Below are 72,089 nucleotides of genomic sequence, written 5' to 3'. Positions count from 1 at the left end.
GTTCTTCATGACCCTCCATGATTTTTCTCATGATCGAATTAAATCGACTTGTACTTTTCTCCCACTTATTCTTGTAATAATTAGTGTTTTCTCCCAGACTACTAGGTGTGCTAATTATTAGAAGAATACTATCATGAGCAACAAACACTTTGTTCTCTTGATTGGTTATGGAAGAAGCCCAAATTTCTTTTTAAAAAAGAAATTGCGTCAGATATTAGCTAGTTTTGTAATGCTTTTACAAATTTAGCTTTAGACGGAATTTTGGTAAGTGTGAAAACAATCGTTTATAGAATATGTCCCAAAATATTCGGAAGACTGGCTTAAACCCATCTTTGATCGAATTATGCATAGCAATGTTCGATTGCTCCCACTGAATCCACCATCCGTCGGATGTGTTCCATGGAGCAGAGTTGGGAAACTGTTTCTCAACTCCTTTGATGGTTATCAAGTGTTTGACTCAAGTTTTCACTATCTTGTCAAAGTGATTCTTTACTTCGGTTTGTACTTTGTTTGAACCTTTCAAACATTCTGACTTATACTTTATGATTTGTACGTTTCCATACTTCATGAAGTTGTCAGAGTACGTATTTGAAGTTTCTCTCGTTAGCTTCTGCAAGTAAACTTATAGGTCTGCATAACACCGTATGAGTCCTAATAGATTACTAGTCTTTATGCCTTTTGAAAAGGGTGACTTTGTCAATTAGTCCTTAAGACCCAATTGACAATGCTGAAGTTTAATGAGTTTGAATCTCTTGATTTTAGCCATTATCAATGTTAACCTTCAGTTAATTTTATCACTGGTTTAAAACATCAGACGTTTCTAGAAGAACAAAATAATCACTATTAAGTTCTAAGCTAGATCAGTGTCTAAAAGAAGACTTCGATCCCTTTCAGCATCCCTAGCATTACTGCTTCTGCTCCCTCTTGGATCTTTACTTCTTTTAGTCAAGTATGTGATTTCCTTGAGCTCCCACTGAGCCGCTCATCTGGTCTTAAATACCTGATGAAGGAATTTTACGATACTTGTTTTTAACTTTGTTAACAAGGATACGGAATCGGAATTCATAATTCCATTCCTTTTGTCCTCCAGGTGCTAAAGGTAGTTTCCTTTTAAATGGTCTAGCCATTGTTCAGAAACATTCACAGTAATGAGAAATACTCTTGATCATGTACTCGGTAGCTGCTTTTCTTTGATCAAATGTTTGTCTCACTTGACTGATCCTTTTGCCCTTTTGAATCTATTTCTTAGATTCTTTGTACCAAATCTCAAGAACCTTTCTTAGACTGGATATTCCCGTATGTTCTGCTCAGTTTGTTTGTAACAACCTGAGTGACTCATCTAAGGTCTTATCTATCTTTGTTCAATCAATATTGAATTGGGTGATAGATGTATTCTGTTGTCTTCCGTTAGGATGACTTTCAGATTGCCTTGGAGGTCTCGTACCTCTCCATTTATGACTTCTGTGGGAAATTCTTCCTCGGTTTGTCTTAATGGTTATGCTAGCATTCATTATTCTTCCAAAGAGAATGTTATACAATTGCTTGCAAATGGCTTTTGACCTTCTCTTGTATGAGTCAACATTGGGATTGGGTATTCTAGTGACCTTCCTTTTGAATCTGAGAATTATTCTCGGATTCATTCTTCCATTCTAGGAAGTGGATCAGCACCTCCCTTAGGTGTGATTCAATGTTGAAATCGTTTGTGTCATCTTAAAACTACATAAAGAAATGGCAAAGTTTTAAAACTCGTTATCGTTTTTGAAAAACATTAGTTTTCCCACATTATTCAATAAAAATCGTCCCCGATTGAATAAGTGATTCCAAGACCCCAGTTCTTCGAAGTAAAGCGGACGAAGGCCCTACCCTTTGACTCCGTCGTTCCGGGTGAGTGAACTACTTCACTGATCATACCTTATGACTCTTGGTTGATAGATTTCATTAATGAATGACTAATCTATCCTTTTGCCTCGAGTATCCAAGACTCTCTTGCTGATCTCGTTGAGTAGAACCATTTAGACGTGTAGGCCTCTTCTATAGACCTACCCGCATTGTCCCAAGGTAGAGGAGGTACTCTGCGAAGGCCGACCCACCTTCCTCGAACAAGGGCGCAACGAGTGTCTTAATCTGGATAGGCGATTACTCAAGATTACTTTTGGGGACTTTTACGCTAGTCTGGCGTTTGTTATAGTGAACTATTTAGCCTAACTAACATCCACGACATAAAGCGTAAATAAGTAAGTAAATGCGCGCGAGAAAGTAAATCAAGCAGACATGGATCCTAGTATGGCCCCTAACCTAGAAGATCTAATCTCCTTTGGTTTTCTTCTTGTTTCGCCTTTTGGTTCGTCTAGATCTCCATCCTTGAACCTCCATTGATTTCTCCCACTCGCCTTTGGATTCCATCCTTGAGTTTTCTTCAATGGACTCATTGACCCTAAACTCTAATTACAAGACTCTAACGATTCGCAGATCGTATAAACTTGAAATTAAAATTAATTACAAAGCATGCACCCATCCGTGCTTAAAACAAGAATAAAGATATAAATCTATGGCCATACTAGTTTCCCGCATTCACATCACATGCAATCATATAATATATCAAGGCTAAGAATTATATATGCATGATTATCTTGGGAGATACTTTTGTTGACATCACATGTCACATTACGGACCTTAAGTCTAAATTCGAAGAATTCAACTAGTGGTGCGTTCCGGTTTTATCTTTTATGATTTCTAAAATCATCTTTAAGAAAAACTCCGTTTCGGGTTTTGAAAGCCCGGGTCAATTTCGGAAAAACATTGGTTCGATTCTTAATGATTTCATAAATCAATTTAAAGAGAAATCCGTTTTGGCCTTCTGGATGGCCCGGATTGATTTTGGAATTATTTGGTTGGAATCGGAAGAAATTTTGGCAAAAACTCCCACTCGAATGATGGTTCCTTTTTATGGTCCGAAAAGCCTCGAAAAAGCCCGGGACAAGTCCTAGACAAGTCCCGGCCCAAGCCCAGAAAAGGGCTCGGACAAGGTCCGGACATAGCACGGCCCATAGGCCGGCATGTCCTGGCCGAAACCTATCAAGGCCTGGTCTCGTCCTGGCCGGAGCCAGGACGCTAGTCCATGTACCAGACGCGTCCTAGACGTGTCTGGTGCTGGACCGGACCAGCACTAGGTGTCTCGGACTAGTCCGAGACACCCAGAACCTCCCAGACGCGTCTCCAAGACGCGTCTGGTCGAGTGCTCTGGACGCGTCCTAGACGCGTCCAGGAAGCTCCCTCCGCAGCTGCTGGTCGCGTCTCCAAGACGCGTCCCAACAGCTGCTCTGGACGCGTCTTCAAGACGCGTCCAGAAGCTTCTGTCGCAGCTGCTGGTCGCGTCCTAGACGCGTCTCAGCAGCTGCTCTGGATGCGTCCAGAGGACGCATCCAGGAGCTCCCGGTCCGGCCAGGAAGCTTCCTGGCCGGACACTAGGGTTTTTCAAAACCCTAGTTTCCAAAAATTTTTTTTTTTTTTTCTTTTGCAACTCTAAGTTGCTATTTTCCAAATTTAAAACTTTTCTTAAAATTTTGAAATCTTTTAGAACACTTCTAAAATTTTTACAAAACTTGTAGAAACTTTTAAAATTTCCAAATTTTGTTTTGAGAGTTTCCCAAAACTCAAAACACTTCTTTTTAGAACACTTCTAAAATTCCAAAAATCTTTGTTTTTCAAAAGTTTCCAAAACTTGAAAACAACTCTTAATCAAACCAATTTTGGATCAAAGTCTAGGTTTTTGAAAACTTTTTCAAAGAACAATTTTGAAATCTATTTGAAAAATTCTTGAATCCCATTCAAAATCAATCAATTTCTTATGTTTAAAACTCTTTTAAACATAACTATCAACTTAATCAAGCATGGATTAGTCCGAAATTCAATCTAATTGAGTTTTAAAACACTTTTAATCATCAATTTGATTCTTAATTTGAAATTCATTGAATCCCATTCAATATTATCAAATTGTGAGTTTAAATAGTTTTAAAACACTTTTAAAATATTTTTATAAACTCAATTTATCAAACTATCAATTATATCTAATATGAACTAGTTCGATTCTTAGCAAAAACTAGTTAATAGCAAGAGGCTCTGACGCCACTGTAGGGTTTTATACCCTTCTACTAGTGTTTATAGCGGAAATATGACATCTAATGTCTACACTAGTATTCCCAGGATCACATGCAAAACTAGTAATTAATCTAATGGAGATAGTGGATTACCTTAATCGCTTTTCCCTCAAACTAGTTGAATTGATTGAAGAAGACCAAGAGCTTCAAGTGTAGCTCCTCTACTTGGGACACGAGCAATCAATTTGATCTCCCACCTTGTTGTATAGCTAGCACATCAATGGTGGTTGAATAATAAGAAGACCTTCTTCTTGCTTGACTAGATAGATAGTTAATGGGAATTAGCTCACTTTCTCCTCTCTACTTGATGTGGTAGAGTAAGAAAGCTTAGAGAGAAATTCCACACCTTATTCTCTGCCCTAAGAGTGTTTATATAGAACCCTAATAAGAATCCACCTCCTTTTAGGTTTCCCAAAACACCCTTTAGAATAAGATTTAGGGAAATAGTCGAAAATAGCAACTATTGGTATTTTCTCAATTCCCTAAGGAGATGACGTCCAAACCCAGCCAAAATTGGCAGATTTAATGTTCATAACATAAGGAAACGTCCCTCCAAAAATCAGCCCAATCCGAGCCCTAAAAGTGCCCGAATCGGCCTAGGCCCAAAAACCCTGCTTTTGGCCTTTTTGTACTATCTTTGCCTAATTCCTTTTTAGGCCTATGAGATATGTTTATGGGACACTCCCATGATTATATCTCACTCCCACTAGTCATATCCTAGATCAATTTGTCACTCTTATGTGTAACCCGTTGTAGGATCCGATCGAAGTTAGCCGCGAATTACTTCGTAATTCGACGATCGTAGTTGGTCTCTAGCTACAACTCTACGATCCCTAAATCAATCGGACTTGATGATCTTCCACATCAATTGTCCTATCCGACAAATTGTTCGCATTGTCACCTTGGTCGAAGGACATCTCCTTCAACTCCTTCAAGCACCTGGTCGTCTCGGACTCTAAGTCCGAGACGCCATGGTCGCGTCCTAGACGAGTCCAGTGATGTTGACTGTAGGCCGTCTCGGACTCCAAGTCTGAGACGTGCTTGGATGTACAAGACGCGTGCTAGACATGCTTGGACGTTCCAGTCGCACTCTAGGTGCGTCTGGAAGCTTCCAGACGCATCCTAGATGCATCTGGTCGCTTCATACACATCCTAGATTCTTCTGGACGTGCCTCTCTGGTCTCGAAGACCAACTGGGAATCCCAGACGCGTCTCAGACCGTCCTAGTCCGTCTCGGACTAGGACTTCCAAGACGCGTCCTAGACGCATCTGGGATGTCCGAGATTCGATAATCTCGGACTCCCAGTCCTGTTGGGACTACGAATCCTGGTCTTACTCAGACCCGGACTTCCAGTCCCGTGTTTCTCGGTCTCGGGACGCTGTCCTGACACCAGTTGGTCGGTCCGGACGCGTCTAGGACGTGTCCTGGCCGGTCCGACCATTAAGTTTTTTTATTTTTCAAAAACTTTCCAACCGACTGACTTCTTCCTTCATCTTCCTACTGTTTTTCATGGAAAAACTGTTGTTTTTCTATTGTTTTGCACCAAAACTTAATGATTTTGAAACCCGTTTTTCAAAACTTATAATCCGTTAGATCCGTTTTCGAAAATTCTTTTTAACAACATCAAAATCTAATGATTATATGCATTGAAACTCTTTCAAATACATTTTTTATTACGTTTAATTCTAATTCAAAATAATCAAAGTTTTGTCCGAATCTCTATTCAAGCAACTCTATCTATCAATCTCAAGTTTGAATCTAGTTCGTTCTAGCCAAAGATAGTTTTATGCAAACGACTCGTGATGCCACTATTGGGAATTACATGTATCAAACACATATCCTAATCATGTTACTAGTGTTGTAAGCGGAATCTCAATCATCATATGATTAACACTATGTTGTCCAAGATCATATACATGAACTAATCAATGAACTAGAAGAAAGAAGAATACCTGGATTCGCTTTCCCATGAACTAAATCTCGACCAGTATTCAGAAGATATAGAGCTTCAAGTGTAGCTCCTCTACTTGAGACACCGAATGTATAACTTGAACTCCCTCCTTTCAGTCAGCTAGGACTTTCTTGAAGGTTGAGATGAAGAATTCCTTCTTCTAGACTTGTTAGATAGAGTGGGAACTTTTTCTCTAAAATCTTCTCTCTCCAATAGTTGTGTGAATAGAGGGATATTGTTCTGAGAAATTTCCACACCTTTTATGAACTCTAAAGTGGCCCTTATATAGGCCTTACCTTAGTAGAGTCCTACTCAAATAAGGAATCCTAAAAGTCCCTTAGAAAAGATAAGCACAAAAGAGTTTTATTTATCTGGGATTCCCTAATTAGGATTTTTCTTTAGTGTGGCACACCACAACAGCCCCTTATGGGCTTGTTTTGCCCGGCTCACTTTTCCTATATGGCCGGGCAGGGGAATCCCTATAAGGGATTCCCTTCCCGGCCCAAAAAGTGTGCCTTTGCCTTTTCGGTCTTCTCTTTCGAGCCCGGTTCTTTTCTATCTTTTAAGTATTATCAGACTAGATCATATCCATCTATATACTAGTTCCAATCAGTCTATTCTCACTAATCAAGTTACCATTCTTATGTGTAACCCGTTGTAGGATCCGGTCTATGTTAGCCTCGGATAACCGAAGTGATCCGACAATCGTAAGCGGCTTCTAGCTAAGCATTACGACTCCTAATTGAACTGGATCGATTGATCTTCCAAATAAGGTCACCATTATCTTATAAGCCAAATCGTATGCATTGCCATCTTGGTCAAAGGACACTCCTTCGGAAGGTTATACCTTCAGACCTTTAGGATATATTTCTATCAGGAAGGTCATACCTTCAGACTTAGTATATTTCTCCTTCAAGCAGACATTATCCGAAGGAAGTCGGGGCCAGTTACAGACGTAGTGTTAACGTCCATGGAAAGGGGATACCGAGAAAGGTTCATAGACCTGGATGCACACACTATCATTCGACAACTAAGGGATTTGTTTTGAGTTGAATGTCGAGTGGAGACATATAAAATCTCTAGCGCTGTAATAGAAAGACGACTTGAAATAGGACAACCTGTCCGTTCTCATGTTTTAAAAATGATTGATCTCATTAAAGACATGGAATAGGACGGGAGCTCCTATGAAAGCCTTCATGGCAACCGACATGATTTTATTTTCTCTTCATGATGGTTTTGAAGAAGTAAGATCAAACTTTGATGAAAAGTTTGAAAATGTTTCCTAGGAATGTCTGCTCACAATACTGCAAGTAGCTGAAAGTAAAATCATGCCACCTAAGACTAAGGAAGAAATTCCTAGTAGTCAAAAGGGCGGCGATCCGGAAAGCGCTCGGAAAAGGAGAGGATAAGAAGACGCAAACGAGTTGCCAAGTCTAGATATACCCTTACTGATAGCAATTGTTTCTATTGTGGTGAGACATCTCATTTGATGAGAACTTGTCCACACTACCTGGAAAGCTAAATAACGGATCTGAGAGTTCCGATTCAGGTATAAATCTTAAAAGTTGAGTCGAACAAATACGTTCCCTTTAGGATGTGATTCTTAATGCTCATAGCATTTTGAATGACAGGAGCAAGTGGGAGCCAAGTATTTAATTGACGAAGAGATGAACTTGTCAAAAGCAAACGAAGCAAGAGTTGTTGAGATGGCTCGAGAAGGATCGTAGTCTTCTATAGGCGCTACTTTAATTTGATTTTTGCTTTCTTTTGGAACTTCTTCTCTGTAATTCGTAGAATATGGAGATAATAAAGTATTTCGGTTCAGTATTTTATGATGTTCTTGAAAGTTTCTAATGAACTTACAACATTATTGTCAAACGATTCGATTTAGTTATTCTAATCTAGTCATATAGTTAGGATGAACATGGAGTCCAGAAGGATATCAGTAGAAGTTGTTTGATTTCGAATCATTCAACACTTGTAATCATGTTTCAACTAAAATTTTGACAAGATCCTCTTATGATAAAACAGAGGTCAATTAATCATTCAGGCTTATGTTTGACCTAAGATAATGATTATTCTAACTAGAATGAACTAATAATTCGATAAAGAGGGAAGTTTTAGAAACTAGACCAAAATCAAGTAAAGAATCTACTTGACTAAAGATCAATTGATTAGATCATAATCTAAGTCATTGGCTTCTGAAACACACGTGTCTAATAAGTTTACATACCCACTAAATCCTAACCCGCTATAGCAAAAGAGCACCATATAAGTACGGATCTTAGAATAGTTCTAAGATACTTTTTAAGTCTAATAAACATTTTAGACATAGTTTCTTTCTGATCAGTTAAAAGAAGCAAATGGGGTCTGACCACAGACCATCGGAATATAATGCGATTGTTGCTCTAGATGGTGGCTTCCTTGAAAATAGGAGTTTTAAGAAGACTAATGAAGAAATATTCGAATTGCGATTCAAACTGAGCAACAAAATTGACAATGGTATCCAGATGTCAGTTAATGGTTAAGAAAATCTCAACAGAAAACTTCTTAAAAGAGGTTAGGGAGGTTTTTACAAATTGCTCAATGATTCTTATTCGACCGATAAGAAGCTAGCAAGAGAAAAGCGGATGTGGGGACTCGGGTCGGGGCAGAACATTTCCTCACCACCTCCCTGTGAGTCTTAGAGGACCCATACAAAAGCTATAACGAAACCAGACTCTAAATATTGGCTGAGAGCCATAAGATCAGAAATGGGATCCTTGGTTGAAAATCAAGTTTAGAACTTGGTTCTATTGCTAAGAAGGATGATGCCTGTAAATTACAATTAGATTTTTCAAAGAAAAACAAACAATGCTGAAAACGTCGAGATTTTCCGAAACTTATGAAAGACCAAGATTACGAATTCATAATAAAAGACTATGAATAAAATTCTTACTCTTATCATAGACGTCCATAAAGATCAAAGTAGTAAATGACGATCAGCATCTAAGAGATTACTGACGCATGGGACTAGTAAAGCAAGCAAAACTTCATTGAAGGTCGATGAAATAATGCCTACAAAGAGGAAATGATATCTGATATTCAAAAGAAATTCAAAAGGTTTGAATTCCTAAAAGAATGAAGAGGAATCTTGTTTTGCAAGAAGGCAAGTGTGAGTAATCATGAGCAACCAGGGTTTATTTTCCCTCCTGCATGTATGGGATATACTAAGAAATTTATAACAACATTTAGAATGTTGAAACAGTTAAGGAACTGACTCAATAAAGGACAACAGAAAAGGGTAAAATACATTTGGGCGTCAAAAGACTATAACAATAGATAAAGTAGATGATATGACTCGTTTAAAAAAGTCTGGAAGAGATCTAATGAGAATTGCTTTGAGAGGGATTCTGCCCAACTCTCATACTACACATGAGAAAAATACTTGTGTCTTGCACATAAAATCGATAATGAAAGTCGTGATCAATGTATACCCTAACATCTTGCATACTTGGAGCATAAGATGTCTTCACCCAAAATTTCAGAGTAGGGACTTTGAAATGCTAACAGAGAACTTACTACGATGCTGGGAGCATCTAGGAGAAAAACTGAAAAAGCAATAAAAATTGAAGCAAGTCATAAAATGCAATCTTCCAAAAGGAAGGACAACCACGTGAAAAGAGTTTCAGGCTGGGAGTTGTTGCAAACTCTGCTAAGTGAAAAAAATAGTTAGCACTTAGGAAGTACTAATATTGTCAAAGAAACGACTGGAAATGTCTCGGTTAAATGATAATAAACAAAGTAATTGATGGACCAGATTCATAACTAAACTGTCACCTCAAAACAAATATGTAGAGACATATAACATCTGAGACATTAGGATCATAGAATGACCTAGACTTGTAAGACTAAGTGCATAAAAGAGTTTATGTGGCAGCTCACTTTTACAAACTCTTGTTCCTGATATAAAATAGTTTATTTTGTCACATAAATTTCGGTTTAGTGTTTAAAATGACAGTCCAAAGTAATGGAATGTTCCAAGTAGGATTATTACATACGTGATCTAATAAATGAAACTCTGCTAAGTGAACGTTGAACGATTTCATTATTCTATCCCTAGTCCAGGTCATTAGAGTGGACAATAATGACTCATGAAGACTGGCATGATTGACTGATAGTGTTGTTTCTTGGGCTATAGGAATATTGTGTATTCAAGTCAACTACATGGGTGTATGGTACACTGGAAACCCGCCAGTGAGAGTTCGTCCAAAAGAATTAAACGTCGAAACTCTCATTGGAAAATTGGAAAGATTCCTCAAAATATGAGTCCTCCACTCATCTAATGTAGGGAATGCCAAACTCTGGTCTCGTTAAACGTCACGCCGTAAAAGGAGGTTATAAAGGCGGAGGCCGGGTAAAGCATGATAGACATGAAGCTAAGTGGAAGTACAAGAATGGAATATATCCTCCTAAGTAACATTAGGATTAGTATCTCAAGGCCACTTGAGGAGTAACGACTGAAAATGCATGACCGTGCTCAAATGAAATAATTGTTAATCATTTGTTTTGACAGTTGTTCTTATATCAAAAAAATCTGAAAGGTATGGCGTATCAGATGAGATACGAAGTGACATGGGAATCGAGCATTGCACTTGCTCTAAGTACAAGTGGGAAACTGAAGGATATATTCTTTCGGTCTGAAGGAGATGTCTTTCCGAAGGAGTCTCCTTCGACCAAGATGACAAGGCGCTCAATGGACCGGATCCTACAATGGGTTACACTAAAGAGTGGTGGCTTGAACGGGAGAATTAAGTAGAGGGAAATTGCAAATAAGTGGATTAGATCTAACTTAAACATTCCCAAAAGGTTCGGAAGAGTTCAGACAAAGAAAGAAAGAACAGGGTCGGAAAGAAAAGGATTGGGACAAGTTAAAGGGGCCGGTCATGTGATGGCCGGCTAGAGCTATGGGTCGGCCATGCCAAGCCCACTAATGGGCTGATCTGGTTGGCCACATGTAAAGTGGAAACCTTAGATGGAAATTGGTTTCATCTAAGAATCCCAGTTAGAAAAGGTTTCTGACTTTATCTTTTTTGTGGTCCACATTGAATCCTTGTTTAAATATGATTCTAATTAGGGTTTCTCTATATAAGGACTAATTAGAGAACAGAAAAGGAGTGGAATTTTCTCTAGAGAAAATCAATCTCTACAACATCAAGTGGAGAGAGGATTCTAGAGAAAAAGCTTCCAATTTATCTATCTAATGAAGAAGAAGGAGTTCTTCATCTCAACCTTCAATAAGGTCCTAGCTGACTAAATGAAGCGAGTTCAAGTCAACCTACTCGGTATCCCAAGTAGAGCACCTACACTTTGGAGCTCTTTATCTTCAGAAAAGGTGACGAAATCTGAGATCGAGGGAAAGTGAATAAGGTATTTTTCTTCCCATTCTAGTTCATCTTTAGTTCCTGAGAACTATTGTTAGACGTCTAAGATTCCGCTAACAACACTAGGTGACACCAAAATCCAACAGATATCACCAACGTTACCAAGACCGGATAAGGCGGCTGCTAATAAAATATCAAATGCATACACTGAATATCTTCCACAAATTAATCTCAAAAAAGAAAAATCAAAATCAAATGTGGATAGAGCCAAGTCATTTATTTGCTCAAGAATAATACTTGAATCACCAAGATACAAATTTACAAACAATACAAATCATATATATATATGAGAAAAAAAGTGGAAAGGAAGCAAGTTTCCTTTGTGAAGCTCGTGTTTAGAAAGCTCGATTTTTGACAGATCTTGGCTCCAAAAGATTAGTTCTTCACTGTCGTAACATGCCTTACGAGGATATTAATTACATCATCAGAAACCCTTGAAGTCTCTGCTTTGACGTGTTGGATCTTAGCTTCAGTCTCATGTTCAAGACGTTTCACGTTAGCACCCGAGTCCCTGCAACTCTATTTCATAATATCACAAGAGATCAAGATATGTGTTCAGTCTAGCAGACCGAGTGAAGTTCGAAATTGTAAAAGAAAGATAGTATTATGGTACATGAGTGTTATCTATGAAAGGGTTGCAAGCAAGAGCCCGGAGTTGTTTACCATTTTGAGCAGCATTGACAATGTGTTGAGCTTCTTGTTCTACAAATGGCAAGAGCTGAATTCCACCTTGACCACGGTTGATTTCATACTTTCTCTTAGATGCTTCAGACGCGACGTAGATCGAGATTCAACTAAAATTCGGGGAACATTACTACCATCACGATAAGGGTTTTCCTACCATAGCTACAAGGTTGATGAAGGATCAATGCTTACACTTTCATGAACGGAATTTGGTGCGGAACATTACTACCATCTGAATAAGGAATTTCCTAAAACTTCATGTAAGATTCTAATGCCATTAGCTCTTGATTCAACTTCTCTACTTTATAGTTTCTTTAATACTCTTATTGATTTCATCACCAAAACAAAAATCCAACTAAAGCATATTGAATTTCTCCTAAGCCCATTATAGGAATCGAGCGTCCTTTTTGAGATTGTGGGAAAACTGTTTTCCCATCCTTTTTATGGGAAAATCAGAAGGCCCTTTTTCCTTCTTTTTTTCAACGAAAAATTCACTTTCTCACTTATTTGGCCTTACCAAATAGCGGAAAATCGATTTTCCCCATTCACTTTCTCACGTAACAAACAAACCCTTATTGAAAATCAATTTCCCACTCCACGGTCATATATTTCTATAGTTGAATTTGAATTCTAATTCCAATCCAAATAGGAAACAAACAAGGGTACAAAAATATAAAATTTGTAATCGTAATTTTTTTAGAAGAAACCGTTACAATCTCATCTTTTTTCTTGCTCATGCCATCAAGACGAGGATAGGTGTATGATTTTTCTTTTTTCATCATTTCTAAATTAAATTGAAGCTCGTGACATCTTCAATTTGTTTCATTGAAAACTAAGATATCTATCGTTTTCTCTCTTTCTTCCTCTCTCTAAGTTGCAAAATTTTATAATGGTTAGTTTCTTATAGATTAGCTTGAAAATAATTTTAGTTTATTATTAACGTTAAAATAATTACTATATGTTTTTGTATGTAAGTAGGTAAATCTTATGAATGAATAAAAAGTCATTTTCTTGTAGCATATGAATTTGTTATTCTTTGGACTTAAATGTTCCCCCACATCAAAAAAAACTTGGCCTCGCCACTCAGGGTCAACCCTAAGATTTCGAAGGCCTGAAGCGAGTTTTAGGAATGTGGCCCACACACATTTCACAAGAAAAAAAAATTATATATGTCGAAACTTTCTACATTTTCCTTAAACGTAATGTGAGGTTTAAACATGAAACGTGCTTTCATAATTATGTAGTATGGATCGAACGATCTGATCGAGTTACTCTGAAATCAGCTCGGGTTAAGAGATACCCCTTGTTCATCCTTGGTCGAACTGCTAATTTAGGGGTTCAACAATTTTGCAACTCAGCAAGTCAGTAGCTTGTTTAGTTTTCTTTTTATTAACAAAAAAAAGAGGATGAGGAGATAATTTTGTTAGAAAGCACACAATAGAAATTTCAACCTTCTTTTTTTGTGGTTATAGTGATAATGTTGGTTGTGGTTTGATGATGGTTGTGGTCTGATGATAGTTTTGGTGGTGGATGTATAGTATTGGTTGTGGTTGTGGTGTTGAGGTTTAGTAGTGGTGGTGGTGGCAAAGGTAAAGTAGTGGAGGTTTAGTAATTGTGAATTGTGATGATGGTAGTGGTGGTTTGGTATCGTGGTGGGTGTAGAAGTGTCAACTAAAGTAATTAAAAGGGTTATTTCTCAAATAGCCCCCAACTTTGTGACCGGTTTCCTGCCTAGCCCCCTACTTTGTCAAAAATACCCAGATGACCCCTCTTTTGAGCAACCGTTAACTAGTCATCACCTTTTCTCCTCCATCTCATCACCTCTCTCTGCCACCTCATCTTCTCGCCACCTCATCGTCTTCTCCGACAAAGGTCGCCGGTCGGCCATTTTTCCAGCCGGCGACCTTCAACCATTAAAAACAAAATTAATTTCTCTCACCTCCATCTCTCTAAAAAAATTAATTAATTTCCTCTCTCTTCTTCTTCTTCCTCTTCCTCTTTCTTCTTCTTCATCTTCCTCTCTTCTTCTTCTTCTTCTTCTTCTTCCTCTTCTTCTTTCTCTTTCCCTCTCTTCTTCTTTCTCTCTAGACCTCTGGCGACTTCGCCAGAGCTAGGACAGACCTTCAAGGCCTGTTTTGATCGTTGAACAGAACAGACCTTCAAGGTCTGTTCTGTTCGTGGAACAGAAACAGATCTGTTGGAACAGATTTATATTCTGTTCGTGGAACAGAAACAGGTCTGTTCGAACAGATTTCTGTTCCACGAACAGATTTTTGTTCCACGAACATATTTCTGTTCCACGAACAGAACAGAACAGATTTCTGTTGGTAGAACAGAAACAGATCTGTTCGAACAGATCTCTGTTCTTTAATAGAACAGACCTTTGTTTTATGTTTAGAGAGAGAGAGAGGGATATGAGAGAGAAAGAAGAAGAGAGAGAAAGAAAGAAGAAGAGAGTGAAAGAGAATGAAGAAGAAGAAGAGAGAGGAAGATGAAGAAGAAGAAGAGAGAGGAAGATGAAGAAGAAGAGAGAGGAAATTAATTTTTTTTAGAGAGAGAGAGAAGTGAGAGAAATTAAATTTTTTTAATGGTTGAAGGTCGTCGGCCGGAGAAATGACCGGCCAGCGACCTTCGCCGGGAGAAGACGATGAGGTGACGAGAAGATGAGGTGGCAGAGAGAGGTGATGAGATGGAGGAGAGAAGGTGATGACTAGTTAACGGTGTTATAACGGTAGCTCAAAAAAGGGGTCATCTGGGTATTTTTTGACAAAGTAGGGGGCTAGGCAGGAAACCGTTCACAAAGTTGGGGGCTACTTGGGAAATAACCCTACTTAAAAACTAAGCTAATTTAAGAAAAATAATAATTATGCTGGGAGTTGAACTTGGGTCATTTGGACTCTCTGACATACTTTCTTCTAGTTGAATGTAGGTTGCTTGTTTCTTTTTGGTAAATTATTTTATATAGATAACATAAATCGAGACCCCTTTAATTATTTCGTCTTCTTTGAAGACCCTTTGGCTATGGGGCCCAAAGCGAGGCTTTGCTCGCTTGTCCCCAGAACTAGCCTTGTCGCCACTATGTGTCCTGATTAGTTGAAATCCTAGTTTTGCCCCTGATTGGAAGTGAAATCCAGTGTAGTTACATGATCAAGACATAAAATAATTAGTTACACAAAACCGAATTCTGGTCATTGTACATCTTGTGACTTAATTGATGGGCATTTCCAATACAAGACTCAATCTTAAAATCGTAATTGACATTTAGATTTTAGAGTTTTTTTAAAGAAAAAACATCTCCAACGCAAAACTCAATTGAGATTTTAAGATGATGTTGAAGCAATTAATTTTAAGATGTCTCAATTAAAAATTTTATTTTTGAGATCTCTTTTGAGAGTCTTAAGTGTCCAAGTCATCAAATTTAATTTTAGGACCAATAGCAAGAGATTCTCTCTCAACTACTTTTTCTTATTAAATGTATGTGTGACATGTCTAACTATTAAAGTGTTTTAGAGTGTTGCATTAGAGAAGGACTTAAATTAGAGACACTCAAGTTAGCCATATAACAAAGATAATCTCAATTGAGAGTTGACACATAAGCTAATTAAGGTTTTTGTTGAGTTGTGCATCGGAGATGCTATAAATATGTTTGGTTTTTCTTTTCTTTTCTTTTTTCCCTTTTATTTTTTATTTTTTTTGTTGTTTTGTTTTCTTATGCTTATTTTTGCACATCAAGCCAATGCATACAAAAATCCAAATTAAAGTACACATGTAGAATTTTCATTGGGATAAAATTTCATTGTCTTCAACTTTGTCTATGATTGGCACACAAACTTTCTAGGTTGAATTGGTGGTTCAGAGAGTTCAACCCACAACTTATTGAGATGCTAACACTACCAGAACCATGAAATCGATTAACCCAATGAAAAGGGAGATAAAGATATCTAAAGACAAGGACCCCTTACCTCTTTACTTCTATTTAAACAACCCCACACCAACAACACTCTCAAAACACAAACTCATTCACCTTTAATTTGTAATTTGATTCACTTCCAAAACTTGACAAAATCCCTTAAATGGCTGCTTCAACCATGGCTCTTTCCTCTCCATCTCTTGCAGGTAAGGGAGTGAAGCTTTCACCTTCTACTTCCAATGTTTTTGGCGAAGGAAGGATAACCATGAGAAAGACGGCGGCCAAGCCTAAACAAGTTTCATCTGGTAGTCCGTGGTACGGTTCGGACCGAGTAAAGTACTTGGGACCCTTTTCTGGTGAATCTCCATCTTACCTTACAGGAGAATTCCCCGGCGATTACGGTTGGGATACAGCTGGGCTCTCAGCTGACCCAGAAACCTTTGCTAAAAACAGAGAGCTTGAAGTGATTCACTCTAGATGGGCCATGCTTGGCGCCCTAGGTTGTGTTTTCCCTGAATTACTTTCACGTAACGGTGTAAAGTTCGGTGAAGCCGTATGGTTCAAGGCTGGTTCACAAATTTTTAGTGAGGGCGGATTAGACTACTTGGGTAACCCTAGTTTGGTTCATGCTCAAAGCATTTTGGCTATTTGGGCTACACAAGTGATCTTAATGGGTGCAGTTGAAGGTTACCGTGTTGCAGGTGGACCACTAGGAGAGGTTGTTGACCCACTTTACCCAGGAGGCAGCTTCGATCCACTTGAACTTGCTGATGATCCAGAGGCTTTCGCCGAGTTGAAAGTGAAGGAAATCAAGAACGGGAGATTAGCAATGTTCTCCATGTTTGGGTTCTTTGTTCAAGCAATTGTGACTGGCAAGGGACCTTTGGAGAATTTGGCCGACCACCTCGCTGACCCTGTTAACAACAACGCTTGGTCTTACGCCACCAACTTTGCTCCCGGCAAGTGAGATAGCAATCCTGAAAGCAGATCAAAAGACTGTGCATGAGGTTGTTGCAAATTTGTGTATTTAGAATTCCAAAAAACTGATGGAGAGATGTGAAGAAGATAAAAACATTTTGTGGGTTATGTAAATTTTGCTAAAGCTGATGAATGATGTGTTTTGTGCAGTAATTGTGAACATCTTTTATTCTGCTTTCTGTTCTCAAAATTCTATTACTTCCATTATTATCTTCTATGTAAAATGAACTACTAAAAGTTGAGATATAACAGTAGGTAAATGAACATATAGGAACCGAAGTACCGAACATAGTGGTGATTCTTGTTTCAAAGTTATTTTTCTTTAAAAACGTAGAATTACTTGCAAGAATCTCATAGCAATGCCAGATGAAAGCCTCTATCAATATCTAAGTCAAAATATCAATTTTATTTATGTTTAGCTTGCCAGTTTCCGGCGTATATATTCCTCTTCCAGGTGAAATCAGATCTGAGGAAAAAAAAACTTGTAATCAAATTCAGATATGTTTTTTGAGCTGAAAACACATTGTATAGGAGATGAAGTCTTGTTTTATATGTAACCTAGACCGACATGAGACATTACCATACTTAACAGCAGCTACTAACTAAAATTCTATAGACAGTAGACTTAGTCTACCCATACTATACTGAGACATAAAATTAATGTTGATGAAGGACAGATTAGATTCATGTGTTCAAATTTTAATAGAGAATAAGATATTACTGTTTGGGTCCCTTCTTATAATGAAAGGACTCCTAGTTCAAATAGGATTTCTCTTATTGTAACGCCCAAGTCCAGATTTTCACGCCGGTCGCCATGAAAACCTAAACTTAAAGCATTTCTCCACAAAACTAGTAAACATAGTCGATATATTCATTAATAGAGACAAAACCGACACGAAAACTCCTCCAATAGCTAACTAAGACTCAAGCAGGTGGCACTTCTTGATTTTCTTGATCTGAAAAATAATAGGCTGAGTCGAAACCTAGCAAGTAGAATTCGAAATCCGTAAGGTCTTAATAGATAGTTTCAAGATCTATCAACACAAAAGGACGACTCCATAACTCAAATAAAGGTGTTCAAGTAAGCTATTCAGTCGGGACAATTTTAATAAAGGGAAAATACACTTGGACCAGACAACCGCAAGCAATATGATAGTTTGGTGTACACCAGGGAAATCAGATCCTTCATTTGAACCTTCCTTATAACCCTCGTTGAATGAGAGTGTGGTCCACAAGACTACCCTTGTGTTAGCGCCGACCCCATACGCTCCATACCTAGGTCGTATCTCGGTATGCCTTTACCATGCGAACCCGTCAATCATCGCAACAAACAGACGGTAGAGAGGTCGAACCAACCACAAAACTCATTCAACCCTCCACCAAGTCTATCACATCACACACACATCACAGGACTCTATTTCGCCCACACCACACTTGTACTATAGCTAACCGCTGAGTCCCCAACCCGTACGGTTGAGAGCTGTTTGTACACCTTGTGAGTGAGTAAGCCATGGAACGGAATTCATACCTTAATATATTTAAGATAGCTCGTCGATGACTGAATCTCCTCGATGGGAAGCATTCTATTAGCACCAGTTCTGTCTAAGCTATGTCCTCTGACTCTATATGCTGTGCCTTGAGGGTAGCCAAGGCTATGTGAGAAGAGAGCAAGAAAACTACTGCGCGAAAGCCCTTGCTTGTGAGAACTTCTTTTCATCCTTGACTTGAACCAGCTGCGCGAAAGCCCAAGCTTGTTAGAACTGATATCCTTCGCAAATATTGATCTATGTATAACCATAGCTTATAATTCTCATATCATGCTGAGTTCTAACAGATGCTCATGTATTTACGTAAAGGCTTTTGTTTATTGACAAACGACACCTAATTACAAGAATTATATACTAATATCATGTCAAATAAAGGAGTTCTAAGTCATAATTATCGTTGTAATACTAGTTGAATTTCTATAACTATCATACTAGTTAGAGTTTTATTCATAAATATAACATGGGAATCAACGACACGGCACAATTATACGGTTCATCACCTACGTCATTAAGGCAAGTTCCCTTCAAAATCTAACATGTAAAAGGGATTCAAAGTGACATAAAATTCTGGTTTTATAGAATTGATATATCTACTACCTCAAACTTGTATTTGTTTCACAAACCCTAAGTTATATTCGAATAGTACTAAATCTAGGGTTTGTGGTATTCTCTAATTGTCTAGATTTATCTATAAAAATGGCTATTGAAGCCATAGGGAGATAGAAACCTACTTTAAACGCCAAGAAAAGTCGAGTAGTCTGGTTGCCTTCGAATCCCTTCTTTTCCTTCTTCTTCCTATAGCTTTATCTCTCTAGGAATTTCAATACCTCTCTATCTCTCTCTAACTCACGGGTGATGGAAAATAAGAAAGAAAAGATGAGGTCACTAGGGTTTAGAAAGGGGGTTTTACATGCCTATTGCTATTTACACCCCACTATTTAGGTAGAGGCACTACACTTATTCCTTTTTTGAGTGAAATAGGTTTCTCATTTCAAGCCTAAAACTGAATCCTATTCTTATTGAATACCTACTATTTATCATTATAAATATGAAATGAAAGGGAAGAAAATATTCATACTTTCAGAACAAAGAGAGGTCAGTTAAAGAGAGTTTTTGAAGTGGTTATATAAAGAGAGATTGAAAGAGAAGAACACTATTTTGAAGAAAAGAAGATTATTAATCTTCTGAAGCAATTTAGTTTGTGTTAAACTTCTTTAAGCGTTGTGGTAATCTAGGATTTGTTCAAATCGAGTAAGAGATTTCCATTTTCCCTCTTTCTTGTTCAATTTAATCCACCATAGTTTTCGTGAAATTTTTTTATCCAAGAGTGTTTCTACACACCTTGAAGAGTTGAGTAATCCCCTATTGCTTTAGGAAAGATTTGTGTAATCCATTATTTTCATCATTGTGAAAGATTTCCGGACTAGGACCTGTGATTATTTTACCTTCTGACTTAGAGGGGTTCTTTGTCACGTTGAATTATCTTGGTGTCTCTGCTTTTACTTTCACATTTTTTATCTTTAGAATCCTGAACAAGTTGATTAAGTTTTTTCTCCTAACAAGTACTACTCGGCAAAACAGATGAGCATTTTTTTGGCTAAATTCAAACAGGCTAACTACAAATTGTTTTGTTAAACCTAAACATCCTAAGTATACATTAGGACACGTTATCAGAATTAACTAATACTCATGACATACACATTAAGGAAACACCCATGACCTGAGTAAGAACAGATCAATTTAGAATTAAGCATATGACTTCAGTGTATTATCAGAATAAACAAGTTCACTTGTACCTTAAAAAAGAGACAAGCTTCACCTCTTTGAGCAACAAGTTAGATGAGTACCATAAGTGTATCATGAAAATTGAAATTTCATGTTAGTAATTTTTAATACTAATAACTAATGTGGACCAATATATGTACATTATTATATAATATGACTGTAACACTTTGTGCCCCATAAATTGGCACAAACGCGTCTCAACAATTCACAGACGAGACTCAAATCTGGCAAAATCTCCTCTATAAATTGAACCGGTCAAACCTGCGAAACATGTTACGCAAACCATACACTCGCATACACACATTCATTTTAAACACAATGGAGGTTAAAAAGAAACATAAGTCAATTAACAACCTTTTTTCGAACTCGAACCACCAAAACCTGCTAACTTATCTGGAACTAGTTCACTCCTCTATGTAAGAATTATGCGGTAATTATATATACATGTTAGTTCATATTTATGTGAAACATATAACTTCAAATATAATGAGAAAAAAAAAAAGCGAAACCAAATACGACAACTGTGAAACCACCCCACGTCATCTGCGGACCAAGAGTCTCAGATGTCTCACAACGACAACCAAGCTATTAAATAAGTACCTGCACACTAAGAACTTGTAGGGGCTCAGTAACTCACTGACATGAGTTAAACTGGTAGAAGGGTCCTAAAACAAAACTACGATAAACATCTTTTCGCAAATAAAACATGCACACATCAAAATATATATCAATCTTAATACTAGCATAAAATAACACATAACTTATCTAAAAAAAAATATATTGCACTTAACTACCCACCCATGGTATGCTCTCAATCAACGAAGAGTTACCTAGAGAACTCTATAGTACTTTGGCTAGTACCGTCACATACCAGCACTAACCAAGGTACTAGCATTTTATCGAGAAAGTGTCTTACCCCTAGGTACGTAAGCCACTCTCCCATTAGGCGACTCAGCAGTCATTGGAAAGCTAACCTCTTGAAAAGTATATACACCTAGCTTAACTAGATGCGTTTTAGCTTCACCAAATTCAAATAGCCAGGTCGTTCCTCCAATATCCGTGTTAGGACAAAAAACCTATTCTCATTGATGCCCTAGCATGCAACTATTTCGTTTAATTTTGCAAAGTATATATCAACAACAGAAATAATACTCTTTTCTTGTAAGTACCCTCCTTCACCAACAATTTCAGAACATTCAGAGGTCGCCTGTTACGCCCTCGACTGAGATCGGGGTTTTTAACACGTAGCTTATCTTATCAAACATAGAAGTGGAACAACCAAGAGTCATATCATATCGTGCAGAGAGATCACAATCACCAAACCAGTCGGGCGGTCTGAGGTGTACAACCCAGAGCCCCGAGGGTAAGAACAAAACATGCTTATAGGCTAGTGAGCGATTAGAGGTGGCAAATACTTGAGTCCCGAGGGTCCAACCTAAACGAGAATCCTTGCCAGTGAGTGGAGAACTGAAACTGCCAATAACGTCATGACTCGTGTCTCGCTTCACTAATTACTTACAACATACAAAAATCATCAAGTTTCTTCCCAAACATTGATTATCACAAACCATTTCAAAACTATCCGTTCAAGACTCATTTGTGTGTAAAAAAACCATCAAACAAACCCATCACTAATATAAACTTCATCGTAAAAAACATTACCAAAAAAAGCAAAATCAACGATATAAACTTCATCGTAAAAACATAACCAAAAAAAGCAAAATCAACGTTATAAACTTCATTGATATCAACATTGTAAATCATGCAATGTGATCATATATCCGTATACAAAAAATGATGCATCATATTCGTACTCCTAGCATGAATCAAGATGATAATATAAAATAAAAACAAGAGATATCTCCTATGTAGCGATTCAGGACTCCAAACGACATGTACGATACCAATTCGGAAAGCTAACATCATAAGTTACGACTTTCATGTTTAGGGAAAGTCCGTCTAAGTAATATATCTAGCCCAGGAATGTTCAAACATAGACTGAATTTCACTTCCCGAGTCGTCGTTCGATCGCTAAATTATATCAAATAACTTCTCTAATGTTGCTTAAATTCCACAATTATTTAATTCCAACAATATAAACCCTAGAATTCCATAAACTATAAAAATCCCCCAATTTCGTAAACATCAAACCCTCGGTTTAAGAACAACTAAATTAAATCATCAAAACTACCATTTTCCCTTAGTTTAGTTGTCTTTGCTTTGCATCTTCATAAACTTCATGAATTCCTCTCAAATTCCTATAACTTTGAAGTACAACTCCATTATAATTTAGACCACTCTGAGTTCTAGATAGAGAAAGTTAATTTTACCTAGAACCTCTATTGATTTGCAATCCTAGAGCCTTCAACAACTATACACAATAAAAATATTGCAAACCCCCTTCAATTCCTCATTATTTTCCATCGAATTCTGTTTTCCAAAAAGAAATTTCCCCAAAAAAATTGAAGCTCTCTTCAGCATGAACTACGGTTAGAGCATCTCCAATGCGAGACTGAAGAAAACTCTACAAATCATGTGTGTTAAGTGTGGAAAGTGGATCTCTAAATGGTCTATTTTCCTATTTGGCCATTTAGATATAAATTGGAAGCCTTCTCCATGCACCACTCAAGAGAAACCTAAAATTCTATATTTTGGTATAAAATTAATTGAAATTCTTATGTGGCACTTAGAGATCCTCAAGGGGGTGTTCCTTTAAGAGCATCTCCAATGCAACACTCAATCTTAGAAACTCCGAGTGCCACTTAGGATTTTTAGAGTTTTTTCTTAAAAATCCTCTCCAATGCAACACTCTATTTGGATCTCTAAGATGACGTGTTGAGAGTGGAATAAAGATATCTCAAGAAGACACTCTATTTCTACAGTGTCCTCTTGAGATATCTCTAATTGTCCAACTCATCATTATTTGATTTTCAACCAATAGAATTCGAGTCTTCTATATTTTCTAAAATAACTTATTAATTATTTACAAAAATAACTATGCCACATGAGTAAATAAGATAAGTTTAGAGTTTTGCATTGGAGACAAAAATAAATTGAGGATCTCTATTAAGGCCACCTAGGAGTGAGAATCTCAACTAGAGCTTGACACATAGGATGAATAGAGATTTTTTTAAGTTTTGCATTGGAGATGCTCTAAGACTCTCTAAAATAAATATTGACACATCATTTTAGAGATTCATGTTGAATTTTGCATTGGACATGGATTTTAAAGAGACACTCTAAAAAATCCTATGTGGGACTTTAAGATTTAGAGTTAGAGTGTTGCATTGGAGAGGCTCTTAACTCAGTTCTGATTTTGGTTTCTAAAAATCTCTTTTTTGACCTTAATATCAATTGGATTGCAAAACAACGCTTGATTTCTACCAGATTGCAGAAAACCACCTAAAATTTGCATCATTTGTCGATTTAGCTCTTGTTTTGACTTAGTCTAAATTCAAAATGGTCCTTCATCTAACCTTCATCTTCTATAATGTAATAGAAAACATGGGATGTTACAACGACTATTTCACTGAAGTGTCTTATGAGTGATAAGAACAGTGGGCATAAAAATATCAATCAATTTTGTGCGTGGGAGCGAAGTCATAATATTCAATGTGTGGAGTGCAACTAATACATTTAGCACCGTTTTCTCTCTCTCCTGATTAGAACCGTTTTCTCTCTCCAAGAACCACATCTGGTTTTCTCTCCGTCTTCTTGATCTGTGGCTCTCCGGCGAAGGGTTCTCCCTTCGCCGGATCCTGATTTTACTAGCCTATTAGTAGTTTTATTAGTTCCTAGGGTTTTCTAGATTCATCGCTATAGGGTTAGGAATGCTGCGAAATCGGATCCAACAAATTTTCAAGATCGATTAATGGGTATCTCTTCACTCGATTCCCTCTTCTTAATGGCGGCGTCAGGTTCGGATTTATTGGTGGAGCGACTGGTTTATTGGGGGTGTGGTGGTGACGTGATGGTGGTGGTGGTTTAGATGCTGGTGGTGGGTGGTGAAGGAGAAGAGGGTTGTGGGTTTTTCTGTGGTGGTGCTTTATGATGGTGGCGGGTGTGGTGGAGAAGAGGGTTGTGGGTAGTTTCCGTGGTGGTGCTTTCATGATGATGGTGGTTGTGGTGACGTGATATGAGTGGTGATGTGATGGTGGTGGTATTCCGGTAACGGTGGCGGTTTTCCGACGACAATGGCGGTGTTCCGGTGACGGCGACGGTTTTCCGGTGACGGAAACGGTTTTCCGGCGACAACGACGGTTGTTCCTACGACAACGGCGGTGTTTCTTTTAATTTATTTCCAGTTACTAGCAAGTGATATTTCTATATTTTAATATATTAGTACAATACAAGAGAGAGTATTTAGTATCTCCATATACTAAGTATAATAATTGGCGGATCCTCAGTGGTGGCGGCGACTTCCTGGTTATGGCGGAGGCGGCTCGCTCGGCTAGGTTATTTCAGCCTCAGTTATGCGCTTGTCGACCTTTAGGGTCTTTTCATTCTCGGCCTTTAGGGTCTTTTGTTTGTGTTTGTATCGTTCATTTTATCGAGTCGGTGTCTTGTCCATTTTCTTTCTCTTCGTGAGGCACTTTGCATTTAAAGGTATGTAACTCTCATGAAGTTTTCAGAGGAGAGAAATTAGAATGATCTTCCATGTAACATTGTGATTTTATCACTTATGAATGTAATGGTTCACATGGCTTCAAAAAAAAAAAAAAATATTCAATGTGTGGAAGCTCGTAAAAATAATTACAAAAGTATGATAGGTATTTTAGTAATTTACCTTTTGTAACCACCAATTAGTTCTAGAATTATTTATATTATTGGGCCGATCCCAAACCGAATCAAGATAGGTGATTTTCTTTCACTTCACGAAGGGGATCTTAATTTTAGTTTCTGGAAAATTATTTGCAAGATCTTAATTTTCAAAAATTCTGTTTTGTAACTACTTCATTTAGAGAGATAAAGTTTAAGAATTGGAGATAATGTTCTTGTTAGAATTTTATATGGACAAATTAAGAAATTAGAAATTTTATGTGAACAACAAACTTGTGGGTGGGTGGGGGGTGGGGGGCATTAATCTAATACATTTCTTGATGCCCTTTAAGAATTAGAGTTTTCAATTTAAGTCATCCCCTTTTTCTACTTCTATAAACCCTAGGTAGCACCTTTTTATTTATTCGTTTTCTTCTTCTTCATCACTAACTACTTAATTTTTAAAGAGAGAAATTGTAGGAGGAGTCGTTTAACATGCCAAGATCTATGGTTTTCTAAGTGGTTGAAAGTGTTGCCATAAACTCCACAAACCTAGAGGTCCAAGATTCGATTTTCATAGGAGGTGGAATTGATGGTTATAGACTTGGGTTAAGGTATAAATATAAGTTTGTTGGGCTTTAGGCCTCTTTATTATGTTGTTGGGTTGTAGGTCTCTTTCATTTGTAGTTTAACTTCTACGGTTTTGTGCTTATCGGATCTTGATGATATATCAACGTCATGTAATGACTAACATATAACACAGTCCATTTAAAAAAAACATGACAAGATCTAGATCTCAAAGGATACTGTTGAAATATCTTCCAGAGAGTAAGTAATTTTTATTGAAACATATTTTTGTTGAAGAATCAAAAGATAGTTTCTTTAGCAAAAACATCAATGTGGGAGACGTGGTCGGTTTCTAAGGCTTTGAAGCCCTAGAAATCGAGCCAATTCTTGGGAGATCTATTAGTTTTTAGAAATTTAAAAATCCTAGATGAGCTCAGTTTCTAGGAGGGATCTGCTCATATCTCGTGGGAAACTACAAGAAATATGCGTATAATTTTGAGACAAACTGCATTTCGTGGGAAACCCTAGAAAATATAGTAAATTTTCGTGTGTTTGCCACGAAATTGAGCTTACCTTCCCTTTCACCAAAAATTTATTTCGTGAAATCTTATTTGATTCTCTCCGACTACAAAATGTAAATACAAAAAAAGATAATTTAGAAGTTTAACTTTAAAATATCATACCGAGGAACAGCTTCTTTAAGTGGAGATTGGAGGACTTTATCTTCCTCCGTCAAGGGTTTCAAAAATAAAATAATAATAGTGACAATATTAATAATAACAATAATAATAGTAATAATAATACTATTAACAATAATAATAATAAGAGTGGCCGTTAGTTAGGTTTTCTATTTTTAATCTATTGTATTTGTTAATGATCTTTAGATTACTTACTGTTTTAATATTTGAGTCCTTATAATTGTTTCCTCATATTAAAAAGAATTCAATTAAGTCAAACATAGTGTATTTTCACCGGGTCTGAAAATTTTTATCTATATAAGGTATTTGTTGGTCCATGTATTGTCTCTTTCTCTTACATTTTTTTTTTGTTGAAAGATAAAATATATTAGGTAGAAATTAGAGTTCTATTACAATACAAATTACAAAGAAAATAAGGTACATGTTTCCAAACCTTCGATCTGTTTTTCTTTCGTGCCCATTTTGCCAGCTTATCTGCTACTTCATTGAATTTCCTGCTTGTATAAGAGAATTTAACTATTTTCAAACTCTTTTTTATTTCTTGGATCTTATTGATATGTACTTGGGATTGCCATTGAATATTTTTCTTTCCTTTCTGAAGATATTTTATGATATTAATGTTGTCACTTTCGATAATGATTCTTTTATATTCATGAGATTCTGCCCATTGCATTCCTTTAAGGATCGCAATTGCCTCACCTTCCTCCGAGTTTCTGCATCTAGAGGTGAATGTTGCTGCTTCGACCAATTTAGATTCATTGTCATGGATAATAAGACTGATGCCAGTAGTACTATGTGTGTCTATGAATGATGCATCTACATTAATCTTTAAAAAGGACGCTTCAGGGGGGATCCATTTACCTTGTTCTGTTTTGGTTTTTGATTCGTCCACTTTATGTATTTGAGGGAAGGTCGTGATGATAGTAATCATTGTGTCTAACTTGTTGATTTCGTGTTGAAAGCAATGGTCACATCTGATTTTCCATATGTTCCACATGATGGTAGTGTAATGAATGTTGTTAGTTGTGTAAGTCGATTGGTCCTTGGTTTCCCAGGAGAAGATCCAGTCTCTTATTGATATGATATTTTCTGAAATAATATTGAAATAGAACCATATATTTTTTGCAAGAGGACAATGTAGAATAACATGTTCTATGGATTCTATCTCATTACAGTTCGGGCAGGTTCTGTTGTTATCGATGTACTTTCCTATTCTTTCCTTAACAGGGAGTGCATTTGCACAAATTTTCCATACAAAAATTTTTACTCTAGGACCTACTGGTAGTGTGACGCCCCGTGTCCCGAATAGACACGACCACGCCCCGGCAATTCACAGACGAGACTAAAATCCGGCAGAGTCTCCTCTGTAAATCGAACCGGTCGCACATGCAAAACCTGTCATGCAAACCATACATTCGCATAAACAAGAATAAACTATTAAGCAGAAGCTAAACAAACTTAACTCAGTTTTGGGTCGAAACCCGAACCACAAAAATACAAACGCCTCATAAAACACCGATACAACTTATAAACAACTATAAGGTTTACGTATATACATATTAGAGTTTGGTTTCTGCAATAAATACATAACTTGGAAATAAAGAAAAAACCATATAAAACGACAAAACTCCACTAGACTCGTCAGACAAGATCACCGGCCGGAATACACACTCCGCCTCGAGGCTACAACCAAGAACCTGCACACTAACAACTGGTAGGGGGTCAGAATACTCACCGACACGAGTTATTCTGGTAGAAGACCAATCCAAAAGCCATCACGTTTTCAAAAGTTCATTTAATAAGTTGTAAACATCATGACAAAACGAGTTATCAAACCAGTTACTGTATATACTATATACAAAACCATTTTCCTTAATCTAGCAAGCAATAGCAGTGATTAGCTGCCCACCCATGATGCGCTCCCAATAAGAGGAGAGTTCCTCAGGAGAACCTAGAGTGCGTTAGATAGTACCAGCCTATTTATGGCACTAGCTAATGCACTACGTCTCCTCGAGAAAGAGACTTACCCCTAGCCGGTAAGTCCCTCTCCCACTAAGGGACTCCGCAATCATTGAAGAGTTTACCTCATGATACATATATACCTTAAGTATCTAAATAAGTTTTTGATCACCGAGTTCGAATAAGAGAGCCGTCCCCCAATACCCATGGAAGGACTTGAACCTCATTCTCTTCGGTACCCTGTCATGCATCTAATGCGATCTTTCAAAATCAGTTTCATTCGTATATCAAAACCAATATTCATATTCAATTCATTATCTTATCAAACACGGAAGTGGAACAACCAAGAGTCATATCGCCACAAAGCAGAGGGATTCCCAATCAATGTCACCTCCCAGACGAGCGGTCAGGAGTACGTCCCTGAGCCTCGAACTGGAGGCACGAGCACCAATGGCCAGCAAGTGAAGCACTCTACTCCCACAGGTCTCATGACTAGTGTCGCCCACCTCACCGGTCTCACACGGATCACAACCGTGTCCACATGTCATCCTACCCTCAATGGCTACGTGCCCGTAGGTTGACATAATTCGCAGTCGGGTACATACAAGAAAATCCCAGTAGTTCACAATCATCGTAAAATCAGTTCGAAAACATTTCTCATATCGCATCAAAACATTTCAAGCATATTTCAGTTCATCACATAAATCGAGTTTCATGCTACCTAAACTCTAGTTATAATGGCGCATATATAACTGTATAATCTAGCATATTCATTATCTATAAAACCATGCTGGATAAAGGATTCAGAACCCCTACCTCAGTCTTTGCATCACCAAAGACTCCCGCCTACCAGACGACCCAATTCCTCCTCATTCGCAAACTCTGGGATAAGGAAGAATAACCAAAAAATCGAATAGAAACATCAGGTTCTAAACGAAGAACCTTGCACAACAAAAACAATAAAGAAAAGAAAACATCGAAAACTTAAAACATAAAAGCAATTTCGTCAACTCTGGAAGACTTCAAATATAATCCGATTTCGATCGATCTCTTACTTTGTATCTATGTCTCCTGAATATTGGAAATGCCTACGAACCCGTCAACCAACTTCCCATAATTTCTATTTCTCATTTTAGAGTCTCCATAAGCTGACAAATCATATAATGAATTCCATACTATAAATCAATAGCTGAAACTGTCCATTTATATGAAATATGATAAAATTCGGGTAACTATCTCTATTCTAATTTATTCCAAAAACTAGTCCAAATATGAAATTCGAGCCGTAAAATAATTCGGCAGCACCTCGTCTATATATGGTCACCCCAAAATAGTCCATAACATTCTAAACATGATCCTGAACATAAATCATTAGAAGAAGTCGAATAATAATCGTCTAAATAGCTCCAAATTTCGATCCCAAATGAAATTAGTACCACTATACAGTATACGAAATAGCTATCATAAAACCACCAAATTCGGACGAAATTGAAAATTCTGAACCGCTAAATATGTAGAACAAGTTGAATGGGATTACCTGGAACAAGTTTCATTGAATTCCGACAACCCATCACGAAGAAATCGACGAAAGAATTTCATAGCCGTTGAACCCTAAATTTCTTTCACTTCCCACGGCTAAGTCTCAATGCTGCTTATTGATTCTCAAATCAATTTGGGACAAAGATGGAAAGGGGAATAAAAGGTGGGGTGAGATAGATGGAAATTGGGACGGCACGTGTATAAGCATGCAGTGACTAGGTATGGGTTGGTTTTTTTTTTAAAAAATAATTAAATATTATTATAAGCCAACATTTGGGTCAATCCATTTACAAATTTTATTAACCAATCAAATTAAAAATCCACATGCTTAAAAACCCACCGGGCAAAACCCATTTTCAGAATCTGCCATATTTACAGTTTGGTCCCTGGTTTTTTCCATGTTCGCAAAATACCCCCTAATTTGTCCTCTTTGTTGTTTAACCCTTCTTTTGATTTGACCTAAATGTCAAATAGTCCTTCAATTAACCTTGAAAACGTGGGATGTTACAGGTAGGGACCAAAGGAAGTTCCAATTAGGAGACCGGGGTTGGGGGGAATTCATACTAAGACTCAGATGTTGGTATATGGATTTGACACTAAATTTACCATTTTTGGTAAGAGTCCATTTCCGTTGATCTTCACTATCTATCGAAATCGGGATGGTAAGAATAAGATTCTTAGTCTCGGAATCGAATTCATTGTTAAGTAAGTTTTCGCCCCAGGTACCTTGATCGATGAGCTGAGATACCTTAGTAAGGTTAGAGTTTTGGTTATACGAGATAGACGGGGTATTGGGAATCCAATTATCGGTCCAAATATTTATACTTTTACCGTTGTGAACTTCCCACGTCGTATATTTTCTATTGTCTTAAGATATTTATTGATATTTTTCCAAATCCATGAATGATATGGTTTCGTCGGCCCTGGATTCTCTGTTCTATCAAAGTACTTGGCTTTCAAGAGCTGAACCCACATGGGTTCCGGCTCAGATTTAATTCTCCATGCTAATTTACTCAACATAGCCTGGTTATCCAGCTCGGTGGAGTGGACACCGAGGCCACCCAAATATTTAGGAAGGCATATCGAAGACCAAGATTTGGTACATATACCTTTGGACTTACCCCACCAGAACGACTTTTGTAAAGTCGTAATGCTCTTGCATATGCCCTTGGGTAAGGCAAAGCATTGCATTTGGTATCGGGGTACGGCCGCTGCTATAGTCGAGATGACTACCGTGCGACCCGCTAGAGAGAGAAAGCTGTGATTCCATTTGTCTAATTTCGTTTTTATTTTATGAAGAATGTCATTAAAGATTTGCTTTTTGTTAGCACCAATGAATAGTTGTGATCCTAGATATTTTTCCGACGTGGAGGCATATTTAACTTTAAGAGATCGCATAATCATCCGTTTAAATTTAGGGTGAGAGTTTTTAGAGTAAAAGATGTTTGATTTTGCGTAGTTGATCATTTGACCAGATGCGTTACAAAAAGCCTTAAGAATAGACTTCAGGGAATGGATATTATCTAGAGAGTTGCGACCGAAAATAATACAATCATCTGCGAAGAGAAGATGAGAAATGGAGAGATTAGGGTTTTTAGTAGGGAAACCCTTGAAATTATCTCTATCCTGTTCCTCTTTAAGAAGTCTACTAAGCCCCTCCATTGCTAGAGTAAACAAAAATGGGGAGAGTGGGTCTCCTTGTCTGATGCCTCTAGATGGGTGGAAAATGGGGCCAGGACGCCCATTGACTAAAACCGCCATAGAGGATGTAGTAATACATTGGGCTATCATTTTGATCCAATGATCCGAATAACCCAATTTAGCCAAGATATCTGTTAGGAAACTCCATTCTATCCTATCAAAAGCTTTGGACATGTCCAGCTTAAGACCAAAATATCCTGTCTCACCTTTCATGGTTTTGAGGGAGTGAATGATTTCCTGCCCCATGATTATATTATCAGAGATTTGTCTTCCTGGGACATAAGCAGCCTGGAAGGGGGAGATGATATTATGAAGCGAGTAGTTTAATCTATTAGCCAAAATTTTCGTAATAATCTTATAGGTGGTATTTAAAAGGCTAATGGGTCTATAGTCAGCTGGCGTTTGGGGAGTTGTGGTTTTCGGGATGAGGCAAATATGAGTATGATTAGTGTCTTGTGGAAGCACGGCTGATTCAAAGAAATCTTGGACTAGAATGTAAATATTGGGGCTTACAGTATCCCAGTTTGATTGATAGAAGTATGGGGGGTATCCGTCGGGCCCCGGGGCCGCCTCTTTTCTAAGACTACTGATAGCACTGTTAATTTCTTCCTGGTCAGGGATTTTAGAAAGCTCTATGTTTTCTTCTAGGGTAATGGCATTTTGGAAGAGATTGAGAATTGAATGGTTATCGCTAAGACCCTGTGAAGTACTAATGTTGAGAAGATGTGTGGTAAATATAGCTTGGATTTCTTCTAATCCTTCATGCCACTCCCCATTTGAATCTTTTATGGCTGTAACTTTATTAGTCCTATTCCGTTGTATGGCTTGAGAGTGGAAAAATTTGGTGTTTCTATCTCCTACTGAGAGAAAGTTGTTCCTAGATTTTTCTTTCCATAAGGATTCTTGGGTCTTGTACAATTCTTCCAGTTGATTGTGTATTGCGTTGAATTCTATTTTTGTATTAGTGTTATTAAGCTTTGTAATTAATTCTTTGATGTTTTTGTCTATGTTTCCAAAAACTGTTTTATTCCATTTTGTTAGTTGTCTACTGAGGTTTTTCAGGTTAACTTGAATATTTTTATGATTAGTCCATTTGTCCGATATAAACTTGTGGCAAGCAGGATGTGACATCCAGGTTCGGATAAATTTAAAAGGTTTAGGTTTGTTGCAACTTAAGTCTGTGTCTTCTAGGAGAATTGGTAGGTGGTCTGAACCAACAGTTTCCAAGTGAGTTATGCTCGACAATTGAAATTTTTGAAGCCAGGGTAGGTTGGCTAGGGCTCTATCTAATCTTTCCTGGATAAAATTTTCTCCAAATTGTCTATTATTCCACGTGTACGGATAGCCCTTAAATCCCATATCTGTTAAATTTAGGTTGTTAATATAAGTTTGAATTCTGTGAGTGTTAGAATTCGTAATCGTCTTGCCTCCTTCTTTATCCTTGCTGTCCAGGATTACATTTAGGTCCCCTATTACCATCCAAGGGGTTTCATCTTGAACCTTGAGATTATTTAAAATTTTCCAAGGTTTAAGTTTGTTTTTATTGTATGGGCTACCGTAAAATCCGGTAATAGCATATTCCGGGTTATTATTGTTTTTATAGACTTCCATGTGAATCATGTTATTATCCGAGTATAGGATTTTTAGAGTAAGGTTGTGTTTCCAATATAATGCTAGGCCCCCAGCTTTATTGATCGGCTCAACAAAGGAGTGGTCATAATGTTTGTTAATCTTTATATGTTTTTTGATGTTATAAGATTTTGTCTTGGTTTCAGCTATGAAGATGATATCCGGGTTGTGCCTGTTTATCAGGCTCATAAGATGTTTACGAGTGCTAAAAGAAGAGATTCCTCTAATGTTCCAACTAAGGACTTTAGGCCCTAAATTTTTGTTCATCTTAGTCTGCCTTATAGATTTACAGAAAGAGAAGCACACCCGGCTCTAAAACTAATAGTAGCTAAAGGCCCCTCGTGGGGTCAACCAGGAATAAGTGGGAACCGAGAGGAATTATAAAGGCACTCTTATAGCTAGACGCTCTCTAAAAAGCCCAATAGTCTAAATCGTCGAACAATGTACCAAAGGGAGAGGGCAAAGTAATTTAAATAAAAGGGATCTCCCGGATAGAAGGAGGAAGGTTTGATACTAGTGGTCTCTTCTATCCTTAGAAACTAATTAGACTCGGATATTAGCTCCTCCCTATTAGGTCTAATGGTGGGGTTCTACTAGTGTTTAGGGCTAATTAATACTATGGATTCTAAAGGCGCCACCAGTAGGGAAGATGAGAGATGAACTCTGAAGAACCTAGAATAACAGGTCTCTCTACCAGATAATATGATGATATATTTCAACAACAAAGATAATATGATGATATAAAAACACTAAAGAAAGCAAACATTACAATCTACTATGGGGTCACTAACAACTTCAGTGCTATGTATAAACTAAGAAGTAATTAAAGCTATATCATTATATTACTTTAAACATCAAGATAACTACTATCAAAACCTCAAAATGAAGTAAATGATCTAAACACAGATCAGTTAAAACTAAGTCTCTATCCTAGCAAGTCGACAGAGAGATGAACTTTCAAACAAGATAATAAGATAACAAAAGACATAGTACTGTCCATCATTTAAAACATAAAACTAAAAACCTACTTAATCACCCAAGAACTTAATAACCGAACCAAGACTTCAGGCTACTCATTATCCCCATCACTCCTATGTTTGGACGCCTGTAACAATAAGTCTGGGCGCCTACGGCAATAAGTTTGCGCACCTATAGCAGCAAGTTTGGTACATCCTCTATTTCTACTCGTTCTAATGACTAATTCTTGGTGTGCAGCTATAAAGGCGATCTATTTATACTTTAGCTAGTTAAGGGCACTCATATTAGTAATGTCGGATGCCTACAAATCACTACTCATTTTTTGGTATGCAAATTGACATCACTATATACTAATTGGCCAGCGCTTTGGGGAAAGCAAAATAGTTTCCGGGGTGTGAAGACTTTGTCAAAAACTGGTCAATTTTGTTTGACAATTTTATTTAGGGGAAAAGCAAAATAGCTTCTCCACCTCAGCTCTCCCTCTCTCCACCTCAGCTCTCTCTCTCTCTCTCCACCTCATCTTCTCTCTCCCCACCACTCTCTCTCTTCTCCGACAGGTCGCCCGGCCGACCATTAAAAGAAAAAAAAATTCGCTCTCTCTCTCTCTCCCTAAAAAACGATTTTTTTTCTTCTCTCTCTCTCTCTCTAGAACAAATCTAGAGAGAGGATCGTTGAAGGTCCTGTTCGGGACCTTCAATAGATCCTCTCTCTCTCTCTCTAAATTTTTCGGTCGGCGACCTTGTCGTAGAAGAGAGAGAGGAGAGGTGAGGTGGAGAGAGAGTGAGGTGAGGTGGAGTGTTTTTTTTATTTCCTCTTAAAATTTATTTCCCTGGAAAATTTCTACAATTCTACATATTCCCTTTAAAATTTCACACCCAGAAAACTATTTAGCTTTCCCCAAAGCACTGGCCATACTAATTTCCACATTATTTTAGTCCGCGGCTTTGGGGAATACAAAATATTCTCCAAGGAATAAAGACTTTGGTCAATTAATTTTGACAAAAGGAGCAACTTTATTATAAGTCCAAAAATTGAGTTGTTTACTTTCTAACCCGTAATCTTCTTCAACCTTTTCGAGCTCACGTTCATTCCCAGTCTGATTTTCTCTCTACTTTTTGTTTAATACGGTCAATTTCTACACTCTTAGTATATACTAATCCATTCTCTCTCTCTCTCTTCTCTCTCTCTCTCTAAAGCTCTCTCTCTACTTTCTCTCTCTAAAACTCTCTCTCTACTTTCTCTCTCTTACGAAGAAAGCAGGAACCACCATGAGTATACACACTGAAGATCTCAATTGTTCCTCAAACAATCACCAAACATAGTGTCACCTTCCACAATGATCAAATCAACACTATTGTTACCCAAACTTCCTCAATTGTAGACGATGAGATTTTAAACATCCATCGCTATTTTCACTCTCAACCGGAATGGCAACCGGCTTTCAACCGGAACCAAGAAAAAAATGTATCAGTTCTTCAATTATGTGTTGATCGTAGATGTCTCATATTTCAATTCTTATATTCAAAATAAAATCCTTAATTGAATTTCTTGACGACCCTAATTTTGCTTTTGGTCTATCTTAGAACTTAGTTGTTCAAAAATTGAATAATAATGACCTTAAGAATGCAAGTTTCAAGAGTCTGACTGAAATTGTTCTTGGCCAAGAATGGCAGAAACCTAGAACAGTAGGTGGAAATCGAATATTTAAGCTATGATCAAATTCTTTATGCTTGTCTTGATGCTTGTTTTTACAAGTTAAGTAAGAAGTTTAATGCCTACTTAGTTGGGTTTAATGGATTTTGGAAGGACCAAACAGAAGGGGGATAGAGATAAAAACAGTGGTGGTGATCGGGATTGGTGGTGGTTGGAGGAGGGAGATGAAGATTAAGGACTAAAAATCAAAGAAGTCAATTTTTGGATTCAAAACAAAGTTACTCATAAGTCAAATATAATTGACTAAAATCAGGAAAATTGGAGAGATAAAACGTGAAATTCTAGAGAATATAAAATATTCTCACGTTTTATCTCTCTTAGAATTTCACGTTTTATCTCTCTAAATTTCTTGATTTATCCCCCAAATGTTTATAATCTCTGTGATGAACATGACTAGTTAAGTTTGTTTCTCTATAGTGAAGATGAAGCTTAGGGATATGAGTAAAATTTTTGCATCTTTTTCTTGTCATGATTCTCATTAATGTGAATCATTGTTTAACTATGTTTAGTTGATTCCAATTGAATAATACTAGTAACTTCATCGTTTATACTTATAGATTGATAGGTCATACTTAGAAGTACGTTCCTTTGATGATTTATACTAGTAAATATTATAGACGATATATATGATTATTTAGGATTTACATTTAGCATAATTCATCCCGAATATATTTGTTTAAAATGTTCAATGTTACGATTTTTAGATGAAATTGTTTCACTAAATGTTGAGTTATAGAGTAAGAAAATCATGCTAGGATGGGAATGAAATTATTTATGTTAGTTCGAGGTGAAATCTGAACTTTAGGGTTTTCTCTCATTTTGATATCTTCGACAACTAGTTCTTAGTCTCTTTTTGTTCAAGTGTTTTATTGTTTCATCACCGAAACCAATAAATCATTCGAAAAATTTCAGAATAAGTTTGACTAAGAGGGTATTTAATTTTCGCACTTATTAAATGATTTTCATTTATCAAGTACGGACCAGCAATTTTAGGTCGTTTGTTTTTACACTTAATAAGTGAAAATTACTTCTAAGTGACAGCAAAGTAACTGTAAAAACGTAAGCTCTACCTTTGAGCTTATTTTTTGGGTTATTTAGTAATTGACCCCCAGCTATTTAGCGTCATTAGGACTTCACCCCCAAAATGAGAATGTGTATGGCGTTGACCCCCATTCTCAATTTTTCCGTTAAATATCAGTTAAGGGGTACGCGTGCCAACCACATGTGTGACTTATGACAAAAATACCCTTCGCGAAATATTTAGGTTATTTAGACATTGAACCCCAATTATTTAGCAATTTTAGGACTCCACCCCTAAGATGAAAATATATCTGGGATTGACTTCCATTCTCGATTTTTTCGTCAAAAATCAGTAAAGTGAGTCGCTTGCCAACTACATGCACAAGTTTTTTATATTATAAGTAACAAGTCTAAGACTAAGTAAGGACTAGACTTTATATCTAACAATTATATATCTGAGACATTTCTAATTTATCTAATCAACCAGACTTAGAACGTGGACGACTAGATACTAGGGTAACCCTTTTTATATGTTTTCCATCGGTGGTCTATCTAATAAATCTAGCCAGATCGGTCGAACCTCTCTCAGACTTCGGATAACATATTTTCCATACTATTTCTGGCTTATTTGGATCAGGCTCTCAGACTAACTTTTAGTTCATGGACCAATTATAAAAACTATCTCTAAAATTTATAGAAATAAGAGGAATACAATACCGCACGCGAACTATTTAGTTGGTATTTAACGAAAAAAAACAAGAATGAGAGTTAACCCTAAGCATTATTATTTTGGGGGTGTAGTTCAAATATCAGTAAATAGTTGGGGGGAAATATCTAAATAACCTAAATATTTCATGAAGGTTATTTTTGTCACAAGTCACACATGTGGTTCGCACGTGAACCACTTAACTGATATTTAACAGAAAAATCGAGAATGAGAGTCAACGCCGCCCGACGACCTTTGCCGGAGAAGACGATGAAGCGGCGAGAAGATCAGGTGGCAGAGAGAGGTGATGAGATGTAGGAGAGAGAATTGATGATTGGTTAACGATGTTCTAACGGTAACTAAAAAAATGGGCCATCTGGGAATTTTTGATAAAGTTAGGAGCTATGTAGGAAGCTGACCACAAAGTTAGGGGCTATTTGGCAAAATAACCCTTATTATTATTATTATTATTAATATTATTATTATTATCATCATCTCATTATTCGAGGACAATTAATATACATTTATTATTTTAATATTATCATTATTGTCTAATCATATAAAATAATATATTTGTACTAATATTTCAAAATATATTCTATAATGCTTGTAGACATTTTTGAATATATGAGGACATTGATGGATAGTAAGTGGATATTTATTATTTTAACATTATCATTATTGTTTAATCACATGGAATAATATATCTTTATTAATATTTCAAATATATATTTTTCGACTTTCGTAGAAATCTGCGAATATCTGTTGACATTCATGGACATTTGCTTGATATTTATTATTTAATATAGTATAATAATATGATAATATAATAGAATAATAATATAATAATAATATGTTATAGTAGTAATACAATAACATAGTAATATAATAATAGAATAATATTATAATAACATTATAATAATAATATTATAATATCATAATATAATAATAATAATATTATAATATAATAAAAATACAATAACACAGTAACATAATAATGAGATAATATCATAATAATATAATAATAGTATAATATAGTAACATAATAATAGTATAATTTAATAATATAATAATAATATTATTTATTAGTCTAAGATGATAATAATAATAATAATAATTATTATTATTATTACTATAATAGAGTATTATATTGTTATATATATTATTAATCTAATTTGATAATAATAAATTTTTTATTATCTTCCTTATTGAAATGTCCCAGAGTTTTCTCAAATGTCTTTCATATTTACAGAAACATTCTCTCTAAAAGCTCCCCAAATTTACACTAAAATGTCTCCAAATGTCCAAATAACCTATTTGTCTTGAAATGTCCATAATTTCATGTCTCAAACGAATAACAGAGACATTTCGAGACATTTGAAATGTCCCAAACGAATAACGCAGACATTTGAGGACATTTGAAATGTCTCCAACCAATAACACAGACATTTGGGGACATTTCAAATGTCCCCAACCAATAACACGGACATTGGGGGACATTTTCATGTACGGGGCAACAAAATATGGTAAAAGAAGACATTTAAACCATTGAGCATCATGTTCTTCTAAGTTTTCTCTAGGTGAAGACAAAAAAGCTTAGATGGGTTTTCTCTACGATTTCTCTTGATTTTCTCTCGGTGAACTAAAGAAGAAAGAGTTGTGATCGATTTTCTTTTGGTCAAAAGAAACATTTATTTAAACTGAAAAGACAACTCTTTGTAGAGATAAAAACTTCTTATTAAGGAATTATTTTTTTTGAAACTGAAAAGATTATGTGTATCTTCTAATATGGGTAATTTTATCTGACTTGGGATAGGCTAGGTGGTAGTAGAGAAAGAGAGGTTAAACATGTAAATTACTCCTAATGGAGTTATTTTTTATTTAATACTAGGTTCCCTCCCCGTCCTACGGACGGGGAAGATCCCTCTTGGCTAACGCCTTCGAGGAGAAGAAAATAAATTTAAATCACAACATAAATAAGATAAAATTACAGGGGAGAGTGATAACCATGTGTTTGAAGAGTAGAAAGTGAGATATAGTTATTTTAGGGAGATTGTAACCGAATATTCAAAATAATTAATTGTTTACACTAATACCCTTATTTTTTAAGTCAAATTACACTAAAAAGGATTTTATATCAGTCGTTCGATCTAATCAAAGGTAAATCTCTAAAATAAAATGGACGGCCAGACTTATCCCCTCGATAACCGACTGATCTGTTTTAATATAACAGATAAAATGGACGGCCAGACTTATCCCTGAAGGAGTTGAAGGAGATGTCCTTCGACCAAGGTGACAATGCGAACAATTTGTCGGATAGGACAATTGATGTGGAAGATCATCAAGTCCGATTGATTTAGGGATCGTAGAGTTGTAGCTAGAGACCAACTACGATCGTCGAATTACGAAGTAATTCGCGGCTAACTTCGATCGGATCCTACAACGGGTTACACATAAGAGTGACAAATTGATCTAGGATATGACTAGTGGGAGTGAGATATAATCATGGGAGTGTCCCATAAACATATCTCATAGGCCTAAAAAGGAATTAGGCAAAGATAGTACAAAAAGGCCAAAAGCAGGGTTTTTGGGCCTAGGCCGATTCGGGCACTTTTAGGGCTCGGATTGGGCTGATTTTTGGAGGGACGTTTCCTTATGTTATGAACATTAAATCTGCCAATTTTGGCTGGGTTTGGACGTCATCTCCTTAGGGAATTGAGAAAATACCAATAGTTGCTATTTTCGACTATTTCCCTAAATCTTATTCTAAAGGGTGTTTTGGGAAACCTAAAAGGAGGTGGATTCTTATTAGGGTTCTATATAAACACTCTTAGGGCAGAGAATAAGGTGTGGAATTTCTCTCTAAGCTTTCTTACTCTACCACATCAAGTAGAGAGGAGAAAGTGAGCTAATTCCCATTAACTATCTATCTAGTCAAGCAAGAAGAAGGTCTTCTTATTATCCAACCACCATTGGTGTGCTAGCTATACAACAAGGTGGGAGATCAAATTGATTGCTCGTGTCCCAAGTAGAGGAGCTACACTTGAAGCTCTTGGTCTTCTTCAATCAATTCAACTAGTTTGAGGGAAAAGCGATTAAGGTAATCCACTATCTCCATTAGATTAATTACTAGTTTTGCATGTGATCCTGGGAATACTAGTGTAGACATTAGATGTCATATTTCCGCTATAAACACTAGTAGAAGGGTATAAAACCCTACAGTGGCGTCAGAGCCTCTTGCTATTAACTAGTTTTTGCTAAGAATCGAACTAGTTCATATTAGATATAATTGATAGTTTGATAAATTGAGTTTATAAAAATATTTTAAAAGTGTTTTAAAACTATTTAAACTCACAATTTGATAATATTGAATGGGATTCAATGAATTTCAAATTAAGAATCAAATTGATGATTAAAAGTGTTTTAAAACTCAATTAGATTGAATTTCGGACTAATCCATGCTTGATTAAGTTGATAGTTATGTTTAAAAGAGTTTTAAACATAAGAAATTGATTGATTTTGAATGGGATTCAAGAATTTTTCAAATAGATTTCAAAATTGTTCTTTGAAAAAGTTTTCAAAAACCTAGACTTTGATCCAAAATTGGTTTGATTAAGAGTTGTTTTCAAGTTTTGGAAACTTTTGAAAAACAAAGATTTTTGGAATTTTAGAAGTGTTCTAAAAAGAAGTGTTTTGAGTTTTGGGAAACTCTCAAAACAAAATTTGGAAATTTTAAAAGTTTCTACAAGTTTTGTAAAAATTTTAGAAGTGTTCTAAAAGATTTCAAAATTTTAAGAAAAGTTTTAAATTTGGAAAATAGCAACTTAGAGTTGCAAAAGAAAAAAAAAAAAAATTTTTGGAAACTAGGGTTTTGAAAAACCCTAGTGTCCGGCCAGGAAGCTTCCTGGCCGGACCGGGAGCTCCTGGATGCGTCCTCTGGACGCATCCAGAGCAGCTGCTGAGACGCGTCTAGGACGCGACCAGCAGCTGCGACAGAAGCTTCTGGACGCGTCTTGAAGACGCGTCCAGAGCAGCTGTTGGGACGCGTCTTGGAGACGCGACCAGCAGCTGCGGAGGGAGCTTCCTGGACGCGTCTAGGACGCGTCCAGAGCACTCGACCAGACGCGTCTTGGAGACGCGTCTGGGAGGTTCTGGGTGTCTCGGACTAGTCCGAGACACCTAGTGCTGGTCCGGTCCAGCACCAGACACGTCTAGGACGCGTCTGGTACATGGACTAGCGTCCTGGCTCCGGCCAGGACGAGACCAGGCCTTGATAGGTTTCGGCCAGGACATGCCGGCCTATGGGCCGTGCTATGTCCGGACCTTGTCCGAGCCCTTTTCTGGGCTTGGGCCGGGACTTGTCTAGGACTTGTCCCGGGCTTTTTCGAGGCTTTTCGGACCATAAAAAGGAACCATCATTCGAGTGGGAGTTTTTGCCAAAATTTCTTCCGATTCCAACCAAATAATTCCAAAATCAATCCGGGCCATCCAGAAGGCCAAAACGGATTTCTCTTTAAATTGATTTATGAAATCATTAAGAATCGAACCAATGTTTTTCCGAAATTGACCCGGGCTTTCAAAACCCGAAACGGAGTTTTTCTTAAAGATGATTTTAGAAATCATAAAAGATAAAACCGGAACGCACCACTAGTTGAATTCTTCGAATTTAGACTTAAGGTCCGTAATGTGACATGTGATGTCAACAAAAGTATCTCCCAAGATAATCATGCATATATAATTCTTAGCCTTGATATATTATATGATTGCATGTGATGTGAATGCGGGAAACTAGTATGGCCATAGATTTATATCTTTATTCTTGTTTTAAGCACGGATGGGTGCATGCTTTGTAATTAATTTTAATTTCAAGTTTATACGATCTGCGAATCGTTAGAGTCTTGTAATTAGAGTTTAGGGTCAATGAGTCCATTGAAGAAAACTCAAGGATGGAATCCAAAGGCGAGTGGGAGAAATCAATGGAGGTTCAAGGATGGAGATCTAGACGAACCAAAAGGCGAAACAAGAAGAAAACCAAAGGAGATTAGATCTTCTAGGTTAGGGGCCATACTAGGATCCATGTCTGCTTGATTTACTTTCTCGCGCGCATTTACTTACTTATTTACGCTTTATGTCGTGGATGTTAGTTAGGCTAAATAGTTCACTATAACAAACGCCAGACTAGCGTAAAAGTCCCCAAAAGTAATCTTGAGTAATCGCCTATCCAGATTAAGACACTCGTTGCGCCCTTGTTCGAGGAAGGTGGGTCGGCCTTCGCAGAGTACCTCCTCTACCTTGGGACAATGCGGGTAGGTCTATAGAAGAGGCCTACACGTCTAAATGGTTCTACTCAACGAGATCAGCAAGAGAGTCTTGGATACTCGAGGCAAAAGGATAGATTAGTCATTCATTAATGAAATCTATCAACCAAGAGTCATAAGGTATGATCAGTGAAGTAGTTCACTCACCCGGAACGACGGAGTCAAAGGGTAGGGCCTTCGTCCGCTTTACTTCGAAGAACTGGGGTCTTGGAATCACTTATTCAATCGGGGACGATTTTTATTGAATAATGTGGGAAAACTAATGTTTTTCAAAAACGATAACGAGTTTTAAAACTTTGCCATTTCTTTATGTAGTTTTAAGATGACACAAACGATTTCAACATTGAATCACACCTAAGGGAGGTGCTGATCCACTTCCTAGAATGGAAGAATGAATCCGAGAATAATTCTCAGATTCAAAAGGAAGGTCACTAGAATACCCAATCCCAATGTTGACTCATACAAGAGAAGGTCAAAAGCCATTTGCAAGCAATTGTATAACATTCTCTTTGGAAGAATAATGAATGCTAGCATAACCATTAAGACAAACCGAGGAAGAATTTCCCACAGAAGTCATAAATGGAGAGGTACGAGACCTCCAAGGCAATCTGAAAGTCATCCTAACGGAAGACAACAGAATACATCTATCACCCAATTCAATATTGATTGAACAAAGATAGATAAGACCTTAGATGAGTCACTCAGGTTGTTACAAACAAACTGAGCAGAACATACGGGAATATCCAGTCTAAGAAAGGTTCTTGAGATTTGGTACAAAGAATCTAAGAAATAGATTCAAAAGGGCAAAAGGATCAGTCAAGTGAGACAAACATTTGATCAAAGAAAAGCAGCTACCGAGTACATGATCAAGAGTATTTCTCATTACTGTGAATGTTTCTGAACAATGGCTAGACCATTTAAAAGGAAACTACCTTTAGCACCTGGAGGACAAAAGGAATGGAATTATGAATTCCGATTCCGTATCCTTGTTAACAAAGTTAAAAACAAGTATCGTAAAATTCCTTCATCAGGTATTTAAGACCAGATGAGCGGCTCAGTGGGAGCTCAAGGAAATCACATACTTGACTAAAAGAAGTAAAGATCCAAGAGGGAGCAGAAGCAGTAATGCTAGGGATGCTGAAAGGGATCGAAGTCTTCTTTTAGACACTGATCTAGCTTAGAACTTAATAGTGATTATTTTGTTCTTCTAGAAACGTCTGATGTTTTAAACCAGTGATAAAATTAACTGAAGGTTAACATTGATAATGGCTAAAATCAAGAGATTCAAACTCATTAAACTTCAGCATTGTCAATTGGGTCTTAAGGACTAATTGACAAAGTCACCCTTTTCAAAAGGCATAAAGACTAGTAATCTATTAGGACTCATACGGTGTTATGCAGACCTATAAGTTTACTTGCAGAAGCTAACGAGAGAAACTTCAAATACGTACTCTGACAACTTCATGAAGTATGGAAACGTACAAATCATAAAGTATAAGTCAGAATGTTTGAAAGGTTCAAACAAAGTACAAACCGAAGTAAAGAATCACTTTGACAAGATAGTGAAAACTTGAGTCAAACACTTGATAACCATCAAAGGAGTTGAGAAACAGTTTCCCAACTCTGCTCCATGGAACACATCCGACGGATGGTGGATTCAGTGGGAGCAATCGAACATTGCTATGCATAATTCGATCAAAGATGGGTTTAAGCCAGTCTTCCGAATATTTTGGGACATATTCTATAAACGATTGTTTTCACACTTACCAAAATTCCGTCTAAAGCTAAATTTGTAAAAGCATTACAAAACTAGCTAATATCTGACGCAATTTCTTTTTTAAAAAGAAATTTGGGCTTCTTCCATAACCAATCAAGAGAACAAAGTGTTTGTTGCTCATGATAGTATTCTTCTAATAATTAGCACACCTAGTAGTCTGGGAGAAAACACTAATTATTACAAGAATAAGTGGGAGAAAAGTACAAGTCGATTTAATTCGATCATGAGAAAAATCATGGAGGGTCATGAAGAACAATCATGAAACTTGTACAAGTCGATTAAATTCGACCAAGAGCAACAAACTGCGACTCCTTGGAAAAGGAAAGGTTAAAGATATAATCTTATAAACCCACCGCACAAAAGCGAATGTCATTCGCCGGAGAACTCTCAAAACAAGTGAAAGTGTCTCTAAAGGAATATCTCAAAGTAGTTGAGAAAATTCCAAATTGTTGTTCAAAAGCCCTAAAAGGTCAAATCTCAAAGACACAGAAAATAAAGGTTTTTTCTGAAGAGATAAAAGACCTGCGCAGAAACGGAAACTGACTCTAGATTTTGGCTAGAAGTCAAAATCATCGTGGAATCCATATCTCGTCAAGACATGAAGCTTGATAATTTAAGTCAACAGAAGACCTAAATTGGTTTTCCAAAGTAGAAAACTGAGAAGGATGGAAACATTCATGTTTCCCGAAACTAGACAAGAAGAATAAGATTCTTTCAATCAAGTTATGTCCACAAGCATGCTTCAGAAATCTATCGACGGATTAAAAGCACGCAAGAGTTAGAATCTTCGATTCAAAAGGCAATCAGAGAAATTTGATTCCTGGAGAATGAAGAAAATCTTGAATCACGAGTTTCAAGAAGGTAAGTGGGAGTAAACAAACCTTCCGGGTCCGTATGCATAGTACATACAAAAGATTGAGTACGACATAAGGTGTTGTATAACAGTAACGAACTGACTCAATAAAGGACCACACACAAAAGGATAAAATGCCATTTTGGGCATCTAAAGATCTATAAGCATAGATCAAAAGGATGATAGGATTAGAGAGACTCAGTACGCTGAGATGCTTGAGATCCGAAACAGAAAATCTAAGACTCGGAAAGTCTAAAAGAATTTCGACCCAAAAACTCATGACAGAGGGCGTTGCAAAACTCGGAGTCTAAAAGACACCGATGAGCTAGCACGCATGAGAGAGACATTTATGTTCGAAATCATAAAGTCAATCATGTTGGACATGATTAGCATTTAAACATCCGAATTCGGATTGGAAAACCGAAACACTACTTAGTACATCCTAGAAGGCTAAAGGATGAAGTAGTACAAAGTTGAACATGTCATCGTAGCAAACTTCCAGACATGGAAGGAAAGTAGGCTAAAAGTGTTTTAAGCCGGGAACTGTTGCAAATACTACACAAAGAATTAAAGGCCTTAACTCTAGTAAAGTTATTAGAAATTATCAAGGTTGAAGATAACCGTCTTCAAATTAATTGATAATTAGCAAAGTTTAAAACCGACTACCACGGTAGTCAAACTGAACTGTCACCTAAGACATAGTATGAGATTCATACACAGTCTAAGGCATGAGGTATAATTTTAAACCTCGACGAGTAAAACTGAGTGGGTAAAAAGAGTTTTACGGAAGAGGCTCAGATTTACAACTCTCGTTATCAGAAATAATAGAGTTATTTCACAAGTCGTCTAAATTTGGTTTAGTATTTAAACGACAGTCCATTGATGATAAAACATTCCGAATAGGTTTGTCAGATACGTGATCTGATGAATGAAACCCTATTAAGTGAACTTGGAATATTTATTATCGAATCCCTGGTCCAGGTCATTGCATGGACAACAATGACTCACGAAGACTAGCACGGGAGTCGATGGGATAGCGCAGTTTCATGGGCTATAGGAATAGTATATTCTATTCGACTACGTGGGTGTGTAAAAGGTTTATACACTGGATAACCCTCAAATGAGAAGTACATCACTCGTGATGAACGTCAATACTTCTCATAAAGACAATTGGAGAGATTCCTCAAAACATGAGTGCTCCACTCATCTTATGTAAGGAATGCCCGACTTTGGTTCCGTTAAACGCCGCGCCGTAAAAGGAGGTTATAAAGGCGGACACTGGGAAGGACAGGATAGACATGAAGTTAAGTGGGAGCGCAAGAATGGATTGTGTCACCCTAATCACATTAGGTACAAAGTGTCTCAAGGCCACTTGATGAGTAGCAACTGAAAATGCGTGGCCGCGCTCAAACGGATTAAAAGTTAATCGTTTGTCTTTTACAGTTGTACTCGGATATCAAGAAAGTCTGAATGACGTAACGTATCAGATGGGATACTAAATTGACACGGGAATCGAGGCATTGCACTTGTTCTAAGTCCAAGTGGGAGTCTGAAGGAGTTGAAGGAGATGTCCTTCGACCAAGGTGACAATGCGAACAATTTGTCGGATAGGACAATTGATGTGGAAGATCATCAAGTCCGATTGATTTAGGGATCGTAGAGTTGTAGCTAGAGACCAACTACGATCGTCGAATTACGAAGTAATTCGCGGCTAACTTCGATCGGATCCTACAACGGGTTACACATAAGAGTGACAAATTGATCTAGGATATGACTAGTGGGAGTGAGATATAATCATGGGAGTGTCCCATAAACATATCTCATAGGCCTAAAAAGGAATTAGGCAAAGATAGTACAAAAAGGCCAAAAGCAGGGTTTTTGGGCCTAGGCCGATTCGGGCACTTTTAGGGCTCGGATTGGGCTGATTTTTGGAGGGACGTTTCCTTATGTTATGAACATTAAATCTGCCAATTTTGGCTGGGTTTGGACGTCATCTCCTTAGGGAATTGAGAAAATACCAATAGTTGCTATTTTCGACTATTTCCCTAAATCTTATTCTAAAGGGTGTTTTGGGAAACCTAAAAGGAGGTGGATTCTTATTAGGGTTCTATATAAACACTCTTAGGGCAGAGAATAAGGTGTGGAATTTCTCTCTAAGCTTTCTTACTCTACCACATCAAGTAGAGAGGAGAAAGTGAGCTAATTCCCATTAACTATCTATCTAGTCAAGCAAGAAGAAGGTCTTCTTATTATCCAACCACCATTGGTGTGCTAGCTATACAACAAGGTGGGAGATCAAATTGATTGCTCGTGTCCCAAGTAGAGGAGCTACACTTGAAGCTCTTGGTCTTCTTCAATCAATTCAACTAGTTTGAGGGAAAAGCGATTAAGGTAATCCACTATCTCCATTAGATTAATTACTAGTTTTGCATGTGATCCTGGGAATACTAGTGTAGACATTAGATGTCATATTTCCGCTATAAACACTAGTAGAAGGGTATAAAACCCTACAATCCCCTCGATAACCGACTGATCTGTTTTAATATAATAGATTATTTGGGCTTTAAATCCATTAACCAGGGCCGGCCCTGACTTTTGTGAGGCCCGAAGCGAATTACCTAAGTGTGGCCTTATACTTTATATATATATATATATTGGAAAGTTACTTTGACGAAAAGCTCTTTTTCGATTGAAGATTGATCAATTATTTAAAATGAATTTTGTATGTAAGTTTGGATGGATTTACAAAAGTCATGTATATGCAAGATTTACACACACGTTTGCACAAGTTAACATATAGTTGTATAGTACGACACGTAGTTGAAGTATGGAAAGTGTTTACATGAATTTTAACCAATACCAATAGAAAGATCGACTCAATTTCTTGTATATATATATCCAAAATATACTGATTAAAGTTGCATTATAAATCCTACTGAAAAAAATCTTAAGAGACTCATCAGGTTATACTCATTCAGATTATCAATATCACTCTCTACTGGAAAAAAAACAACTGAGATATAGTCTTTCATGCTGACTTGATCTTTCATACTGACTTAAATCTTAAGAGTCTCGTCAAGGATTTCTCCATAAATTTTCGAGAGTGAAAGAAATAAGGGGGAGGAAATAGACAAAGAGGAGACGGAGACGAGAGAAAACAAAATAAAGATAACGGTGAGAGTGATGTGTGTTCGTGTGATACGCCTACAAATGAGCGACTTACACTTCTTTACAGAGCGCCATTTTTGATACATTAAAGTAGTTTAGAATACAGAAAGATTAAACAGGAAAATTCTTTGAAAAGAAATAGTTAAACGAAAAGAAAAAAAGCAAGTAATGGAATTATGATTTAGGGACTAAATTTGAGTATTAGATAAAATATGGTGGCAAATTATAAAATAGGCTACATTTTGAGGCCCAATTGTAATTAGCCATTCCAAAAAGAAATGGTAACGGGCAGTCAGGCACTTGAAACTCAAAGGAGGAGAAGTGGGTCCGTGTGGGAATTAGTAAACTGTAGGCTTTGTTTCATTAAGTTTTTTACAGGCACTCCTTATATCTTAAGACTGAAATAATGTGGCCCCAAAATTTTGTGGCCCAAAGCGAGGCTTTGCTCGCTTTGGGCCAGGGCCGGCTCTGCCATTAACTCTATGATTTTGGACCTAAATCCCACCCCCTTTAATATATCCAAAAACTATTATTGTTATTATTATCAAGATCTTTGTTTAGATTAGCAATTGAATACAAAAATTTAGATAAAGTTGGAATAAGTAGAGAAGAGATTAGCTGGGCTCCCCCAATCCTATTAGTATTTATTTTGGACCAAGGCCCGTACCTTGTTGGCAATAATGTAATACTCGTTTATGTACTAAATCCTTATTTTTCATTTTGTAATAAAAGCTAGATCTTTGGGCTCCTCTGTTGAGATTGACCGTTTACTATTATCCTTTCACTTTCTCTTTCTCTCTCTCTCTCTATATATATTTCAATTGCCAGCTCATGTCCATCCACTTACCTTTTACTTTACTGTTCCTCTCTCTCTCTCTCTCTCTGGTTTTTTCTATTGCAATACAAGCTTTCCTTGGTAGCTGCTGCTGATGCAGCAGAAGGGGTTTATCTCTCATCCACTAACACAAAACCCCACCAACCCATTGCAACAAACTCCAGACATTTTACCCTTTTTTTTTAATTTCTTTCTTCTGTCTATTCTCTGCATTTCTGTCTGGTCATAAGGATTAATTAAAAGAAAAAAATCAGTAACTTTTTACCCCTTTAGAATTCCATTTGTTCTGTATTCTCTCATGAGATTGGAGTTTTAATAATCAATTGAAATAAATTCTCTCTTTATCAATTTGAGATTACTAGATGAGTTTTATCTCTTCTTGACATTCTTGTATGTTTCCCCAATTCTTCTTGGCCCACTTCTTATACTACCTCCTCCTACCCATACTTCTAAATTTCTCTGCTGAAATTATTTTACCCTCATATTATCTTCTTCTACTTTGATTATTTTGTGTTTTTAAAACTTCCCCTTTTCTTTCCTTTGTTTCAAATGGATGTCTCTGAAGGGAAAAAGATCTAGGCTTTTGGATCATCTACAACTGGGTATGTATTTTTTTCCTCTCTTGAAAACTTTGGGTAATGAATAAAATTGTGTAAAAGAAAGAGTTTCTTGTTTTAGTCTTTGAAAGTGTGATTTAGAAGAAATGTGTTTGATATGAAAATGATTGAGGGGATTTTCTTATTTAGGGATAATCTTAATGAGTAAAAGGGTTTGTATGTAAATGGGATTGTAAATCCATTTGGGATTTTGTTTCCTAATAAGTAAGTAAGAATGTATTTGAAGTTTCATGAAGGGACGTATCAGATGCTCTTTTGTCTTTGCTTCTTTTCTTCTTTTCTTTTGCAGGTAAGAGTTATTCTGTAAGAAATGGGTACTTGTTCTTCATGGCCTTATGCCTTATGATTTTTATCACCATCATTTTTTTTCTATCTTCTTTTTTCTTAAATTGATTACTAGTATAGGCATCTTTCTTGAAATTACTGCCTTAGTTCATCACATTATCCTCATTTTGCCTTATCCACCTATTTGGGTTTTCAATAGTGATAGCTTTTTACTCCTATCTTGAACTATATCTTGTATTTTGAGATGTCTAAGAGTACTAACTCCATTGCCCCCATTTAAGTCATCTATTATCAGTTTATGTATATGTTTTTTAACATCTAGAAGTTGATTTTGATTTGTATTCCAGGTGAAGATGAATTGATCTAGGCAATTAAGCGAAAATATCCCATCCCTTGCTAATAGGCATTGTCTTTCTTTTAGTGAATTAGAAATGTCGCCAGGGGATTCACTAAATACGGTATTAAATCAGAAGACAATTTTTTTCAATTTGAGACTCTGGGTTTTGATTGGTATATGTGTTGGAGCGTTTATCATATTGGCTCTCTCCATCTTATCTATATGGGTCTCTGGGAGGAAAGCAAGGAGAAAACTTGACAAGTTTTCCCATTCTCAGATACCATATATGTCAAAGGAAATTGGAGTTGATAAAATTGGAAGCCAAAATTGCCATGGAAGTCGCGAGGGTGTTCTTGTCACAGTTCATGAAAATCCGAGAGAAAAGATGTCAGTTTATTTCCCAAAGAATAAGTCTAGTGATGCAGATAATATTAGCCAATCCAGTTCGGTTTATCAGAATGATATAGGGTGCAGTTCACAGTCAGGAGAAGAAGGAAACTCTGCTAAATTTCGAACGCAGCCCTCTTCTAACCGTGCTCTAGTTACAGCATCTCCTTTAATTGGACTTCCAGAAGCTGCCCATCTTGGGTGGGGTCACTGGTTTACTCTAAGAGATCTTGAAATTGCTACAAATCATTTCTCGAAAGAAAATGTTATCGGAGAAGGTGGATATGGAGTTGTTTACAAGGGACTTCTAATGAATGGAACTAAGGTTGCAGTGAAGAAACTCCTCAACAACTTGTAAGAACGATTTATTCTGATTCCATTTGATAGAACTCATTTACTTACCATTTCTTTTTGTTAATTTTGATTTGAAATCTGCCCATCAAAATTTGTTACTCTTTTGGTGTAATTGTTTGTTAATTACTCCTCATTATGCTTGTGGTGCATCTTTTCTGAATTTGTAGAGGACAAGCAGAAAAGGAATTCAGAGTTGAAGTTGAAGCTATCGGCCATGTCCGTCATAAGAATTTGGTGCGGCTTCTGGGGTATTGTATTGAAGGAATTCACAGGTAGGATCCATTTCTTTTTTTGAATTTGGTTACATACAATGTGATTTAAAACAAATATCTACCGCCAATTATTAATAGTGCAGACTCTTAAAATGTAGTATGAGAGCTTACTTGTTTAAGGGGCCAGCCTGGGCCCTTAGGCTGCTTTGGACCCCAACGTTATTCGGGGCCCATAATCAGAGATAGAATTAAATTTCTATTTTAGTGGTTAAAAAGTATGGTTTGTGCGTAAATTGTCAGATGTTCAAATCCTCCTTAAAACACCATTGTGCATTTTATTTTTATTTTTATTTTTTACTATACATAAAATTTTCCCATTTTAACTCTGCTTTGGGCACCCCAAACGCTTGGGCAATCCCTGCTTGTTTTGTTTGTAAATGTATTCCTTAGTGTAGATAACTTTTTTGTAACGTAGGATGCTGGTGTACGAGTATGTAAACAATGGTAATTTAGACCAGTGGCTACACGGAGCCATGAGTCAACACGGGCCTCTTAGTTGGGAAGCCCGAATGAAGGTCATTCTCTGTACCGCTAAAGCGTAAGTCTTTATCCCAATCAAGCTATTTGAGAACTACTTTCCCTTGTGATATGGAATCTACATGATTCTGTTTATTATCTCATGTCAATTAAACTGCGTGATTATTTTGTTAAATTGGAATCTAGACTTGCTTATTTGCACGAAGCAATAGAGCCGAAAGTCATTCATCGAGACATAAAATCAAGCAATATCTTGCTAGATGATGAATTCAATGCCAAGATCTCAGATTTTGGATTAGCCAAGCTGTTGGATTCAGGAGAAAGTCACATGACAACTCGAGTGATGGGGACATTTGGGTATGTCTAAATTATCATCCAATTCTTTTGTTACTTCCAGAAATACGATTCCGGAAATATTTTTATGTCGTGTATCTGCTGTTCAAAAGTCTTTTGTGTGGGTTTTAGGTACGTAGCACCTGAATATGCAAATACGGGCATGTTAAATGAGAAGGCTGATACTTACAGTTTTGGCGTTGTTCTGTTAGAAGCAGTTACTGGCAGGGACCCAGTTGACTATGGTCGTCCTGCAGATGAGGTATTACCATATTGACTCGTAATTTTCGGTTGACTAAATTGGAAGAAATTTCTTTTTACTGAAAACGTTTTTAAAGGAGCAGTATATCCAATTCTGTGTATATTAGAGGATATAATACCCGAAGATATTTTTCCGGAATCCCCACCGAAATGCTAATACAGATGATTTGTACAAAAAATCGAAATCATCTTAACTATGTTTGGTGCAGGTTAACCTTGTTGAGTGGCTTAAAGTGATGGTAGGGACAAGGAGGGCAGAGGAAGTTGTGGATCATAACCTTGAACTTAAACCTACAATGAAGGCGCTTAAACGTGCTCTTTTAATTGCTCTAAGATGTATAGATCCCGATCCTGATAAAAGACCAAAAATGAGTCAAGTTGTTCGAATGCTCGAAGCTGATGAATTTCCAACTCATGAGGTACTACTGCTCAAATAGTAACTAAGAATTTTTTTTTCGTTTGAAAGTGAATTAAAACTTGATTATTTTACGGACCGTCACTTTTTTTAGTTCGCACCATATTATCTTCTTCGATCATTCTAATTGCAGGATAGAAGACACAGAAAGAGTCGTTCAACTACCAGTATGGAATCAAATCTCTGAAGCTAAATGGACATGTAGAAAAGAAAAAGCGAGTGATGCACACAATTAATAACTAACGAATTCGGTATGACCCAAAGGCATAATCTCCTTTTCGATAAATTTAAAGCTTGTCGATGAACTAGGTTAAGAATCTTCGTGCTCACGACATTTGAATGAGGGATCTGCTTACTAAAATAGCTCATTTGCCTTTTGAAGTACACATCAATGTGAAAATGAAGTGACATCTCCCAGAGGTAAAAGAAATGAAGTTAATGTAAATAAACAAAAATTTGGGAATTATGTTTCTTGTTTATTTGCTAAGGAGATGGTTAGAATAGATTTTTCATATTTTAGGTGCAGAATTGAATTTTCTGATACAGACCATTTTGGGTGAAGTAATTTTTGTGATTTATTTTAGTTTGGTATTTTTGTGGTTTTGTCAAACAAGTGTTTGCTCTAAAAGCTTCATCTACTTGATAATGTTGCCAATGCTATAAATGATCATTTTATTGGATTATTGAGGTATTATTGGGTCATTTTCTTATGTATTTTTCAACATATTTTCAAGTATTTACACAATTTTGACTGAATAAATCAAGTTTACAATCTCCATCTATGTGGGGTTGCTATTTGTTTTTCTGTGGTCTTGGAAAATTTCGAGTCTTTGTGATTTGAACCAGGTGGCAATCTAGTTCGCTCGTGGAAAACCAGATTTGCAAGAGCTTGCAAACAATTCACAAGTAGAAAAAATTGATATTAAACATAGAGGAAAGTTATATTTTTGTTCTTTGTAATGGCAAGATCAACTTCTTCACAAAAGTAACAATGAGGAATCTTATATTTTAGGTTTGCAATAATCTTGTTTCAAACCATTGTAACTTGGTCTTAGGATTGCAAATAATTTGCAAAGTGTTCCAAACAACTGTAACTACTGTTGCAAAATTTTGCAAAGCATCGCAAACCATCGCCAAACCTATTGCAAAACAAAGGTTCACAAACAATCACAAAACCTACTGCAAAGAATTGCGAAGGTTCGCAAACAATCACAAAACCTATTGCAAAGCATCACAAAGGTTCCTAGCTCAAAGCATCGCAAAGGTTCCTACCTCAAAGCATCACAAAGGGTTTGTGAACTATTGAAATTGAATTTTCTGATAGGTAATCTTCCTTTTGTCAATGTCAATGGGTGAACAAGTCCACAACTGTGTTGCCTTGGAAATGTGCCAAAATTTACAATTTTCCTCTAAATTTTGATCCCATAAATTTTGACAAAATCTACAACTTCTCTTTAAAATTAAGGAGGTTTTAAAGGCAATACCTTTTCTTGTTAAAGGCAAGCGCGCTAAACGGAATCCCACAAATGGTTAGAGACAATGTGGTCAATAGGAGGCGGCAATACCCATCCTTCTTCTCCAGCAAAAGTTCGCCCACATTCTTATGGTTCTTCTCCCCTTTCTATGTACTATTGTCGGCGAAAGGGGGTCTTCTCCGTCCCGACAATGGTTGAGTGAAGGTCGTCGGTCGGAGGTTGCCAGCCAACGGCTTGTTGCCGAGTAAGAAGGTTTTTTTTTGTTGCAACGCCGAGTAAGAAGGTAGATGGCCATTGCGTCAAACCAGACTTGGTCAACTTGTTTTGACCAGGACTTGAATGAAAAACACATCACTTTCAGAACTTATCGTAAAATTTCGTACTCCAGAAAATATTCTTATTTTCGCAAAGCAACAACCAATGCGAAAGGTCGAGACCTTTACAGCGAGTAGTGTCGGGAACTTTGGATCTTGAACTCATCAAGTGACATTAGTGGATTTCAACAAGAGAAAAGTGAATTGAGTGGAGTAATCACCCATTGAGATGTCAGTGGACTTTTTAGCCCATAACTTTTTTTCTTTTTATTTTTTATGTTTAAGACTTTGCTGTTTAAATTTAACTGTCCAGATTTCCCTGTCAAGGGACGCTATTCGAACAAACGTAAAATTTGCTAAATACTCACCAACATATTGTGGAGAGTAGAACTGTATGCATCTTACACGCCCCGTTTACACCTAGTGGATAAATATACCATCACCGACAATAAATACCACCAAGCCACAAATACTCCACAAAACCAAGAGCTCTCCAGATAGCAAGCAGGCCCTAGTCCTATTGAAAGAGTGCTTTTAGAGAAGGCACAAGTACTTTGCTTATCACAGAGAAAAGCTTTGTAAACAAGTGAGCTTTGAATTCCTTTAATAGCTAAGCTAAATGGTAAGCTTTTGAAATCACAAGAAAAGGAAGAAAAAGAAACAATAACAAAGAATTAGAAACAAAAACCCTCCCTTTTAATGCTTTCCCTCATTCTACTATATCTCCAACCCAACAAGGGCCTATTTCTTTAGCTCCACTGTTTCCTTTTACCCTTTTTTATAAACACAATAGTAAAGGTGCAACTGAACTTCCATCTTCAATAAAATTTTCCCACAACTTCAAGCTTGTTAAAGTCACTGATTCTAAGCAACTTCTTCAAATTTTCTCTGATTATCCGGTTTCGTATTTTCAAACTTCTACAAATAGATTTTCTTCACTAATTTTGGGTTTTTTGATCTATCAGGCCTGTTTAGACGAGTTAAATTATTAGAACTGCAATGAATTAGAACCATAATTAACCAATACATAATAAAGGGATTCAAAAAACTATTGTTTTTTCTGAACTGAGCCTTCCAGTTCCAGGATATAAAAAGCAAACCGTGAAAAAAACTAGGTCTGGGCTTTGTTCGGCCATGACAATGGTCATATAATGGCCACATGGACAAAAATGGTCTCCCAGACGAAAGGAATACCTAATAACAGTTCTGTGTTACAGAAAAACAATAATTATTCTCCCCTCCCCTGACTAAAAATTGATTGGGACTCTTAAGTTATCAACACGGTCTATAAAATGATGTTATTCACCCTCAACAAGTTATTCACCCTCAACAAGCAACAAGTGATGTCAACAGTTGGTAGCCCAAGTGGTTCCAAGATTTTGACATAAACTCCAGAAAGCCCTGGAGCTCCCAGGTTCAAATCCCAAGAAGGTGGAATCTTTGGTTATTCGAATTGGGATTATTAGGGTATAAATAATGTGGTTGGGCTTTAGGCCATAAGTTTAGTTGGGCTATAGGCCCGGTCTTGTAAGAGCTTGAATGGGCGGTTATCGTGCTTATCACATCTTTGATGTATCAATGCCAAATGTAATGACTATCGTTGATCGTAGTCAATTTCCAAAAAAAAAAACAAGCAACAGGAGATGGCAATATGACTAGTTCACTAAGTGCATTTCCTCGGCAGGCAACACCATTAGGCTTGCATATATAAAGCAAACGGGAAACTCTCGATGGAAAAAGATGAAGTTTAGAAGCTTACTGTTGTTATTGGGATCTGAAGAAGGACCAGTGAGATGCAATACAAAAACAAGGAAATGGCAGCACCTGTAATAAAATTATACAGCAGCAGGCGGTTGTCTTTTGTCGGTAGGAAAACTGTCTTAAGTGTATTTGTCAATTCAAAGAGGCGGTATGATAACTGCAGAAACATGATCAAATCATATAGTTATAAGAAAATTAATATTCTGTATATTTTATCTGTTCCTGTTAAATTTTGAAGGGTGAGGACAAATTTCTCTTACCAAGAGATAGATGGCACTTGTGAGCATAAAGTTGAGTAAGGGATAATCTGGAATAATTGAAAGGAGCCATTTAGGCTGTCCATTCGGAACATTTGACCTGCAAATCAATTAAAAAAGAAAAAGCGATAATTCAATAAAAAGTAACACATCTTGGCAGCAAAATTTTAAGAAAGACTGGCGAATTAGCGATCAGCTAATTTTTAAGTTTCATCGCGGGAGTTCTACAAAGATGATTTGTTGCAATATATGATGTGATTACTAAAGCATATAGAGACATAGTGAGGCTTGCGCACCTCAGCCAGATGTGGAATTGGGATATGTAAGTCTCCAACGTAATCTTGCCGAGCCACCTGATATTACACGTCAACAACGAAAAAGAAAAAAAAGAAGAATAAAGAAAAAAAAAAGCGAAGAAAGAAAAGGAAAAGAAAACTTATAGTTCGCTTACGCAAAGAGAGTTAAGGAGACATTTCGAAGCTGCTGTGTGAAATTACGCAAGACAATGTAAACACTGAAACCCCGAAAACAGAAACGGAAGAAATTAGTTGAAGTCCTGGGAAATACTTACACATAAAAAGGACATTAGACAATGTATCAAACTGAAGAACTTCAAAATACTAACGTTATAGGGATCCATGATGTATAAGGATGGAACTTATTATATGTAACCTTGTCCAGCTTGTAGATGTATGTGTACCACAAATAACCAACCTATAAGAAGATGGTAAAAAGTAAATACCTCAAGATCAACAAAAGGTGATAACCTGAACCACATTAGATAAATTTGACAAAAACACTCATGTTCAAGTTCTCACGAATAAGGAAACAGCCACAATTCCGGTTTTAGTTGACAGTCTACGTTTGGTTTCAGCTCCTTCTAGTTTCTCCATCCATTTCTCAACCTATGATGTTCAAATATATCAATGTTTTTAGAGATGGAAATACAAGAAACTGGAATAAGCAACAGAACCAGAACTGAAAAAATTACCTTTGGATGATAATATGCGTAGATCATTCCAACTATCCAGATATATCGATCAAGGCCTGATCTAAACTGCCATTCATGCAAGAGTGGGAGATCGGCTTTTGATGGATCTGCATCCTTATACCCTGGCATGAAAAGAATTCAAACAAATCAGTATAATAAGCTTAAAGGGTATGTCATATAACTAGGGATTCACATAAAATCTCATAGGGTACTAACCTAAGAGGAATGTTAAAGGACTCCACACAAAGTTAAAAACTCCAGGAACTTCCCAAACCAAGATAACTATCATGAAGCATGCTACAATCTTGATAGCCATAACAGATCCGACCTCATTGTACTTATTAAAGATACCGATTGATCCGTACACCATAAGAGTGAAAAGCGTGTGCATAGGACAGATATAGTACAAAAGATAGTCATTATTAAGAACGACACAGCATAATGCCACAAAGAAATTGAGCCTCCACATCATCTGCATTAGAAATAACAGATTAGTAAGTTGATTCGTAAAATAAAGAAAGACAGATAAAAAAAACTATTACGTTCGGAAGTTAAAGTAGGAATATGCTTTAATAATCATAACCTGAGTGAAGCGTCCCAGACTAAAATCTTTGCGGATGTAGTAATAAGAGAAGTTCCCAAATCCAGTCATCCATACATATGCAGCTATAAAGACACGTATGGCATTGTAAATCTCCGTTGCAGCAAAATAGTGGTACATTAGAAATAGGACCTGGTAAGAGATGCACAATAATTAACTACTAAATCATAATATATTTCCAATATTAACTTTTTCAACTTGCACTTGTTATGATACATTATTCTTCTGCAGATTCCAGTCTTGGACCAAATACTTTTTACTGGAATTTTGAGAAAGATGACAAACTTGTCAAGGAAGACGGTAGTAAAAAAAACTGCGACAATGATTGCCAGGGATTCAGATACTATTTGACCACAAGGAATATGCAAAAGCAACCGCCCTTTGTTAAGGTATTATAGGTAAAAATGGAGACTGTTGAATGTTACAAAGTTGCCACATGCCCACATAGGATTATTTCTAATTGGTCGACATGGAGGCAAATTTCTAGAGTGCTGGCCATTATTTCAAAGACAACTGTCAAGATAATTGAAACTTCTGAAAAGATAACACATGCAATCTTTAATAAATCTGGACGTTCATTAAGCAAATCATATGATAATGAATTTCATGAAGAAAATAAAATTGCAAATCGTATATGATTATATTTAAATGGAACTAATTAGTACTTGCTACAAGAAGTAGAACAATGACATCCAGTTGAACTGGTTTGAGGTTTTAAAAGGAAGACCAACAGAACACCTTCAGAAACAAGTTGCTCCAAGTTGGAGGAAGTTTAAATGACAGGATAAAGCTGAAAAGGATAAAGATGCAAAGTATGGTTCGTCGGAATTTAATCTTACCTTCAGTTGACCGAATAATAGAAGTAGCAAAAGACAGAGGATGAGAAACCGTATCGGAAAAGTAAGCATTTTATAAAATAAAAATATAAAATTAAGCGAGTTAATCAACAGAGGGTGGCACTCTGGCGGTGATAAACTACCTGCATCCATCCTTTCCACTCCTCTGTTTGATGCCGATTAAGGTAAAGCAAGGATTTTCCGGAGAATGCTGACTTTTCATTGTGTGTCTTGAGAGAAGTCATAGAAGACACTATAATGAGAAGTATGTAGAGGAAAAGGAAAAGATCGCGATTGTATTGCTGCAGAACAAAACAAAAGATTGATAAGAAAAAACTCTTGCCTAATGCCTTCAATTCTGTTTGTTCACTTGTATATGTCACATAAATCTCATTCTCTAATCTGCGGCATTTTAACGTGTAACTATCAAGATCATAGAGGAACATAACATTTTAGATGGAATATTTAAAAATATGTCGTAAGGTCTATCAGAATCTGTCACCAGTAGGAGGTGTTTGATTAGCAAATAGGGAGAGAACTTTTTTTGAAACTTAATCTTTTTAAACTATGTTCACTCTCCACTTATAAAGAATTACTTCCATACGCCAGCAACCATGGCTATTAATGGATATTATTGGATAAACCATAAGAGCTTAGCTAATGTAGCAGCGAAAACAAATCATAAGAGCTTGATTTTAGAAAAAAATAGTTAGCACCTTCTTCGACTCTGAAAATATATCTGTCCTATCACATATGTAGTAGTAGATAAGAATTGCACCAATTTCCGACCTGCATGATATGAAATGATCATATGACAAGGAAATTTGAGCTCCCAACCATAGGTAGCATACATAAGTTTAAATTTATTCACTTACATGGCTCTCAAAGTTAATCGATTTTCAAGTAAGAATGAATCATCCATCTTCAGAAACCTACAACATTAAGTATAATATATTGATTATATCTCCCCGTGTTTAGTGAGCCTTCAGAAATGAACTCAAAATCTACCAAAACAATCTCCCATTTAGACACCTGATTAGATTTGATGTTATTGTCGAACTCTGAAACCTAACAGACGCTGATCTTGAAAGGCCTCCTTCCAGCAGAATAGCTCGATCGTCATCCTTGATTGTTTCATTTCCCAGTTCTACCAAATTGACATCTGAATGACTGCATTGAATAAAAGATATCATTTTCGGAGAAACAAATAAATTTTGTGAGGACTTTGCATCAAAAGTATGCAAACAAAATACCAGCAGGACACTGTAGCGTTCACAAACAGCATAAAATAAGGGATATCTTATCAAATACGAACAAAAACGACCAAAATCAAGTTGCAAAAGATATACAGGCTCAGGGTTGTCATCTACCATTGCAAACATATATTCAATGATACCTGCATCAGTTGGTTGTAGCATAATAAGAGTGGTAAGAACATTCAGAGGCAGAATAAATGCGCTAAAGACTTGTATTTGGGATACTAATAAACAGAAAACCAATTTAAACCTAACCTGACTATGATCTAGGTCAGGTTTTATTTTATTCATCTGAAGTTCTAAACCTTACCTGGATCATAGTCAGGTTTAGTTCATTTCTCTGCGTGGACTAAGCATTCAATACTATTTTATTTACAGAGATTAAGGCTGTTTTGTAATAGCAGTATCTTAGTCAGTTCAGGATGCCAAGATCGTTTGCATTCTTGGATGTTTGTTTTATTATTTCTGTAAATTCCACCATTTATTTCAATAAAAATTAACACATTTCCAAAACAAGAAAATACTATAATGTACTCGCGAGACAAGTGACCTTTGTCGAGAAAATGTGACCGACCGGAACTATACATCTACCACAGTCAGGTACCCAGGTTGAGATCAGATGGTACTAAAAGCTCTCCAGATAACATCTATACACCTTCAGAAGGAAAATTATACTTCTAGAATTAGGTCTCCAGTTCTAGTCACTAATGAAAACAAGAAACGAGAGAAAACATGCTTGTTCCGTATAGATCTCTAGAAAAAAAGACCCTAGAAATCAGAGTATTTCTGTCTATGTATCAAAGAAAAACAATCTGGCGAGCTTTTTAATTAATTCAAACATCACAAACTATTGTTTCTGACAAATACATCTCGAAAAGGGTGAATCCTTGTCTAGTCCAAAAGATTCCGGCCCAATGCATGTAAATGCTAACAGAGCAGATGTTGCTAATCGCTATAGTATTACAGAATAAGGCTTTACTATTGGCTTCAGTATTGACAAGAACGATATGCATTAAAAAAAAACTCATGAAACAGAATGCGTAATGATTGACAAAAATACTGGCATTCTTGGCTTAAATGTTTCCATCAGTATTTGTCTGTACACTCCGAAATACACCTATGCAAGAGATAGCATATACACGTTGAAGTTAAAAAAGTCCATTAAGAAAAAACTTACACTTTTGGGGGAGCTGAAGACTTCTTGTGTACCAGGAATTCAGAATATACCCATGCAATGAAAATAGGAGTAATGCCCAGCAAAAATGAAACCTGCAAAACAGTAAAAAACTAAGCTGAAGTAAAAGAACACTACACAATTTTTCGTAAGAAACAAGCATCTTCTAGAAGATGTATCAAGGAGTAAATTGTTGAAGAAGTTAATAACTAATATTTTCTTAATCCAACTACTTAAAGGCAGATGCACGAGGAAATAAGTTCTCTGCTAACTATTGGGCTTGGTCCGAGTGCACTTGACTTCTGACTCTAAGGGGGTAAATCATGAAACATTTCATGAATTCAAGAATCTGGTTTCAACAGAAAAGATCAATTTGGTCATTTACTAGCTTCATCTTTTCTTGAGCTTTCAGGTTAATCAAAACTAATGCTTTTCTGCAAGGAATGAAATTACCACAAATTTCAGTAGAAATTTGCGAAATATATCGGAAATTTTGATTAGGTGCATGAAATCACACTTACAACTATTTCGTGCATAGTTTCCATCGAAATGGGAGCAATTTCGACATGGGAGAAATTTTTACCCTCATTGTTTTACTTCCTTTGTACAGTTTTTTTAGAGGTAGCTACATGAATAAGAGACTAACTCCCTACTAACTCTGTTTGTCAGAACCGAAAAACGAAACTAACAAAATCAATGTAATTTTTTTTTGTTTCTTAATCGATGAGTCTCCGATGGTCTTCTCCTCAAAGGAAACAGAATGAGCAGGAAAAAAGTGCATTTCAAACAGGATCAAAAGATCTAATAGAAATCCCTATCTATACAAGCTCCGATTGATCGCAATATGTATATCAAATACAAAGTTACAAACTGACATATTAATTAAACATTATTCAAACTCAGAATCTAGGTCACATTAAGCCTAAAAATAGAGCAAGATTTAGTACTTCAGCATTTTGTCAACATCAGTTCACAATCAAATTAGGAAAAAAAAAACAATGGAAGTAAAACAATCCATACCTGACCAGGCGTTACAGCCACCATGATTTTGCTGCAAATCGATGACCAAAATCAGAAACCAAGAAAATTAACCGATCAATTTATCATCTAAACGATCGGTTCTTACAGAAAGAAGAAAACTAACATTAAATTAGAATCACAGATCCAAAGGACGAGTGAGTAAAAGAGGAGCGAGAAAGAAAAAGAGAAAACCTGTGAAAATGGTAGAGTGAGAGCTTTGATGGGAGAGAGGTTTAGTGAGAGATTGTCATAAATATAAGAAAGAGAACGAGGGTAGTAGAATTGAGGAGAAAAGAAAAACCCTAATTAATGAATGAAAAGAAAGATCTGAAGCAACCAAAGAAAGAAGAAATAAACAACTTCGCTTAGAAAGTCGGGGAAAGAAAAACAAGAACAAATGTTGGAAGAGATGTTGCTCTCACCAAGCAAACACCTAACTCAACCGTTTGATTACTTGTTTTCTTCGTTTTAGAGAGAGAAAGACTTTTAGAGAGAGAGAGAGAGAAAGAGTTAATTGACAGTTAATTATTGTTTTATCATCAAGATCGTTTTTTAATCTCTTTCTAATCTCTTAATCAGTTAATTGACAGACAGGAATTAAGAGTGAATTTAGCATTGGATTGTTTAATTTGAGCGGTTTGGATTAACGATTAGCATTTTTCTAAGTCTATTAAATTGGTCTTTCAAAAAAAATTCTATTAGATTGGAGTACATTTTACACTTTAGATGAAGCTAATTGATTCCAGAAGTAATAATTAAGCAATTAATTGATGTAATCTGACTTCTAATCATTTTTAGGTTGAACTTTGTAGCCTTTACTGTTCACGTTCTCACTTATTATTTTATTTTTTATTTTTTTTTGAGAATTCGAATACGAACTACATTAGTCGTTACAAGGCATTGATACATCATGAAGTTGTAATAAGCACGATAATCACCTAATTTAAATCAAGAATGAAAGAGGTCTAAAGCCCAACAATAAAGAGAGCTAAAACCCGACAAATTACTGCATTATTTATAGCCTAAATTACGTATGATAAATCTTGATGGCAAACTGCTTCCACCGAGACTCGATCCCACGACCTCTTGAAAGCACGAATGATTGAAGTCAAAGAACTATTACAACTCAGAATTTAAAAACCGAGGTGGAACAAATTTTAAATTCTATTACAATGAATTCTATTGTGTCCAGTTTGCGAGTTTTTTTGTTTTAGTTGTCTTGGGGTCTAGTGTAAGAGAAGGTGTAGCGTTTGAAATTTCATATGATCTTTCTGACAGTCGTGCGTGAGCTCGAGTTTGCCATTGGATAGTCTCTCTAGAGTTGCAGAGATGATCGATTATGTTTTCTTTATCACTTTCGATGTGAAGAAATTCTACTTTGAGCTCTAAAGCCCATAACATACCATTAAGTATTGCCTTGCATTCACTTTCTTCCGTGTTTCTGGGCCGAACCGTTTCTGCTTTAGTTGACTTGAAGTTTTCCAGGTAGTCGACGATGATGTAACTGATTCTAGAGAGATTTGTAATATTGATGAAAGACGCGTCGGTGTTCATTTTCATGGATGGATATTTCAACAAAGTCCCTTCTTGACTTCTAACAAAGGTTTTTATTGTGGTTGTCGTTGCTTTGAGAGTTGGAAATGCCAAATTTTGGCTTATAACCTGCGTCGGAGTGGTGACTGTTTTTTAAAGCAGTTCTCACATCTAGCTTTCTAAATGAACCAAAGAATAGTGGAACTTTCTTGTTTTGATGCTTTGGTGTTTCGGTTTTCATTCCACGATATTATCCGTTCTTTTACCGTAGTAATGTGATCAGTACGTATGCAAAAGTAAAACCAAATCGATCTAGCTAAAGTGCGGTGGAGAAGCGTGTGGTCTGTTGTTTCGATGTGTTTGACAAAGTGAACATGAAAAAGTATTGCCTATATATTTTCCAATCTTTTGTTTGACTGGCAAATAGTCTGTGACTTTCCTTCAGATTCACGAATGAGGATAGTGTTCACCAATGAGTATCTTACTTAGATCATCTCGAATGCAAAATTTAAAAAAAATATCTTATGTGTCAAGACTCATTTGAGATTTTGAGATTATATTTCTTAAATGATATTATTGAGATCCTTAATTCTGAATTAAGACACTTCAATGCAACACTTAAAATCATAAAAATTTCTTAGATGGGTAATTTTTTGCTTTTAATATTGAGTAGACAACTGAGATCTTCAAAAGAAATCTGAAATATTGAGTTTCTTCTTGAGACATCTTAGAATTAAATGTTGTCGAATCATCTTAAGACCCAAATTGAATTTTACATTGGAGAGAGTAAAAAAAATCAATTGTACTGAATCTTGCATTGGAGATACTCTTAGAAATAGTGATTCGCTCTTACCATGAGTCAAGCTAGCGTTCAGCTTTTGAAATGGATCCTAATTGTTGTGGCTAGTATTTAGTAACATGGTTTTTTTTGTTGAAAGTGCCATAAATTAATGAGGTAATTTCTAGAAAGGTCAAAATAATATTGAAAATGAGTAGAAAAGTACAAAACATTTGAAAATTATTATTTAGGTCAAAAAGTATGCAAATACTAAAATACCCCTTTTTGTCATTTTGTGTAACAAAATTCTTTTATTTTTCTTTAAAATTTAAATTGATATAACTTTTGTTTGAGATGTCGGATTTCTATAAAAATTATATATTTAGAAATGATTTTTCATTAGCTTTCTAACAAGATCCACTTTCAATACCTTTTTCCAAAAAAAAAACCCAGAAAAGAACGGCGTTTTTTTCCTTTACGTTTTTCTGCAAACGTGTTTGCGAAAATCTGTTATGCAAACTGTTTGCGAAAATCTGTTATGCAAACGTGTTTGCAAAGATATGTTATGCAAACGTGTTTGCAAAGATCTGTTATGCAAACGTTTTTGAAAAGATCTGTTATGCAAACGTGTTTGCAAAGATCTGTTATGCAAACGTGTTTGCAACAATCTGTTATGCAAACGTGTTTGCAAAGATCTGTTATGCAAACGTGTTTGCAAAGATCTGTTATGCAAACGTGTTTGCAAAGATCTGTTATGCAAAAGAAAACTAGACTAAGGGTAAGAAAATGGCAAACTTGTCTACCTCTAGTTTAGATACTTTCTATTGAGGAGAAATGAATCCACCTTCAAAATGTGATTTCCTAGGGATGGAAATTTGTTTAGCAGAAAACACCACCCTTGGTAACACACTTGGTTGCGTTGTGCCAACTTGGTGGTCATGGCGTGCCAAAAATCCCTCCATATCAAAGACGTTGGCATGCCCACGGATGACGGACTTGAAACACCAGGCATTTTTCGTGCAGTTCCGATAGGTAAAATTTCAGGCCGTGTTGGTGTAGCTCGCGGGCCAACGCGACCCGAGCTCAAACCACTAGTGATTTATTATGCCCTCTCGTGCACCAAACTCCATAATTGATCCTTCGGAACCTTTCCATTTTTGATACAAAATTGGACCCCAGTGACCATTCATTTTTGTAAGCATTACCTCATATTCTTACTACTTATACCAGCAGCTAGGTTCAAGTGGCAGTGATTGGAAATGCAACATTAATGAAATTAGATATTGATGTAATTCTAGAACACACACACATATATAGTCTTAAACTAAGTACACATATTACAGAACAAGTCACACAAGAACCTGGTCAGACCATGCCAACAAAACATAGATATATGAAAAGAAAAATGCATTCACCAAAACACCAATCACTGTCAACTATAGACATATAAGTTGTATTTACAAACCCTAGTTCTTTTTTTGCTTCCACAGATAAAACCAAGTCAATACACACACTGATAAATCATATATAAGGTGGTTTGAGATTGGGGGTATGACTCAAAATGAATCACAACCGTTTTGGCTGAAACAAACCTATATCGATACAGAGATTATCGAAACAAAACTATATCGCTTCCAGGTGTTTCGTAAAAAATCTCCACTTTCCGACCAAGGCAAAAGTCAAGCTGTGAAAAACGAACAAAACGATCCCCATATCTCCCGAAACAGTGGAACTTAGAACCTTCCTCGCCCACCAATCCTTCCTCGGACACCACCACGTTCATAGCTTCCTCCTCACCACCCTCCTCTACCTCTTTCATATCCACCACCTGTGAAAACACACTATGTCACGAATGGGTCGACTTGCCAATTTATATTAAAAGATAATAAAGCTAAATGGAAGATGAGGTTCGGTTCTTATATAATACCCAAAAAAACAGAGGTGTACGAGGCACGAATTGGTCGACTTCCTAATTCATATCAACTTCCATTATTATAGATGAACTTCCTGAACTACTAAATATTAGGTCACAAAGTTCTTGGCTATTTATTCCCTGCTTTAGACACCTAGGTCCAAGTCCACAGGTACGGGGTTTTGTTCTTGGCAGAGGATCCACGAACCCACCCAAAACGACTCGACATTGGCGAAAACACACATTCACGTTATCTATCAAAGTGCGCAGCTATACCGTGGTCTCTCACATGTAAGATTTTGACCTTACTTAGCCACCAACCACCGTGGTGTGAGGTTTAGTTCCACTGTCAACAAGGTCTTGAAGATTGTTCATTTTCGATTCAAGTGTGGTATTCAAAACGCATTTACAAATGCAAACATGTATGGTCAAATTGGCCTATATGCACAAAGAGATACTTATATAAAAGTCTTTACCATGATTATCCCAGCCCCTACTCTGGCCGCCTCCTCCACCCCAATTCCCAAAGCCACCATTTTCTGTGCCAAGCAAATTTTGTGGTAAGTATACTGGATAACGACAAAAAGCATGTTAGAATCGTAAAATACCCAGAATAAGAAGTACTTGAGCTGGGTGATTCTATGTGCTAAATCGGCTTAAGGGTTATTGTGTTTTTCAAGTAAAGCAGAGTTGATCTGGAGCTACAAGTAATTAAACGATCCAAAAGTACTGGACTAGAACCGAATATGGATACCGGTTGTACTCAGAACAATAAGATGGTGGAATAGCAATAATGACTTCTAAGAGTTCATAAGCACCTAAAACATAATCAAATGTGTTTGAACAAGTAACTAATAGTAAGATTAAGCTAACAGACAAGTAACTAAATTGCAAATTAGGGTAAAGATAAGATCTAACAAGAGCTATTCAATTAGGGGTAAAATCAACAAGTAAAAGATTGTCATAAATTTCATTATTTTGACAACCAAGCAAGATCATATATGAACAGAGTGTAAGAACAAGTTTGATCATCATATTAAAAAACCCTACTACAATTCTAAACTTTATTAACAACTTACTAATCAAACTTAAAGAGTTGAAGTCAATTTTGTACCAGTTTTTCTACATTTCTTCAACCAAACACATATCTTCATCTCCATCCAGATAATCCACCACATAACCCACATCACAGAAACTCATATGATCATCATCGTCTTCGTCTTCATCTTCAATTCCAGTATCAGGAGAACTAGGGTTAGGGTTTTCTTCTTTAACGAGATGGATAGTTATCTCCTTTGGTTGAGCATGACGATCAGAGGGCTTGATATTACGTTGGTGATTAGGGTTTTGTTTGTTGCTGTCTTGCTGAGAAGAAGAGGAACGGAGAAGAACGAAGAAGAAGAAGAAAACCTAAACTTTTTTTTGGAGTTTTCAGAGAGAAAATAGGTTTTTAGTAAGCAAGGGTATTTTGGGAACGAAAATATTAGAAAATGACCTGATTGATAATTATTTATATTATTTAGAACTCTATCTCTCATTACTTATAATGTTTTGGCACATTTTGATCAATAAAAAAAGATGCTTGCTTTTTTAGTCATTAGGTATAATTTCTTGACCCATACAATCATTTTTCCTAAATTAATCTCCTTTCTTTCGTGGATATCTTCTTTCTAATTCTTGTGTAGTTATTATTGTAAACAATCTATCTAGTGTAAACTTGGGTTTAGCTCATGTAAGGCCCAACTAGCCAATTAACATGTACAAGGCTATTAGTGTGTCCCATACAATTAGACCATCTAAAAACTTGTTGATCTAAAGGCTTGTTGGGCTTATTAAAACTCATCCATATATTGTGGACCCTTGCTACTTGTATGTGTTGACAACAAGAAAAATCTCTAAACATGAGGCATATAGATTACATGTATTTGTTGCGAACAATACAATCTACAAGAAGAACTTCTACGATGGATTAGAGATTTGTACTTGTATAGATAGAAGTCGATAATAAGATGAAAACTACGCCTCTTGCCCATTAAGTTCAAGTAAGTATTTCCATCACTAAGGCTTAAGAGAGAAGAGATCATATTATATTTGTTCATCTTTCTTGAAGTAAGAAGATCATCTCTGTTGAAGTAAAGAGTTTATCTTTGTTAAAGAAATAGGTTTGCTTTAATTACTACGTGGAGAAAGGTATGATATTCATCATACGCTCTTAATTACTTATAATTTATTTGTTTTAATATTGTTTTTGTAACAAACATAAGTCCTTGTAATTATTCTATCATATTAATATATCATGGTGCCTTTGGTTGCAGGATTCCTAAGTAGGGTTCCTACTAAAAATTGGATTTGGTAGGACTTAAGATTCCTTGGACTGTCTGCCTACCAAATATCCTAAGACTCTTGAATCCTAAGGATTTCTAAGTCCAAAATTTTCATTGGACCAAAATCCTACCGTACCCCCAAAAATTTACTAAGATTTTGGATTATTAAGCCAAAATTCAAACTTAAAATCAGGCAAAGAAAATATTTTTTTAAAAAGACATTTTTTTCCCGAAAATTGATTTTTTTTTTCAAATTTTTTCTACACGACAACCGTTTTTTCGGCAATCGTTTTCTAAGAAACCTTTTCTTCCTGTTTTTTTTTTTTCGAAAAACCATTTTTTTCTCATAACTTTTTCTTATTTGAAAAATAGTGTTTTCCCCAAAATCGTTTTTTTCGAGAATTTTTGGGCTTATAGCCCAAAAAAACGGGCCCTAATAAGACATTTATTCCTCTCTAATCCTATAAAGGGTTTCAAAACCAAAATATTAATGTTAATGGATATTTAGTCCATTTGTATCCATCTCGAGAGAAAACACAAATCCCTAGAATACATAATGAATCTTAATACCTAAACTAACCTTCCTAATATATAAAAATAGATTTACCTTCAAAATCCCTAAATATCTTTTTCCATTTTTATTTCCCACCTTTTCTCTCCAATCACGTTTCTAATCAAAGTAACCTCTATCTTCATTATCTCAGTAACCGAAACTTATTTATTTTCTCTCTCTCTAAATCCGAATCATCTGATAATCCTCCATTAAACTCAGAAAGCTTGTTTCATCTTCATTAGAGCAGCTGTAAACACCTTCATCGTTTATCAGGTTTTACACATTTCGGAAGTCTTTGTTCGTACCATTGAAACAGATTCTGAATCAGATTTAATATTGTTTTTCAGGTAATGTTAAAGGTTTTGGTTTCTTCTTTTCTGTTTAATGTTTTTCATCTTCATCTTTAACTTTGTTCATGAATTTGATTATAATGAAATTTCTCTCTGTATCATCTAATCAAATCTTCATCATTATTCAGTATTTTCTCTCTCTAAGATTCATAACCGATTTTATGATGTTAATGTTACAGGTGGCCAATACGCAGACAACCGTTTTCTTATACGGACAACTATCTTATGTGGACAACCCAAAAAAATTAAATTTTTATATGGACATCAGTTTCTAAGGGGACAACTCTCTATTATTTTCACTCAAGTCCTCTTAGAATCAGATGTATTATTTGATGACCTCCATCTTTCTCCATAAATCCTAGTTTAGTCTTCACCTATTCTATTACTTGTTCTTCATCATCACCTAAATTTCTAGAGAGAGAAGTTTCTTGGAGAAGCATTGGTGGTTATGGCATCAAAAAAGACAATGGAGTTGTTGTAGAATCTTCCCAAACGTAACATACTTGAACAAATACAAACACCAAAAAATATAATGACCGAAAACTAAAAGATAATTTCGTGGTATGTATAACAGAACATAAGTTGCCCAGATTTTCGAGGCAACTTATGTTCTGTTAGGCCATATTTTCGTAGAAAATTAACGAAAATATGGCATAACAGAAGCAAAGTCTTGCTAGATTTTCAAGGGAACTATGTTCTGTTCTACAAAAATTTCGAATACAATCTACGAATTTAGCAAATTGTTTTTTTTTTCATTTTTATGGATTATTATATATTAAAAAAATTTAAAATAATATGAATTATAATTCACTTAAAATAATGAAACGTAAACATACGATTTATCTGAAGAAACAATAACGAAATAATAAAATCATTGCAAGTTGTCTTCTCCGACTAGGACGATGGCGTTGTCGACCTTCTCTTTTGGCATCATTTCTTTAAAATTTTGAAATTGACCTTCGAACTTCTTGAACCATAGATCAAAAAATGAACCTTGCACCTTCTCATAATAAGCCGCTTGCGAAACGAGAGGAAGCGAGCTGTACGGGTGGAGCTTGACTAAAACGTAGTGATTATTATTTACATGACACATTACCACTATATCATTACCCATTTCATCTGGATGATTCATTACTGGTAAGAAAGTATGACTCATTGTATGGGGTAGCAGCACAACTGGAATTTTAAAAGCATCTGTTATAACATGTCCCATTTCTAGCATATACATCCAATTTGGCTCATCCGCTCTTTTATCATAGCATCCTATGGTCACTTTCAAATTACGCACCTCAACCTCAGACCATATATTCGAATAAAATTCTTCGTTATTTACAATGTGATCATACATTACTTTTCGAACTTCTCTTCCAGCATTCTTTGACTAACCAAACACAAAGTATCGAACAACATGAAACCCATAGTGTCCATAATTAGAGGGAACGTTGTTGATATCGATAACATATTTCGACAATATGTTATCAACCCCCCTGAGACTTTACTCCACTTATTTGCAAACCTATCACATCTATCCATGTATGTTGCCTTTGTATCCGACCATGTT

The 72,089-nt window shown here is 36.4% G+C and overlaps 3 protein-coding genes across 3 annotated transcripts; 2 read left to right on the top strand and 1 right to left on the bottom strand.

Moving 5' to 3' along the window:
* The first annotated feature begins 15,977 nt into the window (after positions 1 to 15,977).
* Positions 15,978 to 17,257, top strand: LOC147548685 (chlorophyll a-b binding protein, chloroplastic-like). Its single transcript, XM_086666009.1, has one exon. The coding sequence runs from the start codon at positions 16,290 to 16,292 to the stop codon at positions 17,091 to 17,093; it is 804 nt and encodes a 267-aa protein (XP_086522135.1). The 5' UTR covers positions 15,978 to 16,289; the 3' UTR covers positions 17,094 to 17,257.
* Positions 17,258 to 49,462: 32,205 nt separating this feature from the next.
* LOC147548684 (putative receptor-like protein kinase At2g42960) lies at positions 49,463 to 54,095 on the top strand. The gene is made up of 8 exons (XM_086672452.1): positions 49,463 to 50,257; positions 50,905 to 51,635; positions 51,803 to 51,907; positions 52,323 to 52,445; positions 52,571 to 52,741; positions 52,850 to 52,979; positions 53,188 to 53,397; positions 53,527 to 54,095. The coding sequence occupies exons 2-8, from the start codon at positions 50,989 to 50,991 to the stop codon at positions 53,578 to 53,580; spliced, it is 1,440 nt and encodes a 479-aa protein (XP_086528578.1). The 5' UTR covers positions 49,463 to 50,257; positions 50,905 to 50,988; the 3' UTR covers positions 53,581 to 54,095.
* Positions 54,096 to 55,757: 1,662 nt separating this feature from the next.
* Positions 55,758 to 63,972, bottom strand: LOC147548683 (protein REDUCED WALL ACETYLATION 3-like). Its single transcript, XM_086672451.1, has 17 exons — positions 63,271 to 63,972; positions 63,079 to 63,109; positions 62,062 to 62,153; positions 60,661 to 60,798; positions 60,504 to 60,560; positions 60,345 to 60,417; positions 59,772 to 59,930; positions 58,775 to 58,924; positions 58,408 to 58,663; positions 58,192 to 58,313; positions 58,019 to 58,105; positions 57,826 to 57,914; positions 57,652 to 57,714; positions 57,497 to 57,553; positions 57,204 to 57,300; positions 56,942 to 57,100; positions 55,758 to 56,149 (listed from the first exon to the last, which is right to left on the bottom strand). The coding sequence occupies exons 2-17, from the start codon at positions 63,100 to 63,102 to the stop codon at positions 56,144 to 56,146; spliced, it is 1,629 nt and encodes a 542-aa protein (XP_086528577.1). The 5' UTR covers positions 63,103 to 63,109; positions 63,271 to 63,972; the 3' UTR covers positions 55,758 to 56,143.
* Between the last annotated feature and the right edge of the window lie 8,117 nt (positions 63,973 to 72,089).

This window comes from Eschscholzia californica, unplaced genomic scaffold, assembly GCF_041429995.1.
Source record: "Eschscholzia californica isolate CP2 unplaced genomic scaffold, dmEscCali1.0.p SCAF_3, whole genome shotgun sequence".
NCBI classification, from domain to species: Eukaryota; Viridiplantae; Streptophyta; class Magnoliopsida; order Ranunculales; family Papaveraceae; genus Eschscholzia; species Eschscholzia californica.
This window is presented reverse-complemented; position numbering and strand designations above follow the sequence as displayed.

Coding starts and splice junctions, on each gene's coding strand:
- LOC147548683 (XM_086672451.1), bottom strand. CDS start 63,102: ATGGTGGCTGTAACGCCTGGTCAG. Junction 62,154..63,078: donor TGGCTGTAACGCCTGGTCAG/GTATGGATTGTT, acceptor ACTGTTTTGCAG/GTTTCATTTTTGCTGGGCAT. Junction 57,301..57,496: donor CAATTCCACATCTGGCTGAG/GTGCGCAAGCCT, acceptor ATTGATTTGCAG/GTCAAATGTTCCGAATGGAC.
- LOC147548684 (XM_086672452.1), top strand. CDS start 50,989: ATGTCGCCAGGGGATTCACTAAATACGGTATTAAATCAGAAGACAATT. Junction 51,908..52,322: donor TGTATTGAAGGAATTCACAG/GTAGGATCCATT, acceptor TTTGTAACGTAG/GATGCTGGTGTACGAGTATG. Junction 53,398..53,526: donor ATGAATTTCCAACTCATGAG/GTACTACTGCTC, acceptor TTCTAATTGCAG/GATAGAAGACACAGAAAGAG.
- LOC147548685 (XM_086666009.1), top strand. CDS start 16,290: ATGGCTGCTTCAACCATGGCTCTTTCCTCTCCATCTCTTGCAGGTAAG.